The sequence below is a fragment of the Amblyomma americanum genome, chromosome 5, assembly GCF_052857255.1.
Source record: "Amblyomma americanum isolate KBUSLIRL-KWMA chromosome 5, ASM5285725v1, whole genome shotgun sequence".
In the NCBI taxonomy this organism is placed as follows: Eukaryota; Metazoa; Arthropoda; class Arachnida; order Ixodida; family Ixodidae; genus Amblyomma; species Amblyomma americanum.
The window spans coordinates 72,269,278-72,341,366 of NC_135501.1; the positions used below are offsets into that span (position 1 = coordinate 72,269,278).

The 72,089-nt window shown below is 43.6% G+C and overlaps 2 protein-coding genes across 2 annotated transcripts; both read right to left on the reverse strand.

Moving 5' to 3' along the window:
• Positions 1-11,990: 11,990 nt before the first annotated feature.
• On the reverse strand, positions 11,991-35,767 carry LOC144134788 (uncharacterized). The gene is made up of 5 exons (XM_077667620.1): positions 35,715-35,767; positions 27,769-27,920; positions 24,750-24,817; positions 19,781-19,867; positions 11,991-12,146 (listed from the first exon to the last, which is right to left on the reverse strand). Exons 2-5 carry the CDS (start codon positions 27,918-27,920, stop codon positions 12,028-12,030), a joined length of 426 nt encoding a protein of 141 aa, XP_077523746.1. The 5' UTR covers positions 35,715-35,767; the 3' UTR covers positions 11,991-12,027.
• A 21,140-nt stretch (positions 35,768-56,907) lies between these two features.
• Positions 56,908-57,852, reverse strand: LOC144133958 (sulfotransferase 2A8-like). The gene has a single exon (XM_077667001.1). It carries the CDS (start codon positions 57,850-57,852, stop codon positions 56,908-56,910), a length of 945 nt encoding a protein of 314 aa, XP_077523127.1.
• Between the last annotated feature and the right edge of the window lie 14,237 nt (positions 57,853-72,089).

Below are 72,089 nucleotides of genomic sequence, written 5' to 3' on the forward strand. Positions count from 1 at the left end.
ATGTGGTCCATTACATAGATGACGTCTTGGTGGCTACCTCGACGTGGGAGGAGCACTTGAATACTCTCCGAGAATTGTTCAGGCGTATCAGACAGGCAGGCCTCACAGTAAAACCTCAAAAATGCGAGCTTGGTATGAGCCGCGTGGTCTTCTTGGGACATTTGTTGGGTGAGGGAGTGATTCGCCCAGTAGAGTCAATTGTCAGCAAATTGGAACAGGCACCTAAACCGGAAACTAAGAAGCAGGTTAGGTCTTTTCTAGGTTTGGCTGGGCACTACCGGGGCTTAATACCTCACTACGCTGCCAAGGCCCAGCCTTTGGTTGAACTTACACGGAAAGCAGAGAGTAATCATGTGCATTGGACTCCCGAGCGCGAAAAGGCATTCGAAACCTTGAAACAAGCTCTTGCCTCCCGACCAGTTGTGCGGGCGCCTGATCTCGCAAAGGAGTTTATTCTCCGTGCCGACGTCTCTGGGAAGGGTCTAGGTGCAGTTCTTTTGCAAGAACACAACGGTACGCTTCATCCTGTGGCGTATGCCAGCAGGCAGCTGCTTCAGCGCGAAACACACTATTCCGCCATCGAACGAGAATGCTTAGCACTAATCTGGGCGGTCGGCAAATTTCATATTTTCTTGTATGGTCGCACTTTTACTATCCAGACAGACCATCAGCCCCTTCAATACTTGACGCAGGCGAAGCATTTAAATAGCCGTGTGCTACGATGGAGTCTGGTGCTACATGAATATACTTTCCGGGTTGAACATATTAAAGGCTCTGATAACGTTGGTGCAGATTATTTAAGCCGGTCATGACCCTGTGAGAACTCTATCGCTGTGAAGCGACTGGTCTATTGACTGGTCGGGTAACCAATCTTTTTGTGTGAACTTCCTTTGGTGGTGCCTGTGTAGTTACATTTTTGTTGTGTGTTTTGTGTGTGTGCAACATGAAAGCCAGTGAACGGTGGTGCGCGTGGGAAAGTGTTCAGTGTGGTGTGGTGCAGTCCGCCGACCAGTGCTTGGTGCAAGTTTTTTTTTTCCGAAAAAAAAACTTCTCAAAGGGGGGGCATATTTGTGATGCGCCACCAGCGCCCTCAGCTCTAGCGGCGGCCTGACGCTCGCTCAGGCGGGAGAAGCAAGGTGAAGAAAAGGAAGTGAGACGCGGGGCGCGGCGCGAACGGCACGAGGAGACGAGCTCGAGCAACGGAGCAGGCGAGGTCACGGCTGAACGGCTTCGTGAACCCGGGTGACCAGGCCTGGGGAAGCTGTCCTCGCCCAGTTCTGCTCAACCAGGAGCCTGCTGTCTCGTGTCTCCTGCCTGTCGCTCGCTGCCTCGGAGTGCGGGCGCCGTGCCGGGAACAGGCAGGTGCTGCCTGCCCGGAGATCCTGCCGGCCTTGCTGTGGGATCGTGCCTGCCGTCCCGTGGCTGGGACCCCCTGCCGTGAAAGGGTGCTTTCCTGGCCGTGCCCGGGTGCCCAGACCTGGGCGGCCGTCACCTTTCTGGTGCGTCGTCAGCGCCACCGGTGCTGGTGCTCCGCGCCCGGCTTCCGGCCGCAGGAAGAACAACCCTGCGGAGGTACCTGGCCCCGGCGCCTTTCCGGCGACGGGCCGCGGAACCTCACACCGGAGCCACTCCTCGACCCTCGGCCGCACAGCTCCATACTCATCAGTGACTGCTCTCCTATATTAAGTAAACCATTTTTGTTACATCTACGGACGTGCACGGTCTGGGACGACTTTTCTGGATCCTCCGGGGCCCCACCTCGGAGGACGCTCGAACCTGCTGGGGCCTTTTCCCCTCACAGAGGCATTACCTCAAGAGTTTACCCCGGATATCCTACACATTTGAATTGGTCTTTAGAAAAAGCGTAGATTCCATTTGACTGGAAAATCGCGAATATAATTTTATTACTAAAAGACCCCGGAAAAGGATTTGATCTTGATAATATTCGGTCTATTTGTATAACTTCATATTTGGTCAGACTTGTGGAATGGGCGGTACACATCCATGGCACGAATTATGTATTGACCCTACGTGCCCTTACTGAGCCTCATATTGGTTTTCGCCGTGGGTGTTCAATTTGGTCCCCGCAGGTAGACATGGACAGCCGAATTAAGGGTGAAGTGAGGCAGAAGGAGGTCTCATCTCTAGTTACATTAGATATTGAAAGGCCTATACGACAGTGGTGAGGACAGTATTTTGCTTCATAACCTAACTGACCTCAAACCTTCTTCGTACCTCCTTGTATGGATGAGAGTTCCCAAACGATAAGTGTTTCTTTTGCGCTTATGGCAATTACAATTCCAAGACATACGCTCAGTCGTGTAGCCTGCATCAAGGTTCGGTGGTATAGCTTTTACTGTTTAATATACCTATGCTAGATATTCCTATGCACATGGATGCGAAGGTCTACGCGTACGCAGACGACATTGCAATCTTCGGTTGTGCGAAGGACAATCACACTTTGTATGGGATGTTGCGAACACACCTCAACGCTCTGAAAGCCTGACTGGAGAGCCTAATGTTAGTTTTAAATGTTAATAAGAGTGCTCTCCTTGTTTTCCCGCCGGCATCCTCTCTTTACATCTCCTTGCTGCATCGCAATACTCTAATCTCAGAAGAGGATACCGTAAAATACCTGGGTATTACCTACGATCCGCAGTTAGACTAGCGACTACAAATTCGAAGGAATTTTCTTAAAAATGAGCGCACCCTTTAGCACGTAGGCGAGAATCAACCCCAATAAATTCAGCATGCGCCGTGACTTTTTGCCCTTCCTATACAAATCTTATATAAGACCATTTCTTGAATTTCACGGCTTTCTTTTTTCTGATGTCCAAGTTGCAAGCTTCAATCTTTGATTTTTCAACGGAGACATTCTCTGAGTTATTTTCATGGACTACCAAAAACTGTGGCCTATGCTCTTCTGCTCTTTGAGGTGAAAATACCTGATTTAAACTCATGGTTTCAGCTTCACTGTCTGTAAAGTTTGCTTAAAGTTTTAGAGCCTATTCGTGGATTTGCTAGGCTCATATTTACAACAACCCCGAATCTCTTCCCCGCTTTATTTGGCCTAGGTGTAAGCTACTTCAGGTTGCGATCACAAATTTTCTGGTATCAAGAGTTTCAGTCACAATTAGTTCTGTAGTAAATGTTCACAGCCTGCGGACCGATGCTGGCATTGACTTTGACAACACCCTACCAAGAAATGCAAAACATGTATCTGCAAATGTTTTATATCGGCTTATAGAAGAGAATCTGGAGAAAGTTTTAGCACACACTCCCATTTTGAGAGATTCCTCTCAGGAAAAGGCAGCTATTGCCATTTATTCCCGGGCTCTTAATTGGAGTTATTCCTTGCGGGCCCCGGTTTATACCCCTATCTTGGCTGCTGAATTTGTAGTGATTCATTTGGACTTACATAAGGTCCTTTGCAACGTTTTTGAGGCCATTATGCTTGCTGACTGCGTTACTGTCCCGCCTGCACTCGAAGGTTCGAGGAACGCTCTCCTGGGCCGTTCCGTGAGAATTTTTGTTCCACCTCATGTTAATGAAGTGCGCTATAACTAGGTACCAGGACATTGTTGCATTGATACTAATATTATGGCTGATTTTTTAGCAAATTCTGCTTTTTGCGGACCTGTGGTACTTTATAGTTCAAACACTCTGGACTTGAGAACAACCGGTTTCCGAAGGTTCCCGCAACTGCATTCATTGACTCATAAGCCTCTCCTTCCTGCAGTAAATTTTCAACAATTGGCGTGGTTTTGGAGTGTGTTCTTATGTAGTTCACGGCAACGTAAGGTATTTATGACCCTCATGTGGTGCATAATTCAAGGACAAATCTCTATTCGTTCAGATCAGGGTTCCCTTTGTCGAACGTTTGTGAAGCATGTAGTGAAATCTAAACACTATATCGCTTTCTCTTTTCATTTGAGCTATTTTCTTCACCTAGAAAAGCTTATCTGCAGGTTCCTCTCACTTTATTAGGGCTTCCTCTTTCAATTCCGGTTGTGCTCTCCTTTGGAGCAAGCACCATTGATATTCCTAAAATGAGTTTGCTATTTCATGAGAAAGACGTCTGTTTCCAGCCTCCATAGCCTCTTCTCATCCGAAAAGTTGACATCACTACTCGGAAGAAGCACAGGAGCCTTACGCAGCTACAGTTCCCTTTTACAGCATAGCAGGCCACAGGCCCAGCTCCGGTGGCGTCCTTTACACCAGGATATCGTTTGAGAAAAAGCGCTTACGCCACCGAATTCTGCTCCTAGGACGCGGCGATATCTTTATTGTCGACAGAAGGTGAAACGCGCCGTGAGAAAAGTGGAATTCGAGTTCATATTGTTTGCTTTGTTGTGGAGGTGAGCTACCACGAATCCTACATTGTGTATCTCTTTAATTAAAGAACAACTAATTTCTGTTTTTCAAAGAGCATGGTTTCTTTTTCTCTTGTGTGTTCTGATTAGTGTCTGATCACGCGCTTGTGGACTTCATGTTAGGTGCACCGCGCTTGCCGGCGCTCGCACGTTCTTGTAGAGAGCCCGTTCTCTTCTCGTGCAATAGCTTCTGGATTTGTGGTCTCGCGTGATATAAATATCTGCTCTTGCAGCGCTAGCAGCCACTAATTTATTCTTCCCGACCGGCGTCTCCTGTAACATCTAATACCAATAGGTAGGAAGACTAGCAACAAATTCACTTGACGAGTCTACGCTAAAAGGGATATACACTATGTACGCAACACGTAAGAGAGAGAAGAGAGAAATACCATTTATTGCCACAAATCAAATGCGCACTGCAAAACTGAGAAAAACGTTATCATTGGCAAGTAATTCGGGGCACGCCCCGGGGTCCCAACACGACCCCACCGCGCTCAGATGGCTATGCTCCGAAGGCCCACAGTATTGGCGGCACAGCCGTCGGCGATAGTCTGTACGCTCTGGTCCTGCGAGCGAAGCAGGCTGTCGCAGTCCTGTAAGCTCTTGAGGTTCTGTGGGCTCCGCGGGCAGGTTCCTCCTGGTAGACGGTGTGGGGGGGGGTGGATATCGAGGAAAGAGGCGAAGGGTGCTAGGAACAAGCCTTAGGCAGTCTGCGCGAGAGTGTTTCGTGTTTCTTATCAAGCAAGCTGTGAGGCGGGGAGGGGGGGTAGCGATTCGATACCGTTGTTTTCACATATGTGCTTGCCACTGACACAGTAAAATGAGGGTTTAAAAGCTTGTTTATTCGCAATACTTGCTACGTGCACCTATAGAAACGCGAAGCAGTACGCTTGCATACCTGCAGTAGGCAGCAAGGATTAGACAGCAACTTTTCTTCCTTTTGAAATACGCACTGCAACTACCGTTGGCCATTCTTTAGACTATAGACAAACACCGATCGGTGACGCATGGAAGACGTGGTAGCGCTCCTTGCTCCGGTTGGTCGGTTGGTATAAAACTAGGGGGTGAAAAGTAGCCTAAGCGACCTTAGACACACATGGCAGAAAATATTTCCGCAGCAGTTTTACAAATTCACGGTGCCCCTATGATTTTTAAAGTATGAAGCGTTATTTCGAATGCGTCATATATATACACACATATATATATATATATATATATATATATATATATATATACAGAGAAGACAAATGAAAAGAGGGGCTCATTTGAAAAACATATTAGGGAGCGAAGTATATATATATATATATATATATATATATATATATATATATATATATATATATATATATATATATATATATATATATATATATATAACATGCCGATAAGTGTGACGTGGGTGATTCCCTGTAGTGGGTTACAGAATGGGAGCAAGGCCCAATCAAACAAACGTAAGGAAAACTCACAAAAATCTTTTTCTCGCTTCACGGAGTAGCCATGGAGGCGGGGTTCGTTAACGTTGGCGAGTGCTTTGATGAACGGTGTGATGAAGTTGGCTACGTCGTCTACAAGCCATCCTTTTAAAATGTTGCAATAAATGTGCGTTTTTAAGAAGGACATACCGAGAAAAGGCGCTCTATTGTGAATTGCGCAAGTTTCCATTGTTTCCCGACGTGCTGCCGCAGCGTTACATTTGATCACTAAGACAGTCATACAATGTAGACAGCCTAAACAGCACTACTTGAAATATTTAGCTGTTGTGTACCTACTGTTTAGCCTGGTTAGAGAGCGAAAGCAGGGATGTTTCGGGTAACTAGACGAGGTTTCGCGTCTGTAACGTTGAGTGCGTTCCGGACAACTTCGTTACTCGCTTAATTGGAAGAAATGTAATTTACACTCCATTAATTAACTTATTCAAGAACGCCTCAGTAGATAACTCGAAGATAGGTTTCTAAGACACCTGTGCATTCACTAGGCGCGTGTTATCTGCCGGAACACCGCCGTACATTGCGTGTTGGGTTTCAAAGGGTACCGTATGATGGCTGTACGACTGCCATACAGGAAAAAAATTCACTGGAAACCTACCTATTTAATCGCCTAATTGGGGCACCTGTAATTTACATGCTCATATATAAGTTATTCTTGCATGTCTCAGCACATATCTTGAAGATACTTTTCTTAAATATCTTTACATTCACTACACGCGCCCTCATTCGCCTCCAAGAGTCGAATACTACTGGCAGAGTGGAAGCGTCCTCGTCTCGCATGCCGAACGGCTGGATTCGATTCCCGCGTATGGCGCCATGACATGAGCGACGAGGTTGTACCCGAGAAGTGAATCTTTCGCTCCAAAAGGAGTTCTCGAATGCCATGGCAGAGCGCGAAAGACAACCACGCACTGTAGCAAACGGTGCCGCTGACGATAGCCCTTGCGGCCTCCGGCTCCGGCGTCCTCGACGGCCACCTATGCCTGTAATGACGGTGCTAGTCGTCTGCTACAGAGCACGGATCGTTTATTGTGCTGTTTGAGGACTGTTCTTAATGTGAACGTTTCTATAGTTTCGACGGCACTATTTTAGAGGGAATGTAGCATGCGCAGCAGAAATGTCAGACTACCAGGAGAAGCTTGAGCGATTCGAAGAAAGACCCGGCGGAAAATTAAAATTGGCTTTTAGAGAAAGGAAATAGTACCCGACGCGGTGGCTCAGTAGCTGGGGCGCTCGGCTACTGATCCGGAGTTCGCGGGTTCGAACCCGACCGCGGCGGCTGTGTTTTGATGGAGGCAAAACAGAAATTAAAGAATCAGAATCAGAATCAGAAAATCAGTAATTAAAGAGAGCTCACGATTATGCAGGTGCGTCCGCCCGTTCAGAAGTGACACTAGATTTGTCTATCTGTCAGGCAACAGTGACTACTGTGGAAGCCTCTGGCTAAGAGGGTTGACAGGATAGTGTCCACTGTCACAGAGTGCATATCCAATGCTCTGGCAACGCAGATTACCCAGGCCATGCAAATTGGAATGATTTCTGCCATGTCAGCCATGCCTTCGCTAATGACCCAACACTCCTTGCCTGAGCAGTCTCAGTCCTAAGAACAAGTTACTGCTGTTTCTCTACTTCCTCGGTCCACTAATTCAGCAGATGCTCAAATTATTCAGGATGCAGAGATGGTAGATTGGGATACGCGAATCATCAAGCGCAGCGGATCCCCCATGTCTAATTCTGCTTCTTCACATCCTCAGCTGAAATCAAAGAGGCAACAGATTGGCTCTAACCCGAAAGAAACTATTTTAGGGCAGGCAGTTGCTGCTGCCCGGATTTCTCAACCATAGGGGTGCTAAGAGTTCTTCAGTGCAACTGTCGGTCACTTCTTTCAGCTTCAACAGACTTGATGCACTTTATATCTCAAGATAATCCAGACATAATTATTTTACAGGAATCTTGGTTTACATCTGAAAAACACTTCCATCTGCAAAATTATTCTTCATTTCGACAAGGTCGTCACTCAACAGGAGGAGGCTCGCTCATACTAGTTTCTTCTAAATTTTGTCACAGGGCTGATTACTTTTCAGTCCTCTACTATAGAATGTGAGTTATTGGCTTTAGACTTAGAAATTCCAGGGTGCTATCCGTTTTCATTAGTAAATGTTTATTTTCCTTGCTGTGCGCAGGATACCAGGCTGCTAGATCTCCTGCTCCTTAATTGTCAGAAATCAATTCTCTTGGCCGGTGACTTTAATTCTCATCATGTGTCGTAGGGCGTTAGGACAGATTTCTGTGGTTAGCGCCTTTGGGATTGGGTTACTGATAACAACCTTTCGTGTATGAAATCAGGTTCAGCCACATTTCTTCGCGCACAAATTCGATCTGTGTTAGATTTAAATTTCACCAAATCTAGTGTTCCTGTACTCAATTGGTCGACTGTGGCATGTGGAACATTTAGCGATCACATAACTATCGTTTATGGTGTTAATTGCCACTTAACTCAGTCAGGCGTGCTCTCTGCTGAGGTCATATATAAACTATGACCAATTTCAGTCCTCTTTGCGCTCCACTCTTGCTTCAGCGGTTACTTCTGCTGAAGAACTTGCAGCAAAAGTCATATGCTTGGCCATTGAGGAATTCCGAAAGAAGTCCGAATTTTTGGTACGTACATCAAGAGGGAACACTTCAGCTAGATGGTGGAATGCAGATTGCTCGCGGGATTACAGACGCAGAAAGGTTGCATGGAAGAAGCTCCTACACAATCAGTGCCCAAAAAATAGCCAGGAGTATAAGTTCATTGGGTGTACTTTTAAACGCACAGTCTCACAAGCGAAGGAAAATTATAAATCCGATCATTTTGATTTTCCATCAAAATCAGGAGATTGTCATGCACTTTTCGGTTTCTTAAGATCGCGAAAAAAGATTCCTGTTTCAGAAAATTCTCACTCATGTGTTTTGACCCCGCAAGAAGCAATAGAAACAGTTGAGACAATTGCCAAAGTATTAGAGCAGCTTTTAGCCTCTTTACTTCTTTTGCACTCCGCGTTCATGGCGTCAGTGGACCAGTTTCAGCATGTCCCTCTATTACCCTTCCCGAGCTTTCCCGATAGTGTTGAGGTTACCAACAGCTGCTCCTGGCACTAACAGGGCAACATCAAAAATGTTAAGGATCCTCTTTGAGGAGTCCCCTAAATCCCTATTGCAGCTGGTTAATTTTTCAATAAAACATGCATGAATTCCTCCTTATTGTCGTTTGGAGCCCAGTATTATGATGTTTTGGAGCCACCATACTTGGGTACAGCCGCAAGACTGTTTTTACTGCCGTGCAAAATTTTTTAATAGAATCATGATGGCTACGATGGTTATTTTTTCTTTTTTTCAATACTATTTTTATTCTTGCAATTATCATTATCATTTAACTACTCGGCTATAAACATCAGTCTCGATCTCCTGCGTGCGTTTTGCATTTCCCGTTTCCTTTCATTGTTCCTTTTTGTTCACTTCTTCCGTCCTCACCGTTCATCTTAATTTCGTCCAGGAATTATTTACCTCAAAAACTCACTGTGCCCCCAATTCTTGGTCAACCGCCCTATGTGGGCATGTGCCATAGCATGAGGACAACAACAACAACAACAACAACAACATAAAAGGGCGAGAGATAGCGAGGCATGGGGGGGGGTCCGGCGAGTCAGGGGCGCTTCGGCTGGAAGAGAGCGACGCCGGCTACTGCTCCGGTGAGCTCGCGTTCTACGGCTTCGCATCGTGGACTTCCTGCCGTTCCTGAGCCCGTTCCGGGGAGTCAACAGAGGACGCTACCACCTGCTACGGTCAGGGGTGTCTCCAGCGCTGTTGCCACTCATCCGGGTGGTGCCCCCAGCGCCAACAACACGGCCTTCATCTCCATGGGCGCGTGGACGGGAGCTTGTACGACGCTGCCAGCGACGCCGCCAGCGACGCCCGCCCCAGCACGTCGAACTCCACTTTGACGACGGGTACTGGATCCATACAGCGCCGCAGCCGCCCCTAACCAGCCGTGAGCACGAACGCCGACCACTAACAGTAGAACGCTAGTAGTAGACGCTGGTAGCTGTGTTTGCGGGTCGTCTCTATTTAGAGTCGGTGTTTCGTGTTAGTTTGTTAGTTTTTTGTGCTAGTGTGTGTGTCACGTAGGGTGTATTAAGTGTCTGTCTGTGTGGGTGCACCTGTCGCCTAGTCGATTCTTTCCGTTGCAAAGTTCTACCGTAAGAAACTAAGGCTGGCGTAGGAGCGAAACATAACAGGTATGTAAATAAAAAAACCAAAGCGGAGGCTCTGTAAATATCAAATGAGGCCTACTGGGGTCCACCTATCAGAAATTGACAGCTTATCGCTCATAACAACTGACATTCAATGCCGCAACAGAAAATCCCTTCAATGACACCCAAAATTCTCTATTTCTGGTGCTTTTTTACTGCAGGAGCTTGAAAACTCTGTTAATTTAGAAAAATATAATTTCAGTTCGTACAATTCTTTGAAAATCAGTGTAAATTTCTTTTCGGAAAACGCTTCGCACAAAATTCTCTCAAAAAGTGTTCTACTTCGGCGGCGGCGGAACGATGGAAGTGAAGCACTCGAGCCAGGCGAACATTATGCCCGCCATTGCAGGATATTTACCTATGTCAGAGAGAGAGTAGCATGTTTTATTTTGTGTACAAAGTTCACAGCGTCTTCCAGCTCTAAATTTCGAGAAAGCACAGACTGTTTATCCTATCATCTCATCACAGGGACAGTTGCCTAAGGAAGACCTTAAAGCCGTAGAATAAGAAAGGCATGTTCATTTGTTAGAAGAAGAAGAAAAAAACGATGTGACATAACATAGGAACCAACATCAGGTTCGTTTTCCGGCGCCGTGAGCAAAATGAAATACTGTGCTCGATAGGACGCCTTCAGCATACAGATGTGACTGGTGTGACGCAAACAAAGCCCATCGGCAGCGTCCATTCTCGGGAGGAGAATTGATACGTGGAAAGCTGATGTAGCCACGGTGTCAGTACGATTCGACACTGATATTCAGTTATCGTATTTTACAGAAATATTCATACATACCACCGCAGTGCTCTAGGAGGAGGGTTTTAATTTTTTTACTGAAATTTCCTTGAGTTTGCGCTGAAAACTTGTCGCTAATTGTAAACAGAAACTTTGGGACAGCAGTTAGTACATGCGACACGTTGCTAAGAAACTGGTGGGATGGTTCTCAGTTCTGAAGAAAGGCCGGACCATGCTAATAGCCGCAAGACAGATGAAACGGCTTTGCACTGACACGACGTTAGGCGCGGAATACACGAGGCCTAGCAATGTTGGGGGCAATGGCCTAATCTCGGCAAGCCTCTATGTATTCTTTTCTGAACTAGCCGGAAACTCCCTAGTATTTGTGTCAGTGACTCTGCTCTTTTGTGTTTTATTATTCATTAGTTTTTCCTTTTTTCTATCAACTTGTTTGAGAGAGATATCACAGGGCAAGTTCCTCAACTGCTGCCGCCCTTATTTGGCTGGAGGTGAGCAGATTCTGTGAAGTTTAGATTTTCAAGGTTAGAGGAATCATATCAATTAACAATTCATCCCCAGGAAAAGAAAGTGTGAGTTCCATGAAAAATAATGCAGGCGTGCTCCAACTTAACAGCTTTGAAACTTCAATCTTCGGGTCACGATGCAGTCTTTGGCGGCTCTGGCTGAAGGTGACTGCGGCGGAAAACAGTGAATGGTTGACGAAGTTTCTCTTGAATAATCCAAAGATTCAACGTAAAGGGCACTTCGCAAGAAAAAGCCCACGAGGCTTTACAAACTCCCGAGGCCCGTTACCACTCACCGCTACCTGACCACACAGATGTTTTTTATGTTGTGTTCCTGGATACAAACTTTTTGCTTTAGGAATTTAATTCAGGATTTCGAGCTCAGCTGCCGAACACTGTATCTCATGGCTACGTAAGTTGTTTAAGTAAAGGCGTCGATGTTCCGTTAAGTTGAGGGTTCTAGGTTCAGTCAGAGCTGTATAGAAGAATTCGCAAACGCTTTAAACATCTAAGGACTTCCACTTATTGCGGCAAAATGCAAGAAGCACTTAACTCAACAGACACGCCAAGGCAAAAGTTGTTTTCCACAGAAATATGGTGCGATTTTTTTTATTTGGTGGATTAATGGCAGATATCCTTGTCGTATTGCGGAAAGCGTACTTCGCACGTGTCTTCGTACTGAGATTCGCAGTCGTCAGGAATGGAGTCTGCCACTGAGCGGTCCACCCACAGGATACATACTGGACAGAAAAAAAGAGAGACAGCTGGTTTTCGGTGCACTGAAGGCTTGTATTGCAGTGACAACATTTAGAGAGATACTGTTCGAGCCCACTATCGTCCCTCCTTCCCCACTCCGGCCTGCACCCTGTGCCCAGAACCCTTCGCCTCTTCCCTCCACATCTCCATTTCCCCAGCGGACCTTTCCCCGTGCGGCCTAGAGGACCCTAAGACCTGGGGACTGGGACACCCTGTGGCGCACCGAGAACTCGGCCGTGCAGACCATCGCCACCGTCTGGGCTGCCAGTGTTTTGGTCTTTAGGAACATCGCTCCTTGAGTGCAGTGGAGTCGTGCGGCGACACAGGGGCGTTCTCCGAATTCGTCTCCAACCATAGAGTTTCTCCCTTTCTCGCTTCTAGCATAATGAATGCACGTTAATAAACTTTTGTCTACTTTGGCTTACTGCCATATTGCAGGGTTTTCTGTCCGTTCTTTCTTACACTTTCAGGCGCCCTTCCTTGTCTGCCAGTATTCTTTTTTTCTGAGTTACTCCTAAAGGCATCCCATTGTGGCTTTCCAATATTTCTGCCCAAGTACGTTGTTTTCTTACTGCTTCATTAAGCTTTCTCTCCATAGCCAATAAAGCTGTAGGTCTTGTAGCTGATAAATCATATTAATACACGTAATTAGTTTAAGCCATGATGAAATGTGACCTCATGCCACAAAGCGGTGTGATACAACGGGGGGAGACTAGGCACGTAGGCACTGATGAGCATTGAAATTAAAATGAATATTTATTTGCTAGCGGGAAGGGTAACAATGAGAGCCGTAGACAAAGAATGGGAGCACTCAGAGTACTTGAAGCGTACCACAAAAAGAAACCAAATGAAAAGTTGCTGGGAAATGCACCACCCTTGTGCCATGGTTATCCAAACGACGATCTGCGAAAACTTTTGCCATAGCGAAGACGCCAGGGGCGAAAATCCCCTTAGGGCAAAGCGGCAAGTGAACGCAGACTAGCCGAACGCACTTATGGCCGGGGAGGAGAGAAGCGTGTAAAGATGAAAGGGAAAAAAGGCGGCGTGAAAAGAGCCGTTGGTATGGGGCGCGGTTTGCGTTAATTAGTTGCAAGCCCACCCAGCAAACGCCGAGAGAGGGAGAGAAGAGGCGTACTTGACTGGTAAGGAAAAAAAAATACGGCAGACACACCTAGCACTCCTTGCGTGTGCGAATGCGAATGCATTACTGTTCTTGGGTGCATAGTTTTCGCGTGATGTTTGCTCACGCATTGAAGTTACCGTCTGCGAATTTATGGCTTCGCGTATTGGTTGCGCGATCTGTAACACCACCCACAAACACGCGCGCGCGGGTGACACCAGAAGGAACGCTCTAGGATCAACAGTTGCGCCACATTTTTGATACGAAAGTCTGGGAAGGCATAAAATTGAAGATGAATATGTCGTAGGGTCAAATCCCTTTCTCAAGCTACCCTCCACCTCGACTAGCACGTGCAAGCTATCTGCAACGAGAAATCGTATGACATCACCCGAAACGGAATACGGCAAAAGGTTGCGCCACAATTTTGGTAAGAATGTTGTCAGGAACACGTCAGGTGGAGGTCGGAGACTGCCGAGTACGCATATATGAACGACATGTATGCGATTGTCTGAAGTGGCGGTGCTCGGCTTCTGTTTGCGTCATGTGGTCGCTTGATTAATTCACGCTATTTTTCTTTCTGTTCACACTTTACCATTGTCAAGTACACACACAAAGATACACACTTGCGAATGGAGGCGGCTTTTCCGGCAAAGGAACTGTTAACTCTCTCGCTTTAAAAAATCGTCCACATGGGGACTGGACACCAATAATCATGTGGGAAGAAATGTGGGAAGGGACAGGAGAGAACCAGACAGTGGTTGAGTACGTGCTTAAGCCACTGGACCACCTTAACAACACGAGGGAATTAGTAAATCGAAATATGAAAGCTGCCCAGGAGGCCGCCAAGGTCTATTATGACAGAAACGCTCGCCTTCGAGGTTTCACCGCTGGCGATCGCGTGATGATCCTCCGGCCATCGAGAAAAAACAAGCTGGAAGTTCACCGGGATGGTCCAGTAGAAGTGTTGAAAAACTTTCGGAGACGAATTACGTGCTAAGGGTTCCAGGCAGGGGAAAACAGGTGAGAATCTATCATTGCAATCTGATGAAGCCGTTCGTGGAACGCAGTGGGATCGTCAATCTGACTCTAAATGAACCAGAAGAGCTGGACAGCGAGAGTCAGGGTTGGAAGGGAGGTGCGGACGCTAGTGACAACGTGGGAAACATTCTGGCTCACTCCGTGAATGCAGATTTCCTAAGCGGGACACAGGTCGACACGCTAAAGCAGTTGTTGAGCGAATTCGCTGACTTATTTAGCAGTCGCCCGGGAAAGACACACCTCCTGACACACGAAATCGAGCTCACCTCTGATGAGCCGGTACGGTCGAAACCCTACAGGGCATCACCGCGGCAAAAAGAAATAATGGACGCGGAAATTCAGCGCATGTTGGAGTTAGGGGTTGTAGAGCCAGCGGAAAGTGACTATACCTCACCGCTAATTCTTGTTGAGGCCCCAGGGAAAGATCCTCGTCCCTGCGTGGATTATAGAAAGCTTAATGAAATTACCAGGGATCAGCTATACCCGATTCCCAACATAGAGGAAAGGATAGAAAGGGTGAGCGGCGCGAAATTCATTTCCACCCTCGATCTCGTACGGGGATATTGGCAAGTTCCCCTCTCAGAAAGCGCGAGCAGGTATGCCGCTTTCATCTCCCCAGCGGGAACCTTTCGACCCTTAATGCTTAGTTTTGGGTTGAAGAATGCCCCCTACAACTTCTCGAAACTCATGGACATCGTACTGAAGGACATGCAGTGCTTTGCACTCCCTTATTTAGACGATGTGGCAATCTTTTCGGAAACCTGGCAAGAACATCTAGAACACCTAAAGACCGTGTTTTCCAGTTTACGACAGGCTGGACTGACACTGAAGGCAGAAAAGTGTAGATTTGGTTGTGCACAGGTGACGTACTTGGGCCACGTTGTAGGCCAGGGAACTAGGAGCCCATCCGAGTTAAAGATTGCCCCGATCGCAGCATTTCCGCAACCACGGACGAAAACGGCCATTCGCTCATTTTTGGGATTAGTTGGGTACTACCAGCGATATATTCCTAACTACTCACAGCGGGCTAGTCCCTTAACTGACGCGTTGCGAAAGGGAGCACCTACTAACGTAAGTTGGGATAACCAAAAAGAAAACGCCTTCAAAAGCCTGAAGGAAGCACTCGTGTCCCGACCCTTGCTCAGGACCCCTGACTATGGGAAAGAGTTCATAGTCCAGTGTGATGCCAGTGATAGAGGGCTGGGTGCTGTCTTAAGCCAAGTTGGCTACGACCATGAAGAACACCCAGTTCTGTACATCAGCCGCAAACTGACCAGTAGGGAGGAAGCGTACAGCGCTTCCGAAAAAGAGTACGCGTGTTTAATTTGGGCAGCGCAGAAGTTGTCGTGTTACCTGTACGGAGCAAAGTTTGTATTTGAGACTGACCATTGTCTTTTAACGTGGCTGCGACAGATGTCCCCCAAAAATGGTCGCTTGCTCAGATGGAGTCTGTCTCTCCAACAGTACAATTTCTCGATGCGTTATAAGAAGGGGAAACTGCACGGAACTGCTGATGGCTTGAGCAGACTGATGTAAGCGGGAGAACTAAGAGGAATCTCCTCCTGTGTGAGTGTTTTTTTTTACTTTGTTCCGAGTAATCCGGCTGTGGCAGTTTCAAAAGGAGATGTTTCGCGCTCAGTCGGCAGAACATTAACCCAAATTTGAACACAATTTTTTAAAAGTGTATTGTTGTCAATGGAAGAAGCCTGGTGATTCTTTGGCGAAGTCCGAGCGCTTGCGGGTGGGGCAGTGCTTTGCTGTTTGGAACGTCCCACCTGCGCTTTCCTTTGTTGGTGGTGTTTTGGGTTCTGCCTTGGGGGCGATGATATTGCAATCCAGGGGACCAACATGGACGCCATCTCATCTCTTCCTGCACAGCGGTCGTCAACTCTGGACATTCGAGATTTTTCAGGCCGCGGAGGAGCTGGAAGGTTTCTGGCGACAGCCGGTGGTCTGATTCAGCTGCGTATTCGGCCAGGACACCTGCAGCCGGGGTCCCTGCACGGCGATAGGCATCTTGTTTCCCACGGCCGGTCCTCACGTGGTTTATTGGATTCGAGACGGATGATTCCACTGCCGTTTGTAAACCTTGTTCCCGGAAGATCTACCGTGCGGCACGGAGGCAGTTAGCGACCGCCAGAACCGAGCAGGGGTGACTCACCCCTTCAACTATGCCTGCTCGCCGGCGCCTCGCCCATTCGGACTTCCCTGAAGACGTGTCCGGCTTGAGCGTGAGAACTGTCGTTCGGACGCGAAGACAACGCTCTCTCTGATGGGGGCGATTGTCCCGCGGCACCCTCTTTCTCCGGCGAGGCATGTGACGGGGGCGTGTCCCTATGTGAAGTGGCGTGTGTGTACGACAACGCAAGTTAGGCCAAGCCTAACCTGGCGAAGACTTCCTCGAACCTGGGGAATCCTAGGGACCGGACCCTTTTTAAACCGAACGACGAGTGCCGTGAGAAGAGAATCCTCGATCATCCTCAGATCTTCTCAGATCCTCCGACCTTCCCCCATCACCCTCCAATGGGTTCCAAAATCTTGTAAATAATGTATAATAAACCCCCTGTACAGTTTCCTTCATAACCAAGTCCGACAACGTCATTCGAAGAAGCGACCTGCGGCGCTGAAAGAGTCAGCTCACTCAAGGACCCCTCATCTCTAACAGCATATAGTATCCAAAAAATGTTGTCAGTATCCGCTTTTTCGCTAACTTGTTGCCCGTCTTTCCACTAGCGTGTTCACATACGTTACCTACATCGTCTTTTTAGAGTCTCGGGCAAATAATACGCGTGTAAATAGATTCATAGATGTTCTGGCGATGAAACCCTAGTCATGCTTATCTGAGATGACATCGGGCATGCTCTTCACTTGACCGCGCGCATAATAGAAAGCTTCACGTTAGGTTATAGGAGCGTCGCTAACTTGTGTCTTGACGTGTAACATTATTTATGGTATGAAGCCAGTGTTTCTCTTGCAACCGCTGGTTCCCAATTTGCTATTATTAATAATAATAATTGGTTTTTGGGGAAAGGAAATGGCGCAGTATCTGTCTCATATATCGTTGGATACCTGGACCGCGCCGTAAGGGAAGGGATAAAGGAGGGAGTGAAAGAAGAAAGGAAGAAGAGGTGCCGTAGTGGAGGGCTCCGGAATAATTTCGACCACATGGGGATCTTTAACGTGCACTGACATCGCACAGCACACGGGCGCCTTTGCGTTTTTCCTCCATAAAAACGCAGCCGCCGCGGTCGGGTTACTATTATTGATAAAAAAAAATCTTTTGGTCCATTGGCATCGAAACTTGGCGTACGGCAGTGGTGCCAGAAACCTCAGTTGAAGTCATCCTGGTTTCGCATGATGTCAGCAGTAGATCACAAGATAACGTGTCGCGTAGAAAACCAGTGATGCCATCATCAAAGAAAAAAAAGGATTTCTTCTGGAGGCCCGGGGAATTGAAACGAGCACCTTCAGATGGCGAGGGGAGCGGGCAGCTGGCCATAACACTGTTCCTTTCTTAATATGGCATATACTACGCTGAAATTATATTCTGTTTGCACGCACTAAGGCCACCACACCGCTTTGTTTCTTAAAAAGTAAAGGTTATCCCAGTGTATTCATTTCTATACGACTTACTGTGTGCGAATGAATAGGTCTGTCATTAGAAAGTAAGGAATCTTTAATGAACCTCGCAGGAGAATTTGCGAAATGAGTGTTTTCACATTCATAGCACGTAAGTATTCTTGAGGTGTCCTCCGCAATTTTGTCCGGACAATACTATCACAGATCATTAGTCTGAGGTTCATAAGCTGCGAAAGTACTAGTAGGATTTGGAGGTGGGCAGAGTGATCTTCAAAGTTGTTTTTCTTGTCCAGCACTGCACGTTCTGCTCAGTACGCTATGCAAAAATGTCTTCTACCACGAGGAACACTTCCAAATTGGCGGTTTACCTCCATTGAGGTATCGTGTCGAAAGTGTTATTCGTACGCTCATATATACATGTGAATATTGATTTGGTTGCTTCATTGAACAAATTTCTCCTGCATTCTTCTCCCACATGCGCTCTCGAGAAGTACACGAAGGTAATCAAGGTTATTTGTAGTAGCTAGCAGGACCTGTAACGTTGATCTCCCCCAATAGAAGACAAACAAGATGGGTACACGACAACGGGCCAACAACATTTTATATATTAGTAACCCTGATTTTTTTCGTGGCTAATTCTACCGGTGTATTTATCTTTTTGGAAACATGGTTATAATAATAGGCTGACCGTTATTCACAATAAGTCGAGCAGGCTTAAGTTGGCAATATAACAGTACCTTTAGTGCATTATCATCGCATGAAACACAGCCGCTAAAAATGAATTCCCCATTCTGGCCACCTTTTACTGGGGGCACTGCCAGCAGAGAACGTTTTTCAATGCAGTCGTCCGTTTGCTGGGCGTAGAATTCTTCGTATAGATTAAAAATTTTTTGCAATGGAATCAATACTTGAATCTGGTGCCCATGATCGTAACATACATACCATTTTCCTATATTTTTTTCGATAAACGCGCCAAATACGCATGCACCCTGCTTTGCCTAGGAGCTATCATACTTGCGGTACAAGCATGTTATTGTCGTTGTTAGTGGCTATTTAATAATAAATAACAATGGAAGGAAAAAATGTTTCTAGCCTCGGCATCTGCCATTGGAACCTGAAGCACCCGCTTTTGAACATCTGGGAAATAAATATGGTGCTGATGATGAAAGCGCAACAGAGTACAGCAGACTACCCTATAATAGCACTAACAGCGTGCGTATATAATTAACTTTCTGCTGTTGTAGTATGCATCAGTAAAAAAAGAGCCTGCTATATAAAAAGAGCCGACCTGATCTTTATCATCCCCTTGCTGATGCACTGTCTGCTCTAAATGCGCTCACTACCCTGGTTTTAACTACAGTAATAACCTGTTTAACTGAGATTTGCATTCCTCTCCTTGTTAGATGCCCTGAACTCCTTGTTGTAACAACGACTTGACGGTCCCCATGAATGATTGCTGAGTGACAAGTTAATTAAAAGGTGCCAAATATTGACTAAGGAAATCAACATGAAACTTCAAGCTTAATGGCCAATACAAATGAATACTTCCTTCTCTCGTCCCTGAAGTCGGCTGCCTTTATCACTTCAGTAAATAAACACTTGCAGCATGGTATAACTGGTAATGGTCTAATTTGGTACGATATTTAAAACAAGTGAATTTTCGCTCATTACACAGACCACATTGACTCCTGGAGTTAATATTATTGCAAAGATTATATTATACCATCTCTGTGAAACTTATGAACCAATTTATGCAAGTAAAAAGCTGCAATACGCCTTGTGATTAATGCGCGCGAGATTCTCTTTTAACTTTTCTAACTTTTTTCTAACAATTGCTGACTGCCTGCCACTACATTGAAACAATAAAAAGGATGTTCTTACAATCATCTCCGTGGTAAGGAATGATCGCCACCAGGCAGTTCTTGTAGTTGGTATATTTGTAGTATGCAGTGTAGGGCTTTGATATATCTGAAAACAAAGGCATGAGATTGCATTAAAACATAGATAAATAAGTGCAGGGTGAGTAAATTTCACGTAGACACGACTTACACTTGAAAAATGAAATACTTTACCTCAGGTAAATAGAAACTTAGTCATTTCAAGAACTACTTATGTGATCATTATTCACGTTCCCTAGAATTACTCGTCAATTACATTTCAAACAAGAATAACTGGTGAAGAAACCATACTCCTTTGGGAATCGCTACAAGTCTTAATGTTTGATAAAACATGCTTAAAGTGGATGCATAACAAGATGTATTCATTTTTGTTTCGTTATGCGGCGTCAATTTTGAATTTTAAAGCCATGAAAATCTAAAGCTCTGCACTTTTATCTCGGTAAACATGCATTCTTGAGGCCAGTTCTCTTAGTAACGCGTCTAGCGTTGCTTCTCAACAGATACGGTTGATGTAACAAAGGCCGCACCTTTCGTAAGTGCTGCAAAAAGACCTTTTGGTATTAAGACTCAGAGTAGTATTTCTATATGTTACAACCGTAGTAATTGTTTACGTTTTTAGCAAAAAGAAAGTCTCCTATTGACGTCTTGTTCGATTTTACGGGGCACCTTTAGCACAGTTTTTGTCGTATCGCAGCGCTTAACTTCTCCTACCTCTGGTTTATGGCGGTTTCCTTTTCTTAGAATCTACTCTGCTACCCTGCCTGCAGTTTGGTTATGTGTTCTCACTACATGCTTGAATAATTTCATTTCCTCGCTCGACAGGCCTTATCGAAAGCTACAAGAAGCGCTCTGGAAGGCGGATATCATTCCACGGCTCACTAGCTTTTGTGCACTGGTTGACTTACTGTGTCACTTTCTATTACAAAAAAAAGGAAGCAGCAGACTCTGAAGATAGCAGACATAAGGGCCAGTCTTGTTGCAAAGCTGGAGCATTAGTTTCGAAATTTTTTTGTAACCAACAGCAGGTTTAATCTTTGGAGGCAGTCCTACAGTGACCTTCACGCCATGCTCACTGAGAGTAATCTAGGTGTATGTTTGGGAAAATACATCCTAATGGTGCTACGTCAACTTATTTGTGACAGTGAGACATTTTGTTTTCCCAAACGCTATGTGACACAATCAGCATGACAGAATCTGAAGGCAAATCGCATTGGTTATCCCTAGCAGGAAACGGATTCCTTTGAATTCATGGATTGCGACATTTCAGAACTGTTTGTAACCTTCCCCAAAAAGAACACGTCTGATCCGTACCCCACAAAAAACATGTTCACAATACTCTGATATTGCAATATTAGGACCGAATTGCGTCAAGCTATATACGGGCTCATTTTTTTTATTAAGCAATAAATTTCAGTATTTCCAGGCGGGGGAAGATTGAAAGAAAGAACAAAGATCTCACTCCGCTTGTCAAACAAGTTTTGCTGTTTTCTGTGAACAGCTTTTCAGCTAAGCATTTCTGTAACATATTGTCCTCAGGTCTCATGTAAAAAAACATGTGACAGCGATAAATGTTTAACAACCCATTATTGCCGAAAGGTAATAGCAAGAATCTTGGGATTTCACTCGTTTTTTTGAAACAGAATAAAAGTGCAACAGGTGGAAAACATGGGTGGAGGTCGTAGTAACTGCTAGTCTGATACCTGCTATCAAGCAAAGGCCGCGGAATTAAAGGGAGTGGAAAAAAGAAAAGATGCGCAACTGTGATACGAGAGTAGCACGGAAGGATTGGGTATTTGAGTGAAAATTTTATTCCTACATTCTACTTGATTACATTGTGTCATGCTAGCACGTAATCCCTCCCATTTAAATAGACTCCAAGCCACAAGAAGCCACTTTAGGAATTTCTGCCTAGACTTTTAAGCGGTGTTTTCTGCGTGATGTTGAAGAAACGGATTTTGACTTCTGTTTACTTTGCCCTTTGTGAGCCAATTCTGCTTCTGTGCATAGGCAAACAGCATCCGCAACCGAAGTTTCTATTCTTTCAGCACCGAGGCTGTACAGTTTGGCAGGCGCGTTGAGGCATGTGAAACGGGTGATACGAGCTCATGTAAGCACACGGAAAAGAAAACTGCGCGGGTTACCACCTTTCTACTCTTTTCCTTTTTATGTGTTCACCTTCTCTGTTACTGCGCAGACAAAACTGATTCAATGCCTAATCGAAAAAATAAATTTATTGCACACAGTGGTGAAGCTCTCTTTTCCGCTATGATTACTTAACACAGAAAGTTGCTCCTACAATGATTAGGGACTGCAATGAAAAGATTCTGCTTAGATGCCAGCCCCTGGCGGGGGGCTTTAGGAAGCTGTTATCGAAATACTCGATCTGGATTTCTCTGCTGGGCAGCTTCTGCTCCGTTTTTTTTTTATCTTGGCGTTCGTATGGAAGCGTTTCAACTCCATTTGAGATCGGTTTACTGTTCCGCGGCGGGCAAGGCAGCTTCTCGTCTCCGACACTTTTGCTTACCATTGCGCATACGAGGCTTTTCCTTATACATAGTTCACCTGAAGAGTAGTTTCTGCTGCGGGCGCTTCGTACCAGTATTTTTCTAACAAAACTACTATGTCTTCCCGGGAAGGGCAGAGCTGCGGCTAACGTTTGCTGCCTATTTCCTTTACCGCTTCTCCTCAGTATGGCATCATATCAGCTGCCATGCGCACTGAAACTCTTGCTCTAAAATTGTGACGTCATCCGCGTTTAACAGGCTACGAATTATAAGCTTCGTTTCGACTGCAGACCAGCTTCGCTGAGGCGCAATCCGAGAAAACATGTCAAACCCTCCACAAGTACAAGTCAGAATTTAAAAAAAAATGCGCGAAAAATTAAGTGTTCCACCGGAAAAAGGTTACATCAAAAAATACCCCAGGAAACGTCATGCAGCTTTTGTCACGTGGCTTTAGAAAACTGGAGGACTTGCATGCATATTGCAGTTGGCTTGTAAAAATAAAATGATCGTAAAGCTATGTGCAAGGTATGCACAAACAAAAAATATGACCGCCTTGAAGGTTTACTGTCTATTCATGAAATATATTTCAGTGGTCTTAGTAATAGAAGTTTCCAGTAGGGCCTATACGAATTCACCATGGTAGAACAGCGCAGAAAAACACGAGGACGGAACAACCACGGCGACACGAAGTCACTCCCACCGTTATATTCACGCTGCAGGCTTGAATAATTCAAGAGAGTTGCATCGGCGAACGAGAAGATTCGGTGTCATTATCGATTCCCTGTCCAAGAGCCTAATACCTGCAGCGGAGGTACTCCTCTTGGCCATTACATGTGAGGTCCCGTTTTACTACACTGCTCGCCCAAAATTTTCTTCGTGAGGACTCTCAATAGAAGAGTAGCACGTTTGGAATGATCACGCGTTCCGTTCTTTAAAACTTCACCTTACCGCATGCCCTATGCTACATTTTTTTCTCCGCCTTTTTGAAAATATATTTGTCGATGCCAGGAATACCAGTGGGGACGTGGTACCTTTTCTGGACAGATGTGAGCTCCAACCAGCTATTTATATACATACTCTACATAGCATTAATTCGAAATAATTTATACACCCGACTAAAGGCAGCACCTGTGCATCGCCCGGTGCCGTACTTGGGAGCAAATAATCTAAAAAGAATTCCGGTAGGAGCAACTGTCTTTGACTACTGGCTAAGCTTCTTTAAGGGTGCTGTATCCCAGGAGGCGCCAGAAGAAGGCGGCTGTATGCTGCTGTATCTTCGTCTTCCAGCACGCACCGCTGTGGAGCTGTCCGCCATTTACAATAAAATTTAAGCGCCGGTATGGATAGCGATGGCCGACTATGATGTTGTAGTGGCTGGGATGCTAAGAACAGCATCACATGAGCTAGTCTTATCGTGAATTTTTATCTCTAGGTGTGTGGTGTCCGTAAACATTTCTTTTCAATGGTTTAGAGGAACAAAAATTACTAATGCAAAAAATGAAAGCAAGGTTTACTTCATTTATCAAGATGGTGTTGCACAGGGCGCTACCCACGCATACAGCCGTAGCGATAGCATTTCCTGCTCCTTCCCCAATTCTATGCGTTCTTTCTTCTTCATTTCACTCTTACCACGTCAGTTCTACAAATACTGTGACTCGGAAAAGACGCCATGTACTAGCCGATTTCTGTTTCTGCCAGCAAGATATCTGCAGCTACCTGGCAAGCAATGTATCAGACTGTGTGGTGAAATAAAGTGTAGTTTTTTTGAAATGCAGTACATTAAAAAGTGAACAGAAAAGTGCTGTTTTCTAGTAAAGTACGCACTTCATCAAAATCGCTAACGCGTGGCCTTATGTGCAGTGCCTACTTCAATATAATAAAATTCGGCAGAGGCACTTAAGATTGCTCACGAGTGAGAATGCTAAAACATAACTTTTCCTGCATTCTCACCTACTACCACGCACACAATGCACACCTCCCCATACACACACACACGCGCGCATACCATTTATAAGGTGCATATGTCGTCAGTTTCAATCCCTCTTGCAAGCCAGCCTCCAACTTAGTACGTGTAAACTATACGCAACGGGCAATCATATGACACTGCTGAAACGCTGTGCGACAAACGGCTATGTCACAATTTTGGTACGAATGTCGGGAAAACTGGCTCCACATGGAGGTCTGGCAGTGGCGAGTATTTATAGACGAGCGGCATGCACCGGACTGTCTGAAGTGGCGGTACTCGGCTCGATGTGTGCGTCATGCAGCCGCTTGATGGCGTCACTATATTTTGCTGGCCTTCGCTGGAGTTTCCTGCAGCATTGAGTACGGACAAGCACCCACGCGCACGCGCTGGCACACACACACACACACATTCCTCCGGATTTTCTCCTAATGGCAGTTTTATTTCTTTCGCATTGAAAAATCCTTTTGCTATAACTTACGCACCATTGTCGAGGAAAAAGGTTACTTGGTCAGGTGTAGCTCCAGGTGTAATGTCGAATGATGAGATATTTCTGCAAAGGCCCAAAAGAGAAAACAAGATTCAGACGGTGCCTTTATTCCTGGAAAGGTCCACATGCTACTCAAGCGCGATCGTAAGTGTTCATAATGAGAACGCAGATTATGAAGCGTACATTTGGCTTCCACTGACAGGGCACGGGCAGTGCGCGTTCTTAACAAGGTTCACTCCTTGAGTCTCACACCAAGGTCGTCGTAAGCAATTTATATTCATTCCAATGCAGCATAGCACTCGTATATATAAGCTTTGCCTCTGCCAGAGAACACGCAGTTCTAGTTGATTGGAATGTGAAGGCGACGGTGAAATCAAGACAACGAATTGCTGCGAACTTTAATAACGCTTGGTATCCCTCTCAATGTTTAATGACCAACGTAAGATTTCGAGATAGCCTATATTATTTAGTTTGCTGCAGATAATAGATACTGTCTTGGTGTAACTGTCACGGTGGAATATAAAAAGGCGAGATAAGTGTTTAAGGATCATCTGTGATATCTGTTCAGCCACACAGGCTATTATGGGATCAATCATTAAGTTATACGTATTTAACAATTACTCCCAACCTTTGCTCAGGAAAGTCTGCAAGCGTACTCAGTACGCAAGAAAAACAAGCCGTACGGTCATTCGCATCCTCCATATGCTGACCTCAAACAACTTTCTTTCATACTTATTCAATGCACTTCAGAGAGTTTGCGCTGTTGTTTCCCGACTGCTGGCACCAGGTGCATTCAACAGACTCGACGAAGTTATACGATGGCACAGAGGGAGCGTTTGTTCGAAATGCCTATACAGTTCAAAACAACCTTAGTAACAAAATTCCAGTGAACAATGACGGTTAAAATATAAGCTTTCATTAGAAGAGCTCTTGAACACAACTCAGTAAATTATCAGTCCTATGTTATTACGAGCGCTTTAGAAGGGATGAATAAATGAAAAGCATGGCGAGATAAGAGCAAGTAAATATAGCAGTAAAGAACGGCGAAGAAATTTTCTCAGCAAGCAAATATAGCATTCGATGTTAGTATTGCTATAAATGAGCTCGGAAACTTAACTAAAGGCCATAAGGCTTCAAATAAGGGACGCTAAGAAGTGAAGAACGAATTGTTTTAAAGGCTCGGATGAAGAGAAAAACATTTCTTCTTATTTACGTGGTTGGGTTATTTGGAGCATACTATGCAAATTCTTTCAGCGGCCTTGTTCATTGTAGCACAGTAAATGCATAAATTTCAATTTGTAATTACATCATCTTGAATTCACTGCGTTTAAATACATTGTTCGAAAGGAGTTCGCAGTTGCCTACGGTAGTGGTAGGACTGAACACAAGCCAAACCTGTTTTTTTCTCCAAATGCTTGTGTTTATTTTGTGAATCTCTCCCAATTATATGAAACATAGAGCTCAGTACTTATAAGGATGATTAAATATAGGCCAAAAATAATTGAATTGCATATTTCCAATACTAAAAAAATTGTGGTGTGCCTATTCAGCGAGGTCGAGCTAGCGAAATATGAGTAGAGACCTTGGAACACGCTTCGCTTCGCCGCAGAAAATACGCGCTCCCCCGTCGCGGCATCATCGACACCTACAAATGCATTAATTCGTCGTCTGCTGGAGCACTGCGCGGTATTACAGCGCTATTGCGGTCTCACGAAAATTCTTGCACCCTAAATGAAACAAAGATCAGATTCCTCGCTTCTACCGAGATTCGGACATTGTGTCCCGGATTCTGGGACGCCGCTGAAGAGGTCTCACATAACAGTGTAAGAACACCCTGTTTCTAAATCCTTTTTTTGCGCCCTCTAATTTTATTCTCTTCATTCTCGTATTATTCCCGCTGCGGTGGAAATAACTAGACCGGTTCTTAACGCCCAGATAAGTTTGGCGGCATTGGTCAGCAAGCACATTTCTGAGGCTTATTTTCGTGTAGTTACCGGCGACCCTAATTATCTCTTTGAAAATATTAATTAGTACGCTCTGCTTACTTCAGAAGTGCAGAAATTAGCATGCATATTTTATACATCGAGTACATTTGAATGGTTTTCATCTCACAGAGTTCTGATCTTTGTGACAATGTGAAATCAAGCGAAAAACGTTGCAAAACTATTCAATGACTTCTGACGGATAGGTCACGAGAAATTACATCTTCAAAATATAGAGTTAATTTTTGTTCTGACACGTGTTATGCTGTACTCGTTATTCGGAAGGATGTCAAGGAACTAAAGCAGGATGTGAGGAAAATGGCAGCGAGAAATAAAGAATTGTGAGAACAAAATACAAGGCTACAATCGCGGGTGGATGAGCTTGCGGAATCTCAGAGAATTAGAACCCTTGAAATAAAAGGTCTACCTATTGAAAGGGGCCATGAAACAAACCGTAAAAGACAGATAGGAGCGGGTATTGTTGAACCTGATATCGACATTTGCCATAAATTTGAAACGGCTAATTACGAGAGCAAGGATGTTGTCCTGTAGCTTGGTAGCTGCAGTTGGACTGGTTGGAGGTTCTGATGACGCCTCAAGGTCACGTGACCTAGGTGCCCAAATGGCTCCTAGGTTACTTCTCTGGAGATATTGCGTGGATTTTTCACTCATGGTCAACAACGCCGACAGCGCAGCGCCCACTTGATATTTTCTGCAATACGAGCGCCTTAACGCTGTGGCGTTACTATCAGGAGTAATCTATTACAGCTTTCCTCACAACCTGAGTCTGTTGGGGACATTATACCCCATATAAACAGGCTAAACCATTATTTTACACATTGAATTTTTAGCAGCGCGCGAGAGTGCATTTATTCTTTCATAGGTTGGGGCAGTAGAACAAAAGTGGGACTAGGCAAAGCGACGAGACGAGCGCCATGAGTCTCTCTTCTCTTGATCATATTCGCATTGGACCAGTAGACCACGAAATTTCGTAATCACACAAACAAGGAGAAAATGCGAGGCGATACTCACTTCCGAGTGCCCTCAAGACCTTTGAGGCTCCATACGTAGGTCGCCACCTTGTGCTGTGAATCGTAGCGCGTCCGTTCAGCGTTGAGGCACTTGAAATCGGGGCTGTCGCTTGAAGTGTAGACGGCGAGAAGGTGTGGCAGGGAGTTTATCATCTGCGGAAAGAGGAGTGAGTTGCTTGGTCGCGTGAGCAATGGGCGCCTGCTGCCGCAACACTTCCGGTAAAGAGAGAGAGAGAACGAAGTAACGGCATAGAGGCTAACAAGGCACTGCACCCAATTGGCTGCAATGCACATCGCGAGGCGAGCATTCTGCTCGTATGAGTAAACAGGCAATTACAAAAAACGTTCTGTCTGTCGTTTACTTAGCAAGACATCTTGGACACAGGTTTTACGTTTGGATTAAAGAAGTCAACAAGAGATAATAGCGCGAGCAGTTTGTTTTCAGGTTGCCGCCCCTCAAGTCGCTGGCCCTTGAAACTGACAGTCTTTCTGAGCTACTCATGTTATGTTATCGTTGTTAAAATTGTAGTCTACAGAAGATTTTTAAGCCTCAAGTTTTCTTTTTTGAATGCAGTTGCTTGGCGGACACAGTGCTCTGTACTTCTTTGTTAGTGCAGTGATTCCCATTGTTATGCTAAAGCCTTCAGCTATGAAGTTGTTTTAGCTTCCATTCGCAGAATCTCTCTCTCAAAACCGTAGGAAAAATTTGCCCACAACTGGCGTCGGCACCAATGGTCCCTGAAGACGGATTCTGCACCCGAATGGCCTTCAGAACAAAGGAACGATCACACACGAGGTGGACAGATTCAAGATTAAACATTTTCACGGCCGAACTCTACTTACCACACGATCATGCTATCAGCAATATCAACGAAGATGTTGCAACAGGCATTTATAGAGAAGAATGGGGAATTCGTGAGCGAAAAATTTTCAAGCGCTTAAAATGGAGCGTTATTTGAGTCACACTAGTAAACATAGGGAAGCACTCTAGCACATAGGAAGCAAATGTTTTGTCAGAATTGTTTGTCTGGTTGAGTTTGATAACGTACGTATATCGCGAGGCGGGTGCATCGAAAACTACATATTTAAAAATTCCTTCGTTTCACTACCGGCTAGGTTCCTTCCTCAAGAGTGAGAGGGGCCAGCCTCGCCTTGAGTACGCAGAGGGACGTCCCTCAGTAGCTGACGAAACAGGAGAGGATTCCAGCGATCATCCCCGCACAGCCTCGGACCGTTACTCAAAGTGGCATACTACAAACAGGTGCCCTCCCCAACCCATGCGGCAAGAAAGCAGCCCCCTTTTTCCCTTGAGAAAAGAGCTGAGCGGGCTCCGATACGATGAGATTTTTATATTAAAAATTAAAGTTGCTGATCTTTCATACTTAATCATAAACCTATGGCACTGAAATGAAAAGATAGGGCGTTGGAAATTTTTCATCGCTTCGGTCCGCAGTATACACTTCACGGTGCTGGTACAGGAGGGGAGAAAACAATCATTGGAGCCGTTCTCTTTTCCTTCAAGACTTGGGGCAGTGCGGGGCTCAACCACGTTGTAGTCGGCAGAAATGCCGCAGCAGCCGTTAATTATGCGGAATCAGTGTAGGGCTAGCAATCATTTTTTGGTCAAGTAATCACGCTGGGATATGACTTCATAGGAGAATACGGCTCGGCTGCCCTCAAAACGATTTCACGCGGCTCTACACGAGATTGGGATGTAAGTATGGAGGGTTGAGTGCTTCACTGATGCTCAAAAAAAAAGCAGCAAGCGGAGGGTTGCGTGCAGCAGCGAAAGCGACATGGGACACGGAGTGAGCTTTCGGAATGGAAGGCATTTATGGCGGCATGATGTCAACATGTGCAATCAGGCAGATAGGTCGAGAACGCTAACCAGCTTGAAGCAGAGAACAGAACATGGCAAAGAAAGTGGGGGCATGTAAGGCAGCTGATGTATTAAGGAGACGCCTATTAAGGTTACGACTTGTGCTATATGATTAGTGTTCTTAAAGTCTCCAACGTGGGTCCTGAAAAATATTTTCTCCTTATAGCTGCACTGGGCAATGAGAGTTCAGACCACGGAACGTTGCACAGGGGGGCCATCAAGCAGCTCACAATCAAGAGCTGTCGCTTGACAGTCTCTGGTTTTATTAGTAGTTTACTCTGAGGGCACCTCGGGCAGCCGCAAGCCCGGCGGGGTTGCAGTTCGCTTGTTTTTAAAACAAAGTTGATAAAGTGCATGCGAGAACAGCGATTAGCCGACTGCACCGTGCCCGACTGCGAAAAGACGACGCCTTACAAGGTCGCGTTCGGGCCGCAAGTCGGAGCCGACGCGCGCACCTTTGAAGTTACGAGGGGGGTCGCGCGTAAATTAAAGCTTTCGGTGGCACACCGCATGACGGACAGGATGTCCCAGAGATGGGCAGAAAAAGGTGGGAGCGCTACTAGGGCAGTGTGTGCGGCTGTCACTTTGTTCTCCCTGCCGTTTTGCGTGTTTCTGTAGGTGTGCCGTAAGGTGCAACGGAAATGCGTAGTGTCCACACGGAATTCACGTGGTGCTCGCGAGTCAACAACCACGTGAGCCCTGGTGTGCTATTAGCTATTTAACTTTGAACCAAGTTCTCCTCATTTACTCTGACAAGCGCATATCCTATGTGTTACAAAAGGGCCTCCGGAATGGTAGCAAAAGAATTTAAGAGTAGCTTTTTAGGTAGAAGTGAGGGATCGGGAGACCGAAGAAGACCGGGGAGAGATATCAGGGCAGGTCGAACCAGGGCAGATGGACCCTGGGGAGGACATGGGAGAGACTGGCGTAAATCTGACGAGGACATGGCTTAGGCGAGAGCTTGACGGATGAGCCAGCACCTCGTGATAGGCAGTGCGTCGCCAGTGCCCCTCTGGACTAGTGTAATTGTTTTGCTTTCTCTGTGTAATACTGTGTACATAGTGTCCAGAAGAAGTTCTGTAACGTGTCGCCGGATCATCAAAGCATCACGAGACATTAAGATGAACACAATCAATCGTCAGTCACCAACATCGTTCTCACGGCTTTCAGAATTAGGAGATTGACCCAGCTAAAGAAAAAGAATCGCGACCTTCAATAAGCAATCTAAGCACATTTGTTCCGAATTCAAAAAAAAAATCTCACTGCTTTACCCGCGGCTGTAGTTTTTATTAAAACAGCTATCAAAACAAAAACACAAAATTAAATATTAGTGCCCAAGAGAGAGAGAGAGAAAAGTATCGTGCGCTCCTAAGTACATATTTCCTACTTGTACGCAGAGCAGCAGACGGCAAGGGACGCCCCGCCGCGGTGGCTCAGTGGTTAGGGCGCTCGACTACTGATCCGTAATTCCCGGGTTCGAACCCGACAATGGCGGCTATGTTTTTATGGAGGAAAAACGCTAAGGCGCCCGTGTGCTGTGCGATGTCAGTGAACGTTAAAGATCCCCAGGTGGTAGAAATTATTCAGGAGCCCTCCACAACGGCACCTCTCTCTTCCTTTCTTCTTTCACTCCCTCCTTTACCCTTGCCTTACGGCGCGGTTCAGGTGTCCAACGATATATGAGACAGATACTGCGCCATTTCCTTTCCCTCCAAAACCAATTATTAATTATTAAAGGGATGGCGCACGAAATAGGCACAGCATAGTGATCTTTCATCGCGTTGACACTTCCTGGTCTTTTCATGCCATACAAATATTTATTGCGGATTGAGCTGCATGGTTAGTGAATCATTTAGATGGCTTTTCATGCAGGTGCGTAGGATCAGTTCGCTTTCTTCTTTGCTGCTGGAGAGTAGCGTAGATGATGGTGCAAAAAGTCTGCGTGCAGAAACCCAACCCACTAAAGCGATAAGGAATCTCTCGAGAGGAGATTTAAGCAAAATTATCTAAATTTCAAATTTGCCAACAGAAACAGCGGCAGTAGCGCCGAAGTTTGCGACAGGAGAATGTTGCCGCCGCCTTTTGCTATTCACACCACCGTTCCATTCCTGTCTGTTTATTAGTTTGCTGTGTATTGTTCAGGCGACTGACTCAAAGATTAGACAGTGGAAGATAGGGCAGAATCATAGCTTTTTTTTAAGTGGCGGAAATTTGCATCCTGGAGATTCTTTAATTGCATACAATATCAACAACACGCCACTGAAACTTGCCTCCATAAGTGGCTAAATCCAGCCGGTGGCAACGTTCATTCGCGCTTGACAGTGCTGTGCTTTTACTTGTTTCGCCTAATAGAAAACTGGAAATATACGGATATGAAGAAAAAAGAGGCCGTAAAGAAAAATTGTATGCTCTTTATATTTAGATCGAATTCTTTTTTGCACGAATAAACAACCCGAATTTTTAGTTCAACGGCTATACCTCCTACCTAATAGGCCTCGTGAGACGTCTTACTAAATTACGAGTGAAATAGCACACGCAACACTTGATTTATTCCGGGTCAAATAAACACAGAATGACATTTAAGCTCCACCTCTATGTTCTCTTCAGTGGTTTTTCTCCACAGAAAGTTAATATTGTTTGTTCAGGTTCAGATATTTATTACAACAATGTTTCCGCCTTTATGATGGTGATTTTTTTTCAGGCGCAAGTGCAGCTTTGGCCAAATAGTGCAAATACGTAAGAAAATTTCTTTATATAGAGCAAGGCAAAGGACCCAATCTCCCGGCATTTCACCCTAAATGAGCCGAGCACCAAGCATGAGAAATCTCTTACAATTGTATCACCACCAGGTTGCCTATGACAATGAGAATTGAGCACTGCACCTCCTGCTTGCTAGGCGAATACTCAAATCGCAAGGCCACCGCTGCCATTCCAGATCTATTTGATACGAATATTGGTTTGTAGTGAAAGAAATGCGCAGTAACTGTCTCAAATCTGGTTGGACACCTCTACAGTTCCTTAAGTGAAGAGGTAAAAATTCTATGAACGCATACAATTAACGCTGTATATGTCATCAGTTCTAATCCCTATCGCAAGCAGCCTCCAACGTGGCTCTAGTAAGTGTACGCCATGTGCAACTAGAAGTCGTACTGACACCACCCGAAACGCTGTCCGACTAAAACTCTTCCTCACAATGTTGTACGAACGCAGTAGGGAGAATTGGCGCCACAATAAGGTCATCTAGGAAGGGGGGGGGTGTATATAGAAAAACTGGCATATATATGACTGTCTGAATTGACAGTGCTAGGCTTACTGCGTGCTTACTACTGCTGCTTGATTCTGTAACCCTATTTTTCTTTCCATTGCTAGGATTTTCAGTTACCATCTGCGAGTACATAGACTAGCAACACATACTGGCGGCTTTTCTCGTATAGTGACTATTAATGCTTTCGCATTAAACGTGAGATAAACTATTGTGCTAAGATGTTTACGGGATCACCTAATCTTCTTAGAGGTTGAAAAATATGACTTATAACATGCTGCCTGCTCTGGCACTGATAAAAATTAGACCACAGGAAATAAATGTGCGGTACCAAACATTCAAATTTCCTTTAGGCACTGCTGACGTTAAAATCCACATAGAACGCATCGACGGCGGCTCAGAAGAGAAGCCTTTGATGCAATTTACGCGCTTTCATACACCAATTGTTTTACTGTATGAAAATATACAGGGCTGCTGCGATATAAACGCTAAATTTTCAAGAACTTGCCGCCATTTTTATGCATACATCAATCTTGTTGTAAGTACAGGTAAGTGAAGCTAAGTAAAATAAATTGAGGTTAGGCACACTACACAGAGCGTTGAAGGGTTGACTGCATTGATTATAAATTCCGAGAGTACGTTTACTCAATGACTTCTGAAAAGCACAAGGACATAAATGAATTCAAAGAAGAAAATACCTCGGCGAATGTGTCGTAATTGTTTTGACTTACATTGTAACGCTGCTGTGGCTCTTTGGTGGCTGTTAACGGACACAAATATTATATATTTATATATGAGTGCAGCGCACATTAAAAAAAATGTTTGCTCTAAATAAAAATTTTCAATTTTAGCTGGCGCCTTTGCATTTTTTCTTGTATAGCTCGGCGTCAACGCCTAGCTTCAGCCAGTGCATCCTTATTAAGCGCGTGAAGACGTACGAGTGCCTTATGCTAAAGTGCACTGTTAATTAAAAACTGTCTTCTAACGTTTTGCGATATCAATTTTTTTCCATTTAAAACAAACATTTCGTCGCCTAAACATTATACTCAGTCTGCAAGGAAAAAACTTTTTAATTTGCAGACAGCCAATACATGCATGCAGGTTTAAACAGTGATGGGCAAAATTACTGCAGAATTTCGCAGGGACTCGTAAAGGGAACGTCAAAATATAAAGTTCTGTAAGTAAACACTAAGAGACCGTTGCATCAGTTTCGGTTCCTAAGGTTCACAAAAAGCTCGAAATTTGGAGAAAGGAATTGATGTCATTAGTGGCGACATAACATGTCTGAAAAATGGCTGACAACGTGTTACCCAATGTTGCACTATTTGCTCAAGTATTATAGGCTGCTTTCGCTATATGGCATAAAAACTCAACCCATCATTTATATGAAGGAGTCTAAATTCACCTCAAACAAGAAAAATTCCTGCTCGCTGAGCGGTCACTTAGAAAAAGCAGCGAGTTCGTGTTTTGCACTATTTTAAATCAAGCTTTCAAATTTTTAGCATATGCTATATGTTATCAGTTATTTTGCTGTTAACTTCACATTGGTTAGTAGTAAGTCTCTGTAGTGGAATAAACAAGTCTTTGTTTGTACAGCCGTGTCGTCTTTCGAACGTGTCTGGCCTCTTATTGATTGTAAACAACAGATATCCCACCATTCCCTTGCTGTATGCTATGCGGACACGTAGAGATCTTGTACACTATTCGAACGCTTTAAAAGTTGTTTCTAATATCGATCCTACTATCCGCACTGAAAGCTTAGAAGGATAGTTTCTTAAATCATGGTTAGTGTAGGAGGGGGTAAGTTACGGGCATTCATTTTGGGGACAAGTAGCAGGTTGCGAAGAGCTATTAAAACACTAACAACTGTTTTTGGCGTGTCAATTTGGAAGGGTCGTGAAACATTTCGCGATTTCAAATTCAGAAGAACATGCAAACGCGCTTCAATTTCGGGTTCTTCGTTGCAGCTCTTCAGGAGAAAATTCAGGGGAGCACTTAAGTCCCATTACGTGCATCAAGGCGAAATATTTGTTGTTGTCCTCTTGAGCACTCTAGCTCAACACGAAATGGCCTCACGCTTCTCGAATTTTTTTCGGTACCAATTCACGACATACTGTACCTTCTTTATATCCAGTGTGTTATATACGGTTCGAAGTTACAACATGTTACTCCTTTATATACGTTGTGTTCGCTATATCCGGTTTCAGGTTACGACATATGCCTTCTAAAGCAATCGTTCAGACTGGCTAGGTGGCCGAGTGGTTAAGGCGATGGACTGCCAATATATTGGCCTCTGCCCGTGTGTGTTCGAATGCCATCCTAGCCGAAATTGCTTTTTCATCATATCTGACTGACAGATGGAGGGGATAATTTCTGAGGACTCACAAATCCAGTCCACAGCGATGATCATGTAAAGGATCTCGCCTTAATATATGCATGTTAAACATTTCGATGGATTAGGCGAGCAAAACAGTGGTGCAAACCGGCAACACAGAGAGGCGTTCATGCGTGTTCCTAGTGATCTGAGGCACATTTCCTTCGCAATCACCAACGAGGAACCCATCAGAGAACTATGCGCAGTTCGGTGCGCTTACTTTATTTTGATATAATTTATCATTTATTTGTAGCCGGCGGTGAAAATGAGCTTCTGGTGAAAATACTATTACGGGACGAAGATATTTTTCTCAAGAAATGGACACTCTTCGGTAAATACACTGAGATATGGAAACCTTTTGTTAAATACACGACTCTTTCTTTCGCTTAGCGACCATTTGTAGCGCAGGAGCAGCTCGCTAAAAAGCCTTACCTTGAACGAGTCAGTGGGAGCGTGTGGATGCTTTGGATTCACTGAAGCACCCGCAAGTGCGAACAGAAAGACGCCAATCTGGACCTGGAGACAACGCATATTGGTGCAGTATGTTCTCTCAGGTGGCCAAGACAGTGGTGCTAACCGAGGTCCGCGAGGGTATTATATACACTCGAGGAGAATGTTCGTGAAATGACGCGCAATGCGGCGGCAGTGGTGATGCTGCAGAGTGGGAGGCAGGAACTAAAGTTGTAATTTGGACATGAGCTTGTAAAAGTAGCGCACAAAAACTGAAGGATTAGCGCGAAAGCGAACACGTTGCGTAATGCAGCCTCTTCACTGCGAAAGCTTTCGTGATTAATAGCAGAAATTTAGCGCTGTCAACCTCAGTTCCTCTCCTTTGCTTTTTTTGTAGGAATTTATTTTCAAATACAACAATGGTGTCTATATTGTTTTCAGAGTATTTCTTTCTCAGATTGACGAACACGCTGTTCTCACGCTGGGTGGCAGATTGAACGACGCTCCATTCAATTGATCGGCCTCCTGTAGTTCAATCTATAAAAAGCGGAACAAAAACAAGGAGGTATCAAACTGACAGGAAAAACAACACGCATGTAGTTCATCGGAGTGATTCTCCAAGGATGTACAGTGGCCCAGGTTGTCATGAAATCAGGACAAGGGATGCCAGTATTGCCAATATAAAAAGTTATAAAATAAAGATTTTTGTCTTTGATGGCGTCGGAGCACAATATTTGGCGCCAAACTTATTAAGGTGAATGGCCTTATCCACATGGTTGACATCTGCACAGAGAGCACATCTTTTTTGGCGGTTCGCTTTAATAAAAACAAAACGCACCTCATTTACTTATTGCCTTACAACAGATTTACAAGAGCACTACGTTGCAGTTTCCTCGTTTAGATAGTCAATGAAGTGAGGTGCAGATGCTAGAAGCGCCTCGAAGTAAGCAGCTTACTTACCTCCGACGGGATGCAAGTCGGAACCGATATTTAGGGAGGTCATAACGTTATGTGCATGAGATACAGACCAGAATGGATAACATTTCAAAGCAGTTTGTCCAAACATCCTCACAAGCTTAGGGGCTTGAATAGAAAGCCTTAAAACGCCTTGACGAGGTCGGTTACCCCTAGAAGGCATAAAGAGGAAAACGCGGTATGCTACAATACAGGCAATACTTTTGAAAGAACGCAGCTGCTCACTAACGAAATTGCGTACAGGAGAAAAAAAGACATGTACGAATAACAAAATGCAGACAGTTTCAGGTTGAGGGACATGACAGATGCTGTGTACAGTACATGCTTGACATTATAAAACTGGATAAAAGAAAATACTAAACATTTGGAAGTGCATACATTACACGAAACGGACTGAGAGCCAACTATTTTGCCATGTGCATTTTTGTTTGGGTTAGAGAAACAATACGTAAATCAACGATTGATTCATCGGTAGTTACATTCTCCTCACATTTCATTTAGAATCCATGGCAAGCAATTTTTGGCCGTTTGTTTCCCGTAATTTGTGCGGCATACATCAGCTTTTAGTTTTTTTTCTGAATTGCGTGTACATTACACAGAATAGTTTGTTGTAAGTACGGCCGGTTTACCTAATGAATTGGCATGTTTGATTATTTCGGACTTATAATACCGTATAAACATATACAAGTTTAATGCTATATTTTCCAAACAATTGTCCTGTTTGTATAACAGAACAGACTTTGCCAATTGTGTGGATTGCGCATTTAAGTGAACATAACGGCTTATAAATATTTACAAGCTTTGCTGTTGCTCAGAGAAGAGCGCCAAAAGTCATGACAGAAAAAAGAGGAAATTGTGTAATAATATATTCACTCAGGTGGGTAAAGATCAAAAGTAGCGACGTAAATAGCCAGCCATTCCGGAAGTTTCCAGACAAAGTAGTTAATATGGTCTTCACACAGCTTATTCGCAGAGAAAATAATTCATAGTGCTTCAAATTCAGGAACCAATTCAACAGCACAATTATTGATTGCAAAGGTTGAAAGATGGAAAACTTTCGGACGTGAGTAAAAGATCATGCTTTAGAATTTGCAACATTATTGGATCATTCACTGTGACCCAAGTGCTTGTTAATGTCAATGCCTTGTTTGTTCTATCGGCTGAGCTGGTCGTCCACTGCGGGGAAAAAAACGCTTGTGTCGTCTGCATATGTATTATAGTCAGCAGATTCAACAATACTTAGAATAACATTAACATAACTTAAAATAAGAAGTGCCCTAAAATGTTCTCTTCACGAACATCGGAAGCTACTGTTCTTACGGCTGAGCAATGTTAATGAGTGTAGATATAGTGTGCGCGGTGTTCCAAATAAAAAAGAAATTAAATAAATAAATTTCCATGAAAGGTATAGGATTTCATCTTCTTAAAGAAGATGCGGTGGTTGATGAGGTCGAACGTTTTAGCTAAATGTAAAAAAGATTCGTAACACCATGCTATGATTTTCAAAGATTTGGGAACTAGTTCTTTTTCAGCAGGCAAAGCTAACGAGGTTGGTTTATTTTTTAAACCTTCTGTGCCTAGGCTATGATTTTGTATTTGTTGCAAACAGCGGTAAGCGCTGAAGAGTAATTTTTCGAAGTCTTTGGAAAAGACAAGAATAGAAATTGCAAGATAATTTTATTGATCTTCTCTCTTGCCTTTTTCATAGATTTTGTTAGCTCTTGTGGATTGCATGTTAGTGGGAACACATCTGACGACAGGCAGGGGTTAACTATATGTGCGTCAAATAAGGCGCAGTTATGTCAATGGTGTATTTAACTGTTATTTAAAGCCCACAGACAGCTTCTGGCCTACTGTGTCTGAGTGCAGCAAACGCAGCATTAACTTCAACATCAGTTACATGTTTTCAAAACATAATGTGTCCATTGCAAGGTTACATGTAAGAGTAATTAGCACTATTGTTCGCATCTCTGCTGCGGAAAGGAAGCAATTTTTAAACGCATCGGCTAGATCGAGCTTCGTTAATTCCGGATTATCTTTCATTGCATTTGAGAATGGTTCAGGTAGTTGCCCTTTTAGGAAATTTAGGACCTTCCGTATGTCCTTCGATCTTAAAGTCGATGAATTGAAAAGATGTGTGAGAATGGCTTTTTGTTGCACGTAATTTTCTGTGTACGAACTTTCTGTACTCTAAGAATCTTTTTGATGTGTCGTCTTTTCCAGTTTGCTTTTTTAAAAAATAGCGTATAGTGTATCTACTTTTTAATAAGCTTTAGCATACCAATGGTTACTGAAAGCTTCTGAGCTTTTCAGGCCATCGAAACAGAACAGCTGGTGCAAAGGAATCGTTATAAGCGTTGGTCATTTTCTCGATAAATATATCGCAATCTTCTTTGGCGTTAGTCGCCCTAAGTGCGACGGCACAATTAAAGATGGCTAAACGTTTGCGAAATCACGATAACTTTTATGGTCTGATCACGCAGTAGGGAAGCGTTTGTCTTGAGTGTTTTTTAATGCTTACGATATTATCAATAAATAGAGAAATCTAAAGGCCATCACTGAGCGCGTAATTAATGACACCAATTTTCACGCGGGATGTATAAAATTTGTGACAAAAATTTCTGTTGCATCTGGGAAGTCAATGTGGTTTTTGTGGGTGAGGCTAATTATTCTTGCCTATGTGACTGTACCAATGCACCGAAGTTTACTTTTGCACTGTTCTCAACATGCCAGACCATGTTGAAATCCCCACCTAGAATAAAGTGATATCTCTTCCTGTTAAACCCGCATCAAAAATCCAAAAATGAAAAGAAATGGCTTGTATCTCCAGAGAGTGGACGGTAACACCCAAAAGTAATGGTTGAATTTTGCCTTAGCATGAGTGTTTTATTGTCTATGGTGATAGCAGAGAATTCTAGCAGCAGTGCACAGTTCATATAATTTGAAATCAGAACACCAAGACATACGCCTCGTTTGTCAGCGCAATTCATAAAATATTCAGGCATGGGAAGCACATCATGCTCAATGTTGAACCATGTCTCAGATAACACTGCACCAAATATTACTCCTACTTCGCGCAAGAAACATTTTAAGTCGGCTTGTATGTTTCTGCCAGACTGCAAATTGAAGTGCATATATTTAAACCATGTTGGTGGTAGGGTACTTGCTGAGTATTAATATGTCTGGATAGCTATCATCCGAAGAAGCCATGACGAAGGGAACATAATGAAAAAGAATATTCTCGAATATTGCATTTTGCATATCACGGCTCGTTGAAGTAAAGCCTATTTCTGACCGCAGTTCAGTGGAGCCAGATGTCATTTAAGAGGCGCCTTAAATTTTACCATTTTACAGTTCAAATATATAATTCAAAATGTTGCGTAGCCTCCAATTCAAACTTTAAGCTGCGAACTTGACAAGTCAATGAAACCGCTGCAAGCCTAGTCACACAAATCTTACGTGAGGGTACGTCGGCACTAATTGTAAAAATGCATTTAAGGTATGTAAATTTTTTTTAACGTTGTTTGGAAACAAAAATTCACTTATATGGGTACTCTTCATTTCTGCACGGAGATGTGCTTTCGCACGAATCGCGGAAACAGAATAGCAGCGTACGTGAAAATATCAGGATAACATGCGAGTTATATCTTTATAACAGCAGTTAGTACCGAAAATCCTTGAATAAAAACCAAGGCATGAAATTGCGCTTTAAAGCAGCACTCATCGACTCCGATACTCTAAAGAAAAACGAGAAAAATAACGAAAATACTGAAATAAACGAAGTGTTGTAGAAAACAATGGAAGTATTGAGATACTATATTTAATTCACTGAGCTATTCTGTCATTTTTCCAAGATCAGGACGTTCCACAGAGTGAAGGTATCGGCCTAAAAGAAACATTATGTGCCTGATATTCATTCTGGTTGTAGTGTCCAAAACAATTAAGCTACTAGAGCTCTATTTCGCAAGTAAAAAAATTCTACATCGAATAGACCTACTTCATAGATAAGTAAAAGTTTTACATTTCAATTGTGTTCTGCTTGCTGCAATAGGTTTGCTTCTCGAAATCTTTATGGCTGTTTTATTCAAATGGCAGAACTCTTGGACTTAGAGCCTGGAATGCTTCAGGAAATATATATTTCCAAGCAAGAAGGTCACAGATCTTTTTAAGGCAAAATGTCTTATATCTAGGTAGCAATAAGATGGCTTTCTTTGTTAGATTCATTTCTAGAGTTTACCTATTGTTAGAGGCAGTAGTTTATGCACACCTCAACGGCGTAATAATAGGCTTTAGCAGAATCACTTAAATTATTTTGCTGGTCGAGAGGTTTTTATGAAATATTTATATCGAGTGATAAGCTCCCGCTGGAGCTGCTGCTTTAAAATAACGGTCTCTACTCGCACATCATTTGTTCAAAACGCGGTTGGTGGCGCCTGCGTACAATAGCGCAAGAGTGCAAACTAACATTTTTTTTATAATTTAACATCAAAAAATAAGTCGATGGATTCCTCGAGCTGTGCTGTAACGCTTTATTAAGCCTTGGCTCAAGCTAAAATCCATTCCTTCTATGAAGGAGGCATACAAAGCCATGTTTACTCATTCCACATTTATCCAGTCACTCGAAAAGTGCAGACACCTGATGGATGATGGATGACCTGCACTCGACATTGGGTAAAACAGGAGAGAAAGTGTGAAATTAGCGCTCCCTGGTGATATAGATATTCTTTGAAACAGACAGCAAAGTCACTCGGTCCGTGGCAAAACTGACTGTGCACCACACATCCTCAGCGCACAAAATTTTACTCAACATGAGCAACGCAGTCCTCTCAAAGCACTGCAGATCTCAGTTTAATATTAAGGTTCCCGCCAAATTTCTTGCCATGCAACAGGGACTTTAATTTCAAGCAGAAGTGAGCCCCTTAGGCAAAGCACAGAGGCACCATACAGTGTATGGTTTCTCACACATAAAAGCCACAATGTGCACATTCTTGTAGCGCGCTAGCCACCGCATCACGTTATCTATAAAATTTCCCATAGGTAAAAGCTGTCAATCTTCAAATCTAGAAGAGATTTTATCGAGCATGCATGGTTACAATAGGGGGAACTTTATACAATAAGCTGATTTTATTCAAGCATATGTATTTGGCATTAATAAAAAATTGTGAAAAGCATGAAATAAATAGACCAATGCCTTTCTTCTTGAAACTTCTAAATTCATTTATATATTTCAGAATACTGCCAACCTTCAAATGACTTAGTCAGGATTGGATTGAGGCGCACATGCTATAAAGAAAAATTAAACTGCAGAAAACAAGGTAATACTCTTAAACAAAACTTGAATAAAGCGAAAAACCAGACGTAATCAGCCCGTTTGAGGAGCTTCTCTGTGACAAAAAAGTGGGCCGCATAATTTGGATATTGACACACGTTTCTTAGAGTAATTGTGACGACTAGGAAGAGGTAAAAAAATGGGCTGAGAAAAAATAACAAGAGCAGACAGATCAAACCACGCGGACGAAAATCGGAAAGACAACACATGATCGCCGCACGCGAACAGATTAAAAACAGCGTTCCGTTTCTGATACATGACAATCGACAGTCAGGCATTCCACAGTATTAGCTGGAAGTGTGTTACACTCAACGACTCTCGTAGGAAAGACAGAATTCTTAAAATAAACGTTTTTTCAGGTACAATTTTTCAATTTTTCGCACCTATTTTCGCCCGTTTTTCGCCGAATGAGACGATCGGTGTGTATGTTCTTTCTTATTTCCTCTGTACTGTGGTACAGAATATGCATGTACTTGAGTCGCTGATGGGGTTAATCATGTTTAATTAGCCATAAAAGAGCGGCCATTATAGAGATCATTTCAATGCAAAAATCTTTAAGCGGATCTTCGTTTCGTTCATGATTATCTTGCGATACAAGAATGCGAACCTTCAGTCCGGACCTTTCAATGTTCGCTGAGTTTTCGAGCATTCTGAGCATTTTCATTGCCACCCATGAGCTTCGAATTAATGGTTGCATAAGGTTTCTATGATTACGACTATATTTTAACTTCAGTCATATATGCTAGGCCTTTGAGCTTCGGGCCAGCAAATAATTACTACCCATTAATACCCTTTGGTTCTACACACCCGAAGTTGGTTACGCGCAGCATTATTGATTCTTGCTTATTACGATGGAGTCAGAAATTGTTATGGCCACAACGTAAAATATTTTTTAACTGAGACGCCCTAACTAGTACGGGCTTGATACACGCCTGCACGGATGCCGTTGGTGGCTACCTTGCGCCAAACTGGCTAATTTCGTACACTGTCTAGCGATGCAAATTTCATGTTGCCTCACTAGGTAGCTTCCGGCTACTTTGAGCTTTTATTCTGGCGCATTTACCAGCCATTTGTTGTTGTTTTTTTCAAACGCAGCATCTCAGCCTGCAGGGTCGATGCGAATCGAGGGACCCCGTGCGCGCGGCTAAGCTAGGGAGCTCACCTGCGCGCCCGGCTGGACTCTAAAGAACGTGACATCTTCATAGTGAAGATTTCACTAGACCAAGGAGCCGTGTAAGCGCTGCTGCCAATTCTTGATGCAATGGTGATACAATTCTTGCAGCGGCTTGCAGATGCCCTGTTTGCACTTCGGAGCCTGCTTGTCGTCAATCCTGATGAGAAAGAATGCGCGAAGAGACGTGAAGGCATACTGAAGCTGCGGCTACATGTTGTCAGATATTCCTCCACAGAGCTGAAGTCAGAGCAGTGGCAACGGCAAACAATAAGCGTGAACTTGACGACAAATCATGCCTGAGTTTATGGCACGAATCAGTAGGATTCTACAAGGTCCAACTGGTTTACGGAACAATTCCTAGTTGATTCCATTTGGCCCACAGGTGACTTCCAGTTGACTCCAGTTGGAATTCAGCTCGGAATCAACTGACCAGATGGTCAAAATTTTTCCGGAGCCCTCCACCGCGGCACCTTTTTCTTCCTTTCTTCTTTCTCTCCTTCCTTTATCTTTTTTTATACTGCGCGGTTCAGGTGCCCGCCGATACGTGAGACTGATATTGCGCCATTTCCTTTCTCCAAAAGTCAATTTTCAATTTTTTTCAATTTTTCTGGGACCCCGCCGCGGTGGCTCAGTGGTTAGGGCGCTCGACTACTGATCTGGAGTTCCCGGGTTCGAACCCGACCGCGGCGGCTGCGTTTTTATGGAGGAAAAACGCTAAGGCGCCCGTGTGCTGTGCGATGTCAGTGCACGTTAAAGATCCCCAGGTGGTCGAAATTATGCCGGAGCCCTCCACTACGGCACCTATTCTTCCTTTCTTCTTTCACTCCCTCCTTTATCCCTTCCCTTACGGCACGGTTCAGGTGTCCAAAGATATATGAGACAGATACTGCGCCATTTCCTTCCCCCAAAAAACCAATTATTTTATTATTATTTCTGGGAGTACGTTTAACCAGTTGGACCAGTTAGGATTTTCACCTGGCCACACTTGGCTTAATAAGGCACAAAACTTTGTCATTTTGAGTTTCTAACCCTGGTGCTGAGGGCGTTTTTTTCTTTTTTTAACATAGTAAATAAACAGATGCGCAATAAAATGAAGCTCGACTACATAACCTTGATTCCAAGAATCAAGTTCGGTATACGGCTTCAAGGCTAAAACAGCTTCAATGACGTACTGTGTTGTTGGTTATAGCGTGACAAATTAATTTGAAAAGATCACACTATCTACATGCACTGTGCATTTAATATTTCATTTATTTATTGTCAACGTATCTGCTGCTTGAAGACATAGCAAAAGGGGAAATATTTTGTACCCTTCATTCTGTTTCTTGCGTTGGTTGAGTTTGTTATTTTTTTAATGCAGTTGCATATAAAATACAGCTTATATTGTATTTGGCTACAAATATGGTGCAAAGATTGAATGGCATGGTTACTTTTGTCCACTTTTGGCTCAGGTTATGGCTCCTTTTAAAATGTGCCCAACGGCAACCCTGTCCGACTGTGCTCTTAGCATCAAGGGTTGGAAAATTGTTAAAAAACAAACACGCACAAGAAAAAAAAGATAAGAAGATCGCTCGCATTCTATACGCACAGGGGATTTTATACACGAGAGATCACTTAAGGCGGAAAAATTCGCCAGTCTAAACAACAGCGTTGTAAGTACTGCTTCAGTAGGACATCTGGGTAGGAGTTGCTTTTTCTGGTGGTAGCTGGGTGATTCTAGTTTTTCTGCTTTATTCCTGCTTCCCAGGTTTGGCCTTGTTCCTCTTGTCGTGTTTGATGATTTCTGCGTATGTTATCGGGGTGACAGAGCAACAAACTTCAGTTATTAGTCAGCGCACGTGGTTTGTGTAAGCTTTCTGTCGCCTACGCGTTGTTTAGCTCTGCTTCCCTCAAAGGTTTTATAGGCCTTAGAGTTTAAATTCGGCGCTTTCATTGGTGGTTAGGGTCGACATATCCTCTGCGGCGGTGTCGTGGGAACTTCGAGGCGCTTATCGACCACCGTTCTACATGGAAGCGCACCTTTTTCAACAACGGGCTCGAGTTTACGGCACTTCCTCGTTCGCTATAACGTTGTGGTGCGGCTACTTTTGTCTATTCTATCTCAGATTAATTGCCTTTGCCTTAATGATTATCTTCACCTTAGCACCTCACTCGTTCATAATTAACGTTCTTTATTTATACCTGCGCTTGGTATAGTGGATCTCATGTATTATTAGTAAGCGGTTGGAGACAATGATTGTAAATTGAGCTTTTACCATCGTTATTTGTACAAACAGAGCAGGAAAGTTGATTGAAAGTATTCGTAATTTGCGGTCCAACATTCAGGCTCATATTCCCGATTCGCATATCAGTTATGGGACAATTATAAATTAAAAATTCCGCCAAAACTTTGTAGGTGATGAGGGAAGCGTTCTACTTTGTTAAATTGTGGCAATTATATTTTCGAGTTCTTACGCTGCTTTTGAGCTCTTGGCGCATGCTTCTCAATTTCACAACGCTACCTGCGGAGGGGAACTAGCGGATTATTTTTTCTCTTTTTCCAGGAATATTTTTTCTCTTTTTCTCTAATCCAGGATTTGGTGTTGTGCAGAAAGTTCCAACTATTTGGCACACATTTATTCATACATTCCACAACAATATTTTTTAAAACAAAGTAAACATAGTCCACAGACCGTGTTTGAGATTCCGAAAAGGAAATTAAATAGGAAAAGAGCCATACAGCGCACCCAAAACCCCAAATGCATCAGCTGGCACTAAGCGCATAAATGCACGCTTTTTATCATTCTGTGGCAGCGTTAAGACGTAGACTTAAGCATAAAATCTCGTAATCAGATATTGATTCTATTACCTACAATTTTGTATGAGGGCGAGCGAATTCACCAGGTGGCAAAAAAAATCAACGCAGTGCCATTTTGAATGCATGTAGGCTGCCTGACTAGCTGAGTTAAGTCAGGGAAAGAAATGACGAGAGGATAAGGTCTGACACATTTTCAAAGCATTTCACCCGAGAGAAGCAGAGCATCAGAGTGAATACGGAATGTCTGTGAAAATTTTCGGATATGAAATCTTGAAGAATACACAAACGCGCTTAAATTTCGGGTTCTGCGTGCAGCCCTACACGAGAATGTGAGCCGTCATTACCATTTCGATCAATAAGGAAGAAGAATGAACAGAGTTGCAGAATAGAAAGACATTCAAGCGCTCTTGCGCGTTTTTCCTTTTCTCAAAGAACACAATTTCTTCACCAATATCAGAAAGGACATTCAGGGAAGTGTACGGAATAGTTGTAGATTATTTTATTTCATTCTTGTCTACTATTTTGTCGTAGCTGGTGGTGAACCTGATCTTTTAATGGTCCTAATAACTTGGGAAGAATTTATTCAGAAGGAATCGATGGTATTTGGTAAGGCCGGTGGGCAGTGCAAACCATTTTTCCAATTTTCAACTATTAATATCAGTTAGCGACCGTTTTCAGGGCAGGCGTTCATGCTAAAAAGCCATACCTTTAACCCGCAACCAGAGACTGAGGATGCTTGGGATTCACTGAAGCAGCTGCTTGTGCGAAGAGAAAGAGGCCAGTCTAAATTCGGAAGCAGTGAACTTTGGTGGAATATGTTCTCGCAGGCGGCTATGACCACGCTACTTACCAAGACGCGGTTAACCAGGTTGCAGGTGGAAATTATATACACTCGAGGACTACGTAAGTGCGACAACGCGCAATGTGGCGGCGATGGATGTGCTGCAGAGTGACAGGCAGGAAATAAAGGCGTGGTTGGGACATATGAGCGTGTAAAAAACATGTAAAAAAACTGAAAGATTAACAAAAAAGCGACCATTTTGCGTAGCTCACCTCCAGCAATTTGAAATCTTTTGACCTTAATAGCCCAATTTTCGCGCCTTCAATATCAGTAACACGACTTTTGTTTTTTGGTAGTTCTATTTATGGAATTAAACATGGCGTTTATTTTGTTTTCAGAGTCCTTCTTACTCAGGATTATAACCACGCAGTAGCCACGCTGGGTGGTAGTTTAACGACACTCCGTTTAGTTAACCAGCCTCCTTTAATTCTATCTGTATTTATGGAAACCGAAACAAACACCAGGAACTATCGCACTGACAGGGAAAACCCCTCGCATCATTCATTGCCGTAATTCGCGAAAGGTGTGCAGTAGCCCCGGGTGATTAGGAAGCATAATATCGAGGCCAATATTACGAACGACTACAAACCTATGCTCAAAATCGCAACACAAAAACTCCTGAAAAAAGTGAGTTTTTTTTGTTTTAGACGTCGCTGCAGCGCAATATTTGGCGCTAAACTAATTGAGGTTCAAAGTGTTTTGCGTTTGTCCTTTCCTCTGCACAGAGAGCGCATATGTGTTTCACGCTTCATCGGGATAAAAAACCGCATTCATTCTTTTTTCTGCGACAAGACGATTTCATAGGAGCTACCTCCATCGGATACTCAATGAACTTTGCGGTAGGTGATAGAAGAAGGCGCCTCGTTAGGATAGTCTACCTTTGTTACTTTTGCACTTAATTTTGAAGGAATGAATGTTGAATGTACATCTGGGTTGTCTATTCGCTGTACAAGACAAGTTTCTGAAATGCGTGCAAGTACCACGCTTGAGCTCCAACAAGAAGGCAGCTGAAAAAAAAAGCAGCCACATTTAGTGTCGATGTTGTGTGGAGAGAAAAGAGCTTCGAAGCTGGGAACTACGTATTTCTACAGGAATGCGTGTGGTGAGAAACGAATTTTCGGTAGCTAATATTTTTATGTGCAAGAGACACAAACCCAAATGAATAGCGTTTCAGTGCTTTGCTACACGTTATTTAAACGAAGCCTTAAATATAAAGACCGTAAAATTTAAATATATACATTTCGCCTGTTGTAAAGCCTCCGAATATAAAATTAGAAGCTGTATACTTGACTCTGCCCAGAAACCGCTATGAGCACTTTCGCACGTATCTCAAACGAAAGCACTAAAAGCAATACGGAGCACTCGCGTGATGGCCTAACTGGCCGAACCTGCATGCCAGCGTGCTCTATCAGCAGATCCGCAGCAGAGAGCGAGGGGGTGTCGACACATCCGGCTGACCAATCTCGGTGATATGATGCTCGCCTTAGCAGCGGCACCAGCGAAGCCGCGCTGCTACGTTCACTAATCGCGAGAGGCGCTTTGACTGCTTCATGCAAGGGCTTAATGCTTTCCCACATCATGCAGAAAAGTTGGCCTTCAGCGGTGTGTGATTTCTGCTTCGTCAGAGTGGCACCATTTTCAGTCTGCGTGACCGCCGTGGTTTCCGCTTCACTTGGCGGCGAGTTTGTTGGGCTATGGAGTATAAGCGCTACTTCATCGGTTTCGCAAATCGGGTCACAGTTTAACTTGTCTCATGGGAACGCATGAAAAAAAAAAGCATGCATATATTGGCTCCGTTGCGTTTATAGTACAGCTGTATGCTCAGCAGCATAGCAACTGAGGTAATAGAAGACCACTTCTTTTAACACAAATTGGCTTTCTTACAACTGAGAAAAACCAAATTTTCATTAAAAATAAGGTTGTCTCTGCTTCAGTAGTCTTCGATCAGTTATATTTTGAGTATCTATATTATACAGACATCGCTGCCAATACATGCTTATTCTTTTATTCTTGCGTTCCTCGAGCCAAATCAAACTGTGACCGCATTTGCGAAACCGATGCATGAGCGTTTATACTGGATGTACAACAATCTCGCCGCCAAGTTGAACGCGAACCACGGCGCTTACGCAGACTGCAAATGGTGCCATTCCAAAGCACCAGAAAGCAGCGTACGCCGCCGTGGGCCAACTATTCTGCACGATGCGGGAAGGCAATAAACACTTGCATGAAGCACCAAAAGCTCCCCTGGCGAGCAGTGAAGGTAGCAGCGCGGCTTCGCTCGTGCCGGTGATAAGGCGCGTATCAGGTCATCGAGATGGGTCAGCCGGACGTGCCAACCCCCCTCGCTTTCTGCTAGGCATCTGCTGAAAGAGCGCGCTGGAATGCAGTTTTTCCCGGATTCGCTACCACTCGCGTGCTCCGTTTTACTTTTGGTGCGCTTGGACGTCTGTACTAAATGTAAAAATATAGTCAAGTGATGGAAATGGAGCGATTTAGCGATTTTAAGTTTTAACTTTCTAAAAGAAGATCCACTTATGAAGGTTCTCTTCATTCCTAATCAGAGGGGTGCTTTCACACCTGATGCGGACAAAGAACGGCTGCGTAAACATATTAGCACTACATGAGAATTACAGTCGGCCATACTTTTAATGGCCGCAGCTATAACGATCGCTCGCTTATTACGAGCGATGACGGTGCTAGCGTCAAAATGTGTACTACGGCGATGGTACCGGGTTTCAGATACAAAGAAGCGTGGCCGCACAACTCGGTTACGGCGAACGGGGAAGTTCCACAAATTCGGCCCAGCATTCGATAACGTTGCACGCGCTCCTTGCGAGGACAGGGACCGAAGACCGCCTTCTGGTCCTGGTGACTCCGTACCCCCGTAGCTTTGGAAAGAACGTACGATAAAAGCGTTATGATTACAATGTAGACGAAATACTTCCAAGGGAGGGCGCACTTGAAGTGTATGTTTTAGAAAGCATCTCTCAGAAAAAAGTGCAACAGCTTTGATTTGTAAGATTAACAATGCGAGACAGATTTAAAGCGTAAGTCTTTTAGAAGTGAAAATTCTACATTCTAATCTTGTCGTTGCTGCAAAATGCTTGTCCATAACATCTATATTGTTGTTCTAACTTAAATGACAAAACTGTTGCACCTACAACCTGCAGGGCTTGCACGAAATTATTTACTGAGCACTCGTGTCACATATTCATTAAAGAAAAAATTTCTTACATCTAACTCAGAATAAGAATCATTCTTATTCATTAAGGCTTTCATTTTTATACCAATTTCTAGAGTTTAGTTACTGCTATCGAGGCATTCATGTGTGCCCAGTTCAACAGTGTGCAAGTAAGACCTGAAAGGACAGTTGAATATTTTGGGGGTGGGGGTTCGCCACGCAACGTTGCCATGGCTACACAGATAATCGAGCAGGCAGATCCCTCGTTGGTGATGCTGTATCAGTAGTTCTTTTACGCGAATACGCCTCTATATAGCCTGTGGCGGTGGCTTTTTGAACTTATAACACACCTATGCGAGACGATTGCACTGACTTTTCAGCATGAGGGGACACCCTGTTTACTTCACTTTTCATCCCAACGCGGCTATCCACCCGTCAAGGTAGCCAGTGGCGCGTGTCGCTCGGTCTGGTGCTGTATAGTTCACTGCAGCGAAGATCAGTCGGTGTAGTATCCTGGTATGCCTTCTTATGCTTGGAGCATGCCTGAGCGAGCATATTACATCGGGTGTCAAGCACTGACGAGTACTCGCGTAGCGGATTATGAAACACGAGAGACTGAATAGCAACCGCGCTATCGCCAACCGCGGGAAGTGGGTATCAGCTTTATAATCCAAAGCAGAGGACAGACAGCATCCCCCGGAGATCACAGCGGGGATTACAGCGGTGTAATCGCCTCCCAGAGGCGTGTTTTTTAGCTCAAGAAGCATAACCAAGAGACTGTACTGAAGCATATACACGTGGATGATAATGCAACGCTAACCACTCCGGGCGGTACGCTCCGTCGTCAAACCGCTGCGGGGGAAAGTGGCGTAGAAAAACATGCATGCAGGCTGTAGCGCGCATTCACCCCGAACAATAAACAGGAACCTTGGTTTTGAGAAAAAGAAATGACGCAGTAACTGTCTCACTTATCCCGGTGGACGCTATAACCGCGCCGTCGTAAGGGAAGGGACAAAGGAGGAAGAAAAACAAGGAAGGAAATAAGAGGGGCCGTAGTGGAGGTCACCGGAATAATTTCGACCACCTCGGGATCTTTACGAGCACTGACATCGCCCAGCACACGTGCGCCTTTTGCGTTTTGCCTCCATGGAAACGCTGTCGCCGCGGTCGGGTTCGAACCCTGGTACTCCGGCTCAGTAGCCGAACGCCTTAACCACTGAGCCACCAAGGCGGGTGCTCAGAATGAACAGGATGTCAGGAAACTACCTCAACAAAAGCTAAAATATGGTATCAAGGTTGGCTGTGCTATATGTACTAACAAATCTTGGTTATTTGGGAGCTTTCCAAGAATTACTAGCCAACACGTCTGCAAACACACGATAGCGCTCGCGTCTCAACGGATACATTGCGAACACAGTCAGGCAAGCTAGTTGGTTATTCGATAGAAAGCATTTCACTACCGCTTAAATAACTCAGCGTTATTGTGAGGGGAAACGAACGGGACAGTTTCTCATTCCTCTCGTTTTTTGACGCCTTTTTGTTCACTGGTTAGCGTACATGGTCGGAAATGCGTGCATTCCAGCGCAGCATCACGAGTATTATCTTTAAACGAAAACTCGACTACTTACAGCAAACGCTATCATCATTTCTTTCGAGGTTCTGGTTAAGGTAATTCCGCAGTGGCTTCAATCATAGAAGTCGAAAGTATTGTTAAGACGAAAAGCTTGCATGCTTATCGACGTGGTCACTTAAGGACTTGAAGCTGTACAAGCAGCGCCAAAAACTTTATCACCAGTCAACCACACAAAGAACTGAAGAGCTTGGCCGCGGTGGTAGCAACAAGCATGCTCAGCGGTCGTCGAACAGAATTCCTGCCGCTGTGGGCCGCTCTCAGTTTAAAGCTGGAATGGAACCTTTGAGATAAGGGGCCAAAAGGAACTACAACAAATTTGAACAATGTAGAAACCTTTTCGCTTGGCTGCGTTCATTCGGAATGAACCTGGTCGCGACTAGTGCCACGATATTGTGATTCAGCCTCGTGGCGGCGGCTTTGAGCACAAATAAATAAGCAAGCAGTACAAAGCTTCGTGGCAATGAATTGTGTGGCTCTAATATCCTTTTTTGTTATACTCGGCTCAGTTTCTGGTACTTGCGCTCGCTCTTTCTGCGCCATCAAGGTGTTAGGAGTGTCATCGCGGTGACAAATGTTTTCATTGCGGAAATTTTCAGTGGCGTACTCTGCTTCGCTGTAGCGATGATGGACAATTAAGACACTCTATTTTTTGTCATAATGAACACGCTCAAGTTATGAACGCGCCACCTACTCTGGCTGTCAAAATGTACAATTCTTATAAAAAATTGACACTGCGTGCATGAAATGCACTGCCATATTTTTATATTTCAGTGAAGTAATGCGCGTTAATGATACGAATAATTAAGTTAAGAAAGAGAAAAGAGCCCAGGGAAGGATTCTGGCAGAAGCGCTACTCTATAGGATCGGCCTGTCAGCAGTATGGGCCATGTTCATATGTATTTACGTACGTAGCACTGGGCGGCGTCTTTGCCAGGTGTGCGGTGACGTTGAAGCAGCTCAAATAACAAGAAAGGAAAACGGTAGTTGGCGTGAAACGCTGCGACATGTAGAGCCGCGCGAAGTGTAGGGCTAGCAACTTCATCAAAGGCTCAACTATATCTGCAGACTACCGCATTACAATGTATAACAAACTACTTTGTTGAGAAGAAAATAGCGTTGTAGCCTAGAAATGGTGAGGGATCAAAATACAGATGAAGCCACCATCGCCTGTTTCAGCAAGCAAAATGCTGCGCACGAAAACAATTTTTTAGCTATGGATCACTGAGGTTAGGCTGCGCTACCATCCACTTTGAAGCGGTGATCACGGAGTGCTTTTCACCATTCAACAGAGGGGATTGAACTGATTGGGGGTAAATACTTCTTTTGGCAGAAATTGCTCAATTCTCCGCGAGAGAGACAATTTCATAGCTAAGATTGTCACAGAATATGTATTTGATGAGAAAAAATATTGGAGGGACTGCTCCTCAGTGCCCCTTAATACAATGTGGAACTCATCAGAGGCTTCTATGGCATGCTCCAAGGCACATATAGATCTGATGTCTTGCCTTCAAAACTCTTCTGTTTGGCCGATATAAACCAGTGTTTAGACACTGCTTTAATGGCTGTCATTCCCGAGCGGAACCTGGGCCGAGGGACGTCGTTGACAAGAAAAAAACATTGGCTTTAAAGCTTAGTAAAACAGTGAGAATTGAACACAAGCGTATTTACAGCATTGTGCTCCAAAATAGAAGCTCATAACTTACTATTCCGAAAACACAAATTTGTGTAACCCAATAAAGGCAGCCCAGTGACCCCGCAGCAGTTATCGTTACATCTGTGCAATGACTACCCCCTTCCTATCCATGGCATCATTTCCTCACGTTACTGTGCTTATTGCGCAGCTTTAGTAACGCTATTCTGATGGCATGGCGCAATATTTTGGCAGGTGTGAGGGTTTCAAGAATAGTAAAAAATTCATTTTATATCCAGGGTATCTGCACGCTTCTTTTTCTTTCATGACGTACTAAATAAAATTAGCTGGCCGGGTAAATGGTCTCTGCGTTCAATCATACATAATGGAAAAATCCTTTTTTTATTTTCACGACCACTTCCGTTAGTTCTTGAAAATTTTGGTAGCAATGTAAGAAGGCTGCTAGCTCGTTGCAAAATGAACATGTTTAGGACCCTCTGGCGTGGAAAATAATATATTGTGCGAAGCTTGTGCGGTGTATCTAAGGTTCTAAATTCTTCTAGGAGTAACGATCCTTTTTCTCAAGTAAGTTATTTTGGCGGGAAGACGAATATTAGGCTGAGGTATTACAGCGCTTTAAGAGGGCTGTGTTGCTCAAGTTGAGCAACCTTTCGTGCACTATAATGTATTGTGTGTGTTTCAGATTTTCGGCGGGTCAAGCAACTTTGCTGTTGATTTGAAATAGTATTCATTTCAGCAAGTACCATGAACATCACAGATTTTCGTCTTGCTCTACCAGAAGTTGGTTGTACGACATTACCCATAATGTTTTCAGGTGCTTCAAATGGCTCGTTAACTGCGCTGCATGAAAAGTGTCTTCTGGTGATCGGAGCTGTACACTGGGTACGACACGTAACTTAGTTGATAAGTACTGACATTGACCGAACATTTATTTTGAACCCAATGTTTAGAGAGCAACCCGGTCCCTCCTTCAAGGGTGACTGGAATGCGAGCCAGCAGTAGGAACAGGAAGCGGCCTTCGCATTCCTTTTCCTTACACGTGGCGAGGTTTCATTAAGATACGCGGAGGTAAGCGTTCCCGTACTCTTATTCACCTTCGCACTTGTGAGACGGATGTGCCATGATTCTACGTGACGCCTATTGAACAGATTACACTACACGGTAAAAATGCTGAACAGTTAAAAGTCGATTCTGTGGTTGGCGCGCTGGCAGTGCTCGACGAGGGGGTTGCCTTCAGAATTCATTCACTAAACGCCATTCTAATGCTGCCTGATTCTTTGATCGAGGTTTTGTCTCGCCGATGTGTGAAGCCGGGCACATAAAATTTAGGGCATCTCTTAAATAACTTTCAGCAGTGCACTGAAGTGTTTTCCATTCTTGCTTGCATCTGATGCACGGAATATTCTCTGCTTCCGAGCGTTCGGTGCCGCTTAGATGAAATTTATTATTGGCTGCGTCGGTTTCTTCTTGGTTTTGTTTGCTGCAAGGGGCTAGTTATTTTTTCCACGTGCAAAATTCCAAATCTGGCTGAAAAGTTTTGGAGCTGCTTGTGTGCTGGGGCACATATTTTGCGGTTGCACGCATTTTAAAAACATGTCTCTTGTGGCGAATAAATATGGCAGAGCAATACTCAGAGTCGTTTGTCGGGAATAACCTGCAAAAGAAATAAAGGTAAAATGGCGCAATCTTCTACCACCTGCTGTGAAGTTCATTGGCTCTCCATCGGAGGTAGCAGCAACGACATGGTTTTACAGATATGTTGCAATAGAAATGGGAAGTCATGTGCGGTTCTTCATACGTGAAGCATGAAAAGCACCTGCGCTCACTTAGCGGATGTCAGTCAAGGCGTGGAAACGTATCCATGTTATTGACTTTAGCTCTAAATATTGGGCTGCTACGACGTCAAAAAAAAATGAGGTTTCCTTTTTCAGGAGATTTTGTGTGAACACTTTGTGGTGGAATTTAGAGCTGTTCGATTATCTGCCTCGGTCTTCACGGTTCCGGAACAATCAGCCAGCGTGGGCAGGGGGAGGGGTGGTGCGTCAATCTCAAGAAAATTACTTTAAAAACATTATATACGATATGGGTTTACTTCAGAACGGAAAGAATGAAAAAAATAAAAGAGAGTTACTGAGGTGGATGGCATGAAAAGCAGGATTTTATCACAAATGCTTTGGCACAGGAGGCGGTTTGCTACCCAATATGTTCGCTTTTTTTAATTCTTCCATTATTCTTGCGGCTGTATAATTACGGGTTCCATATATATATATATATATATATATATATATATATATATATATATATATATATATATATATATATATATATATATATATATATATATATCCGGCTTCATCTTTTAGAAAAGAAAAAGCATTTATCACAAGTGCGAGCAACCAACAAGAAGTTCTCGCTCTTAGAGAAATAAACTTATTCATTCGTAGGAGTGGCATTAGGTCATTCCAAATAAATGTATTGCATTTCCATTTTCCCACGAGACCATCAGTTTTTGAAGGGCTCTTTATCTGACTCTAGCTATTTCCGTTGATTGCACCTCTCCACGCTTGCCGCCGTAGTTAAACGAGGAGCAATATTCATGGCACAAAGATTTCCTTTTTTACGTCTCTCTCTCCTTTCTTTCACGCTGGCCGCAGCTCAGGTGCTTCAGGTTTGGGTGGCAGGTGCCACGGCTAGCAACATCTTTTTCTTATATTCTTATTTTTATTAATAAATAGCCGCTAACAAGAACACAAAACAAAGAGCATACTAGGCCTTTCACGTAAGACCTTGCACCGAGTACCCACCCGAGATGGAGGAGTCCGCGAACTTCCTTTTTCTGGAAACTTTTGCGAGCCAGAACGTATCAGACTTTTTGATGATCCGCGTCCGCTACAGACGAGAAGAATTTCGCGATGACTGCGGTTATCATTCATTTACCATAATACCAAGGCTTCTGCAACAATTAATGAAGCGTGTCGGTTCAATAGAGTACGTCACGTATAAAGTTGTCAATTCCAGGGGAAGGAAAAATGATAAACTTTCTGTTTATTTTAGTTCGACTGAAATTCACCGAATAAGCAGGAAGATGTAAGCGTGGCAGAAATAACTTCGAGCCTACCTCGTTGTCTGTAGTAGCAGCGCGAACTAAAATATCTGCCTCTCTCCACTTGTCAGTCGGAATGGCGCTCTTTCATTTGTCACCGCGCTACGTGTGCTAGTGCTCATTGTAACTCTTAATATACTTCAATGGAATACTTTTATTAAACCTCTGGTGAAGCAGTCAAGAGACAGAAACGCCATCGTACAGGTTCCAAGCATTTGGACTTTAGGAACAAAAAAATTCGAGTTACGAATAGGCACACAGTACATGCACAAGAGGCAAAACGATAACAAACATTCCAAGATCTACAGTCAAGGTTGCACGCAGTTTCAAGCAAAAATTGAGCAAAGTTACGGCACCCACTAATGCCATGAGGCAGAAACAAGACAGCAGGCGTTAAATACCTACGAACAAAACTAACAACACAGAATAACGTCGATAAGTCAGTTGGTACAAATGCATGCACCGCCAAGATGTGCCAATCGTAGAAGGTGCTAGGGGAGATCCAAGTGATTCCACAAGTCCATGACGTCGGTCCCTTCAGTGTTTTCCCCTATCCACTGCTTCATTCTTGTCACCTGCTTCTGCGTGAAGTGCATTTTCCAGTCGCCGACAATGCCTTTCCGCACGTACCCCGCACCTTCGTGCATTTCTCCCCGCGTTGCACTGCTCCTCCTGAACGCATCAAAAGATTTCAGAGACTTTTCAGGTGAGAGTTCCATCAAGCTCCTTATCCGCTCAAGGGGGCTGTAGTCGAAGACTGCCTTCATGTTCCTGAGACTGGTTGATTCTAAAATCTTGTCCAGAAGTCCTCGGTCTTCTCTCAAAAATGTGCCATGGTCTTCTCCGAGAAAATCTGCTATCTTAAGAATCATACCTTCAGCGTCTTGCTTCAGCTGTTCATACGTGAGGAACAACACATTTGCCTCGTCTCTTAGGTTGTACCAAACGAGAAGGTGGTCAAAGTAACCTCCGTAGACGACCTTTCCCGAAATAAAATTGTCAAAAAAGGACTCAAAGCTCACGTCTGCGTAGCTCTTCGGAGTCATGCCTTTCAGGAAGTAATAGAAGGAAACGCAGCAGTCATACGGATTTCTTGTGACGTATACGTACTTGGCTGTCTTGGAGAAGACCATGTTCTTCAATGGAAGATGCGTGATCAATGGCCCTTGTCTGGCTGGTCTGATCGCCGCTTCAGCGCCAAGCAATTCAATGTAGGGAGCGTAAAGCATGTAATCTCCTGGGTCCGTTGGCGGGCTTCCTTTGGTTAGGATGTTGGAGACAATGTATCCTGTCCATGTCGTGCCGCATTTAGGATACGTAACTACGATCACATCATTGGGTCGAGGCTCGTACTTCATCGCAGACAGCACATTAGCGTCAGGAAAAAGTTGCAGCAATGGGACCCCGTTGATGTTCTTGTAAGCCTCCCAGTTCATCGCAGACGTTAACTTTCGTCCTGTAACGAAAAAAAGCACCACTTACAAATTGGTCAGAATTTAACGCTGGTGCAGCTTATTCAATATTGTGTGCCCTTGTTGTCGAAGAAAGTTTTGACGTACGGCTCTGCTAAATGTGTATTTTATTATTGTTTTCCTGCAATTGTATTTCAAGAAAATGCGAAAGTGTATCGCTCGTATCGTATTTCGTATAAATTTGTTTCACAAATTGCACCATCAACCCGTACTCCGCCGGTCGCCTTATCCTACAGCCATTTTATGTATCCCATCGTACTGATCATCATCATAAAGTAGGTTTTGTTGTTCAGCATGTTTTGACGTTCAGCATAATTAGGGATGTTCAGGATATCGATTAGAAGTTATTCTTTCTTGTTTATGGCTATTCGTGAGCAACAAATGTGATAAAGTAGTGAAAAAGAGCGCGGCACAACTGAAACCATCTGTCTCACACACTTCCTAGCTATATTAACTTGCATCCGCATTATGCACGTGTAGAAAACTTTCTGTTTGGGAACTTATATGAAGTAACTAAGGAACTGGGAAAATGGTGTCAGTTGTATTTGCGAAAACTACAACAAAGGAATTTCACATGCTTCGGCATTTTGATATCGCCTGTCACAACGCGCATGTAAAGTGTAACCACCCCAGCATAAAATTGGAGACGAAATTTCGCATTAGATTTTCGGCACAAAATTACTATTGCATAAATTTATTTTTAGGTATCAAGGTTTAAACCCACCATACAATAATAATTCGATGACATGATGTGTAATAAAATCGTGTCTTATCTTTATCACAGGTGTTTTAATTCCGTATTCTATTTTTGTTGCCTACCGATAGGACGCATTACCCAAGCATATAATTTATGCGGTGACAATTTAGTATTTACTCACATCCGAAGTCCACATTTTTCATCTCTGTTTATCGTTGTTGACCGCCCTCCTGAAATTTGCTTTTTGGATGCAGTTCAGGACAGGCCTCCACTGTATATGGCGCTCGAGAATGGCAGGCTTTCACTGTGACAGAGACGCAAGACCTGCCCGAATCTACTTTCGAGAAAGTATGGACATGTTTCTGGCCATTCAGAAGGCCGCAGCGGAGCCTCCGGAGTGGCTCTCAAGACTAGAGCCACTCTGTACACTGCGTGAATTTTAAGTTGAAGAAGCCAGACTCATGCTGGCTGACTTCGAGTCGGGTGTACATAGCGTTTGTCTTTTGTTGATTGTTTGTTATGTGCAATTTTCTGTGTCAAAGCCAGGCAATAAAGAAAAAAAAAGGAATGAATAAATACCCGCTGTTTGCAATCCGAATGCATTTTTGCTCACCAGCTTTTCGCGTCTATGAACCGCAATAGCTTCTCCCCGGTGCAAGCACTAATGTGAAATTCAGCGTGATTACTTTTACTAATACGTAAACTGACGTCGCGTGCATGCTGTGCATTATATTGCAATGCCTCAGCAACAGATTTTGACTAGGACGCATATCGGCGCAAAATGGTAACAGGATTGCACTATGACATGGGCAGAGCAAGTAATGCGTTAAGTATGTAAGCTAATAGTGAACAGTAATTTCTTCGGGTGCTTTTACGCCGTAATTCAATGCATGACCTCATTTATGAAATTTTCATATTGTTAAACGATGCTCTGTAGCAGCTTTGTAGGGAAACGTTTTAATTTGAGAGCAAGATTTTTTTCAATATAAGCTGTAGCATAATGACTCGCAATTGAGGATTCCGGTTATGAAGCTGCACTTTGTGCTATTCGGAAAGTGGAGTGAGATTGCGCATGACACGAACGCTTTTGCTGGCGTGACCATATGAAAAAAGAGCTATTATTCCTTTACAATTTACGAAAATTGCCTGATTTATTTTACTGCTTCAACAGGCCTTTCAAGCACTAACGGAAACGCTAAAACGGCCCACTATACCACACCTCGGCAGCGCTTAAATTATTCGGCGTTGCCTTGCCACTGTTAATGAATGTTAATGACTAATAATGGCTGATAATGACAGATAATGTCTTGCCATTGATAAGGATTCTGTGGTGTTTGCAACGCTAAATATACAGGGGTTGCTAATTATTTCTGCATTGTAGTTTTTAAGTTTAAAATACCAAATGTCCACCAATCATTTACATCTGCGCAATTTAGTGCAGCTTGACTTGACAACTTACAGACTCTCTGGTTTCAGACATTAGTTCACGTTTTCATCCAAGGAAATCCGTTTATGCAAGCTTTCTCCAGAACCAGGGGAAGGAAGCACACCACGATTATTAAAGTTTTTTTTGTGTGAAGTGAATGTATATCGGAGAGCCTACCTTCTTTGTGGGTGTCTTGGATGGTGGTAGCCGCCTACTACTGTTTCTCGCAGCCTCCTTTAAGACTTCTGTCGGCAAGCAGGAGTTTGGATGTTGGCGCATGTATTTATTTTGGCAAATTTGGGACAAGGGCAACGCCAGGGCAAAAATAATGCCTCTGTTATCGGAAATGGCCCGTAGTAGAACACTCCTGCCATTCAGATAAGATATAAGGAATGTGGTGAAAGAGGGAATAGCCGAAAACAACGTCATCACATTTATATCCTTGTTGACCGTCTCTTGCCTCACTGACACAAGCGCTATTTTAATGTATCGCGTCAGCATTGCTGTTGTACAAAAATGTACGTAGGCTGCTTTCTTGCCCTCTAATTCGGAATTTGGTCTTGAAAATGCGCTGTTGATTCTTACAAGGTCCTCATCTGAAATGAAATTTTGAACCAGATATGGCTGTTTCGTTTTAGTTATATTGTCTCAGAAAGAGACAAAAAGAGTCAAAGCCTTACATGATGTCAGCATTATAGTTGTGCCTTAAGCGATATGCTCAAAATATTTTACAGGTATTTATTTCTACTTATTTATGGCAGCCCTAAGGGTAGAAAATTACAGATGGAAGTGAGTTTAGTGCAAGAACACAAATATGCAGAGCAAAAACAAATATATAAGCAGCATGTAAGCATACGTTAGGCCTGCTTTATAAGGGGCAAGGCTAATTAATGTGTGTGCGTAGGAAGTCGTCCAATAAAATATAGCATAATACAGGCGCTAAATTCGAGGCACTTCAGAATACATAATGTTGTGAAATGGCATATCATCGTGATCAAACACAAAGGAGGCAGATTTTACATAATATTTATGAATGATTGCATGCATTTGATTGCATACAGCAGAATGAAATAATGAAGACTGATTGATTGTTGCAATAGGACAGGGAAGGCAATTCCAGTCTGTGGATGTGCGGGTCATGAATGAATCGAAGAAACTTCCACTATTGCATGGAATGATGCGAAGTTTTTTAATATGGTCTGTGTGGGATGACACAAGCAGGAGGAATGAGCAAGTCATGATGTAAATTATCGTGGTAAAATATCTTGAAAGAGACCTAACCGTGCAACGTGCGTGATGATAAATAGCGCAAAAGGAACACGAGGGGTGGAAAGGCAACGACGCAGACAAGCGCTGCTTAACTGTGCGACCTTTCGACTTGATGCGCGAGAAAACAGGTTGAGGTTAGGTTTCATTGTAGGTAGACTGGCAGTGAGATGATAGTTAGAAAGGATGAAACGAGTAGCATTGTTCTCAATCATTGCTGGTTGGTTAATGAGATCGATAGTCACTGGCTCCCAAACTGACTATGCATAATGAAGTTGCGAGTAAACTATTTGTTTTTTGTAAAAGAGAAGCTTGGTGTTAATAGGGACTGAGCGAAAGTTCCGTTTTAAGTAGCCTAGCATGGTGTCAGCTTTGTTGAGGACAAATTCGACGTGAATTTTTGAGCTAAATTTAGAACTTATATGAATGCCTAGGTACTGTAAGATGCAACCGATTCGACAGTTACGTTGTTTAGATATTAAGTAGGTAAGCTCCTAGAAGACCTTGATACGCGCAAGAATTCGCATTTGTTAAGGTTTAGTGTAATTTGCAGTGATTGCCACTATGAGGAATTATTGTTCATATTGATTTTGATTGCGTGAATGCCGTCGTAGGTTTTTATTTTTCGGAAAAGGACACAATCAACGGGAAATAAGTGAATTGTTCAACTAAACATGGTTAGCCAAGTCATTATTAGATATTAAGAAAAGCAATGGCCGAAGGACGGTGCCAGTTCGAACACTGGAAAAAAATGGCCGTAAACATGAGTTCGTACCATTAGCTGCCACGAACTGCTAATGTCCAGTTAGAAAGGACTTAAGGCAGGTAATTACTTTAGTATCAAACCCTATCATGCGCAATTTTAGTAGCAAAAGCCGGTAACAAACCTTATAAAAAGCCTTGACGAAGTCTAAAACGATACAATCTGCTTTTTCATCATCATCATCATTATTTTTTGTGAAGCCAATACATCAAAACTTGATTAGACTCATAGCCAGCTCGACTAGTGAAGGATCCAAATACAAGATATTCACTGCAAAATGGCAGGCATTCAAACTGCATGTACAAAAAGACGTGAGATACTACAACCGCGATCTTGCAAATATGTAAAGCCCGCACAAATTCTGAAAACAAAGATAGGTTTATAAATGTCCAAAACCACGAACTTATTTAGTCCCACAGTTCTGAACAGACAAGAAAAATGGTTTACAATGAGGCCGAAAAATTATGTTTGAGTTTGACGTCGTCAGGAATCTCATTCCATATCTGAGCACCATTGTACTCTAATAGCCTTTGACCGTAAGTGTTGTGACAAGGCGGTAGGTTAAATCTATTATTATTGGTGGCACTTATTACTCTCAGCGGCGATCTAAACAGTGTTAGAGGAATTGATATTTAGTTCTTATTACTGTGTTTATTATTGGAGCTGTCTTTAGTTTGTATGCAACTGATACCGGATATTCGCAGTTCTTGAAGCAATGGTAGGCTAGGATCGTTTGCTTTTAGGAATGTTATGGTACGAACAGCACTTTTCTGCAAGCGTAAAATTGATTATAAATGCGTTTTATATGTACCGCCCCATGTCACTAGGCAGTAACTTAAGTGACTATGGACAAACGCGAAGTACAATATGCGTAAAATCGGTGCACAAAAAAATTTCCTCGCCCTTAATAAAATATGACAGCCATGAGCTAATTTGGAGCGAACCCCATTAATTGATTGCTTCCCATGCATGTCCGACGCAAAGACTACACCCAAGTACTTTGTGTGGGAGACCTTGAGCAAATACGTACCGCTTAAGGTTAGAAATAAATTATCACAGCTAATGTTCTTTTTCCTTGAGTGAAATAAAGTGTAGTTTGTTTTCTCGGTGTTAAGTGTGAGCCGATTGTATACGAACCACTGCGAAATTTTACTAAGTTAGTTAATTTTGCCCTCCAGATCCTCTGTTTCTTCTGTAAAAAATAGCGCAGTGTCATCAGCGTATATAACAGCCCCAGAATGGTTCTGAAACAATGCAAAGTCATTGATGTATGTAGGCAAAAGGAGGGGCCCGAGTCGAGAGCCCTGAGGCACGCCAAATGTGATTTTTTTGTGGGGCGGAGATATAGTTCCTGATAGCAACGCAGTGTTCTCGACCAGAAAAGTAACTCTTGATTAATTCATAAATTTTCCAATTAAACCATGTTTCTATTTTTTGTAGTAATATCGAATGGTCAACCATGTCAGCGGCTTTTTATATGTCTACGTAAACAACTACGGCCAGTTTTTTGCTATGTAATGCGGTGTTTATCACCTGTGGAAGGACCTGAACTGCGGAAGAAGTGGATCTTTGGGGTCGGAAACCATGCTTATTCGGACAGAGGACAGTTTGTTTAGTGAAAAGCTCAGAGTTCGCTTGCAGAGCACCTTTTAGAATACTGTATTAATTACACCTAATACCTAAATCCGCCTATAGCTTGATAGAATGGACCGCTCACCACCTTTAAAGGCAGGCGTTACCTTAGCGGCTTTGAGCTCATGAGGATACACTCCACTTCTCAGGGAATTATTAAAAAGATGCAACAAATGGGTGCCTAGCTAGGATGTCAATATTGTTTTTCAGAAGTCTCACAGGTATTGCGTCTAGGCCTGACGTTCAGCGACGATCAAGAATGGCATACAATTACGCTTAAAAAGAAATTGCGTTTCCCACGAATGTGTCTTACTACACATATGTTGTGCATTATGAAAATACGAGTAGTTTTAAGAAATTAACTATAACTAAAAAACGGGCATGTGCGAGAATCTTAGAGAGGATGATGATGTCTGTAATGGGGCGAAAGTTATGAGGCGAATGCTTGTTTTGAAATTTCTGTACTGGAATCAACTTTCCTATATTCCAGTCTGACGGCATCGAACTAATTTCTAAGGATTGTTCAAACACTTTTGACAGGATAATAGATGAGTAACCATTAGTTCCTTTTAAAAGCTTTGAGTTGATGCAACCGATGCCATTAGCCGAAAATGAATTCAAACTGTCGATACCTTTCGCACAGTTATCAGGGTATATCAGTAAACAGGGTGTATCAGTAACATTTAACAGGGTATATCAGTAAAACATTAAGGGCGCTACAATCTGACAAGTCCTTTGAGACGGTTGTGGTGAAATAACTGAACAAAACTTCATTTAATACCAATGAATAGTCACAATCAGCAATAGGCATTAGAGCTTGTTAGCACAATTTTAGACTTGTCTTCAAGATTTGCAACTTTCCCAAATTTTCTAAGATTTGCTAGCAGCATGTCCACTAAGGTTCTCGCAGCAAAACGTTTCTTTAGCACATTTATCGGCCAAAATACAATCATCATTTGCAGAATGATATGATGAACAGCCAAACTGGCTACCTGAGGTTTCTGCAAGTCCGTATAAGCGTTTCGTTTTGTCAGATAAGCGTCCATTGAATCAGTTATTCCATGGTGCCATTCGATTGTACGGGATAGACCGAAGTTAACAAAACGGTTAGTGTGGTTGGTAACCTTATTCTTGAATAATGTCCAGTTAGTGTGAACGGAGCGTAGCTCGAAGCCATCTAAGAGCTCTGTTAGGAAGAGACTTAACTCGACGTTGGTTTGGTTAAAATCTGCGTGACGATAATTGTGCCAGGTTAACCCCTTCTTTATTTTTTTATGTTTGGGTATGATAATATAAAAGCTCAGTGCAGGATGATCGCTCAGTCCTGGTAAGCATGTTATTCCTAAACATAATTTTGGGCTCAAGCAGAAAACTAGGTCCAGTATACTAGCGGTAATGTCTGCTATTCGCGCAGATTGTGTGACAATTTGAATGAGGTTAAAGCAGAAGCTTAACTCAGGGAATTTTGTAAGTGGAGGAACTCGAAGTGATACGATTAGCGCTCACCAACCAATGAATTCCGGGAAACTTAAAATTGCCAGTAAAAATATAGATGTGGTCGGGAACCGTGTCCTTACGGTGTTAACTGCTCATGAGCTGCAGTACCGAAGGAAAACTAACGGCTGGAACGGATCTAGTAGCAGAGTGACGAAACATGGCTTTTTAGGACGGCTGTCTACAACAGAGACGATGCACTTTCTTCCACATCTTCGATAGATTAAATTCAGTAATTCCTGAGTTTTCCGCCCGATTTAAAGCGATATCTATTGAAATAAAATGAGGGAGGAGAAATCACGCCCCACTTATGCTCTATATTTATAATCAAGGCTCTCCAATTCCCCTATTTTATTACTGTTATCATGTACCAGAACGACAATTCAGAGCAGAATCAGCCGCAAGAGGAGAACTGCGAACTTTCAAAATATTTAAGAGCAAGCGTGTGACATTTTTCATCCAAGAACAAGGTGTGCCGGTGAAGCGTAGCGGTTTGCTTCATAGTGTGAGCGAAGTGGAAATGGAGAAAAAGGCTTGAGACACATAAAGCAAATTTTCTGCCATTTCGCTGTTTTTCGGCCAACACGTTTCAACCCTTCGATGCTGTACGCCCCATACCACTCCTGCAAACAACCTATTTTCAGCTCAACTATGATGAATTAACCAATTCTGGCACCTTCTCGAACGCGCTCACTACTTCGGCCACAGTTCTGTTCACAAACAACCACTATTACTCCGAAGTCGTTTTGCCCTGTACCTTCCGATTTCGCGCCCATCGGTAACAAGGAAGTCTATTCACCTCGAAAAGTTCGCCACAGCAGAAATCGCTTTAAACGAAGACGATGTCATAAAGGGGTAAAGCGAATCTATTTGGGGCCCTTTCGAAGGAAAAAGAAAAATGTGGGATCATATGGGGACAAAAAAAATTAACTCCCTGAGAGCTCGGTCGGTTCACCCCTTGGCTCCATGATATTGATTTTTCAGCAGCACTGCGGGTGAGATGGGAGCAAAAACGTTTAGCGGAATCGCAAGGAACCTTGTTCTTCATACACCGCGCAAAACACCGTCTCAGCTGCTCGAAATAAGAGATATTCTTCTACCTTGGAATGGCGGAATGAGCGTTCAAGCCTGGCATATAATATATATGTTCAATAGCCCCATTGAATCGTGCCAAAAAATTTATTTATTGCCTCGAAGACCGTTCTTTTCTTACACTCGCGTACGAAAACTTACTATATCTTTTATGCACCTTGGCACTTGGCGCAGTCTGTATAGATGCCAGGTAATGCAAGGGCGTCTAAGGCTACCAGGAAAATGGAGAACAAATAAATTAAAAATCATACGCTGGTTCAGTGAAGGTTTCAAGATAATACGCAGATGTGGTTAGGAATTGTTATCTGTCTAAATATATATTTGCCACTTAAATTTCACTCTTCAATAGTGGCGTTACATTGTGCAGTGGTGCTGCAGCACCATCTGTCGGTGAAGAATGTGGAAATTTACTTTTTAATTATTATCAAAAATCTCATCTTTTTCAGTGAATTTTCCGGCAGACCACATCAGGCTTCTTCTCCTATCTGCTGAATATTTGTTCTGAAAATTTTCTTTCGAATTCCGATGACTACTGGCATGCACATCAATTCAGTAATGCCAACTTTTTGTATGAAGTGTTGTAAAAGAAAATTAGGGCCTGTAAATGATTAAAACATCTAAAAGACCGTCCATCTTTTTTTTAATTGGTTTTGGGGGAAAGGAAATGGCGCAGTATCTGTCTCATATATCGCTGGACACCTGAACCGCGCCGTAAGAGAAGGGTAAAGGAGGGAGTGAAGGGGGAAAGGAAGAGAGAGGTGCCGTAGTGGAGGGCTCCGGAATAATTTCGACCACCTGGGCATCTTTAAAGTGCACTGACATCGCACAGCACACGGGCGCCTTAGCGTTTTTCCTCCATAAAAACGCAGCCGACGCGGTCGGGTTCGAACCCGGGAACTCCGGATCAGTAGTCGAGCGCCCTAACCACTGAGCCACCGCGGCGGTATTTTCCGTATGCAATTTTGGAAACAAGCTCAGACTGTTGAACTCAACACTATATTAGACTTCTAATATATTTTGCCCAGTATCCGAAATATTGCATCGCATTTTTCTTGAAAAAAAAATGAATGGATGGCGTCAGTCTGACGCCTGATAAAATACTGCCCTGATCGCCGAACGCTATAGGAAGAATTGTAAAATGTAACATTCGCCTCGCAAGGATGACCGGGCAAATTCACTGAGGTATTGCGACATGCTGCTAGGTGTTTTTTTTTTGTAATTGAAAACTACAATTTAAACTAATCTTCAACATCTTTTCGAAGGATGCAGGAAAGTGGCGCTCTAAAGGTAAAAAACCGAAGAAATTTTATCGTTGATTTCATAACGAATGCAACTTATCCCACGAAAGGATCGAAGGGATGTCAAGAAAAGTGTTTGGGCTCATTTTGGCACCCCGCCGCGGTGGCTCAGTGGTTAGGGCGCTCGACTACTGATCCGGAGTTCCCGGGTTCGAACCCGACCGCGGCGGCTGCGTTTTTATGGAGGAAAAACGCTAAGGCGCCCGTGTGCTGTGCGATGTCAGTGCACGTTAAATATCCCCATGTGGTCGACATTATTCCGGAGCCGTCCACTACGGCACCTCTCTCTTCCTTTCCCCCTTCACTCCCTCCTTTACCCTTCTCTTACGGCGCGGTTCAGGTGTCCAACGATATATGAGACAGATACTGCGCCAATTCCTTTCCCCCAAAACCAATTAATATTTTGGCTGGTACCGCGCGAAAAACAGAGGTAAGAAAATGGAAAAAGATACCACAGGTGAGCGCTGTCTCTATTTTTTTGTTCTTTTGTCTGCTATTCGCGTTGTACCAACCACAGTGAACTTTCACTGACTCGCCCAGCTATCCATACTTGATTTTTCGCAGCAAATATTGAGTGGTATTGGCTCTATAGAGTTGACGAAAAAAACAATATTTTGTTTCTTCCATTTTGAAATTTACACTTATTTAATTTTTCCTAATCAACCGCGCGGAGTGCAAAAAAGTCGTGTTTGCTGCAGATAATGTTGCAAGAAGAAAAATTGATGATGATGAATTTTTAATGGCGCAAGGGCATCTGTGACTAAAGAGCGCCATGACAAAAGGTTTTTTCTTCTACTCAAGGTGAGGTCAAAGACCCATTTTCCTAAGGATATCACCCTAAGAAATCCAAACACCAGGAAGGGAACAGCTTGTACCCATTGTTACAAGTTATTGTTACCGAGTACCCGGTTGCACTGAGGATCGAACCTCGCAGCTCCCGCATGCGTAGCGGATGATAAAATGACTAGGCCATCTCTGTGGGGCGCAGAAGAAAAATTAAAAGCAAAAATACTGTTCAAAATCTGCCATCTAAATACAGTTGATCAACTTCCAACGACGGCCTTTTAAGTGAATGTAAATGTTACAAGCTGTATATCGAAAGGTATAACCTGATCAATTCCGCGCTTGTGGAATTGTATATTTCATAAGTGAACTGCGAAGAAGCCTTTAAATTGTTCTGCAAGGAAACAAAAATGCGATGTTGGACAGAATGCTAAAATAGAGGCTGTATGGTCACTCTGGTGCCAACGGCCTTAGATAAAAAGGAGAGCGGATACTTGCGCCGAAACAACAACGTCCATGCGATAAGATGGGGCATGAGTGCTTTCATATCACTAGTGTTGCTACGCTTTAGATGAGCGCATGCCAAGAAGCGCAGACAATAATGTGTTATCGTCAGCTCTGCTTCCTAAGGTTGTAAGTGCCCCATCAAGGCACTGGAGTAAAAACCCGATATAGGCTTAGATACAATCTGCGACACTTTCTGCATTCGTGTGTACTCCGAATTGATGCATAGTCGCGGCGAAATAAGATTACATAATGTCATCACCGAAGCAACGAAAATCGCACCACGCGGCTGGCGCAGCGCCATGCTTTGCGAACACGCCAGGCACTTTTGTTATATTGCTGTGTTCGTAACGGCAGCGCCGAGGGTTCCTGTCTGCCGCTCCCGTTGTAGATCACTAGTGCTAATTTTTTTGTCGCACTATGCAGTTCGTCACAAAAGCTGCAAAGAACAATAGAAAAACTAAGGTTAATTAGGTTTACCACAGAAGCCGATTTGATTCTTCCACAACGCGACAAGAGAGGTAACTTGCGAAAGAATAGTTTCACTTCAACTTTAGATTTTTAACGCACCTTCTTCAGACCACCTCGAGATAGCGCAAGGACAGTAACGCAATATGACTCCAATCTGGGTTGATTGGTAAAGCATTTTGGGTGCCTAATTGCACTAAAGTAATAAAGGAATAGTAAACGTGACGTAGAATGACTGTGGGCAATATAAACTGGCTTATTCTTTGCACCAACGTCTCTGCGGGTACCACAGCGGTGGGGTTATAAACAAAGAACGATTAGTGAAGAAGAAACTAGAAACGTAAGAAAAGTGGACAGGGACACTAACTCGCGCCGGCAATCACAACTTCGTTATTCTTTTGCGAATGTACGACTCAATTTACGACGTTCTTTGTAGCGATAGCTACATTACGCTAGCATTTCAAGCCTTTAGCGTGGCGGCACCATGGCGGTGGTGGCACCGCCACGTGGTCGCGTGGTTGGTCACGTGGTGCGGGGCAGCTGCCGGCGGCGCGCCGCGCCGCCGAAACCAATTGAGAAGGGGGGGGTGGGGGGGGTGGAGATGGGGGGAGAGACTGAATCACGTCCAGGTACAAAGATGAAGAAGGAAGGTCCAGCGGAACGGAACGGCGAAACGCTGACTTTGCAATTCTACTGAGCGGGTTCCACTCGGCCAGCTGTAGCCATAGCGTCACTCCAGGTTTTTCCGGAGCTAAACCACAGCCAATTTCTTCATTACACAACGATGTGCCAAGAGAAATTTATTTTTTATAATTATTTGTGAAAAATCATAACATATCTTGCTGTAGAGAGCAGGTGTAAGTTTAAAATGCACTGCGCGGAAAGCGCTGCTTTTTCAAAGGCCGGTTCATAGATTTTAGCTGCACTCGTGTTTTCAGCAGAATGCCACGTCAGCCAGTTTGCTCTTCTTATCGAGCGACAGCGCGCTCGGCTTCTCTCGCTAGTCACTGCGCGTTATGGTAACGCGTGACCAGTGCTCGCCACGTACCTATGAAGAGGACTTTGCGCCCGCAAGTGCCTAAGACAACGCTGAGACGGTCACTTCGGCAGTTTGGCACTAGCACCATACCTGCTTTTTTGTTCCCTGAGTTGTGCTAGATTTTATACGTCCGAACGGTTTACTGGCCTCGGTTTGTTAAGCCTTCGGAAAGCTTGTCCACGTGCGCTTTTTCCTCTACTGGATGTATATGCACGTGCTCTGTACACATAACACACCGAGGGGGGCGTTTAATTCTATGCATGATTGCAAATGAAAGAGTTGGAATGACATACATTACAGAAAACAATGCTGCACGTTCACTGGAAGTCTGAATATCGATTGCTCCGGAGAAAGTGCGTGCAATGTACTTAGCACCAAGAAGGGCCGTGCGTCGTTGCTCAGAAGCTGCCGTTGTCATTTGACAAATTATGTTGATACACCATCTTGTGTTACAGTTTACCTGATTCAAACCTTTTGTTATAGACGGCAAAGTCTAGAATAGACGACTGCAAGGACATATCTACCAAATATTCCGTGCAGGGAAGGAAAAAATAGTTGTTTGTTGCATTTTCTCTGTACGATACACTAAATAAATTCGTAGTAGTTTCACAACCGAGAGACTTTGCACCATTCTGGCATAATCTGATGCTCAGTTATATATATCAGTATAATGTATTGCTAAAGAGACTTCCATGTGTATTGAAGGTTGTAGTGGCTCTATATAGCTCGAGATATATCAAGGCGTTTCGGCACACAACTGTGGTGTGTGTATGAAAAGACATATTAACCGCATGTCCAACGAAACCAACAAAGATGAAGAAGTCGCTACAGGAGAATTACACTAAAACGGATGTTGGTCTGTATCACTATATGTCCTAATTTTAACGAAACGACCCTACTTTAACTGGAAAGTAACCACTGGTACGCTAGGAAAGGCTATAAATCAGAAACAGGTGTCGCCATCACTGGCCAACTTCACAACTAAACCGCGGTCCGTGGCCACATTATTTTTGACCGAGATCCCAGAAGCTAGCCTGTGACACCATTCACTTAAAAAGAGCGATCATGTAGTCTACTTTTTATAACGTCGCAACTTTTAATTAGGTGAAGGGAATATTTTGAAATGAACCTTCCTAGCAAAAATATTGCAGCGGGCACTTAAGACAATCTACGTGCTTTGAATCAGAAAGAATTGTTTCTTATCTTTATTTTGGTATTTCTTTATATATTTGCTTACTTTTTAGTTTTATTTCTCTTCTTTACAGTTGCAAGGCAACGCATAAGCTAGATTCACCATTGTTCGCCATGAAGCAAAGCGGTTTTGTGGCCTATAGCTCGCGTGCTTGCCTCGCAATGCGGGCGTGCTGTATTGAACTTTCCGCGCCATCCGAAGAAATTTTATTTTTCTTTGATACGTTGCTGACGTCATCTTGGATTTTTGGGCTCAGTGCTACATAGTGCTCAACGCCGACACCGGGTTTTGTTATCGACGACCCATATAATACTTTCTACTTCAAATGCACCGTGAAAGAGAAGAGAGCATGGTGCCGGGTTAGTAGGCGGTGCATGATGTCCAGTATTCAGTGCAAAAACCCGACAAGGGACACACGACTCTTTTGGCACCATGTGCGTTTTGTGTTTTGCACACCCCTTTTTCCTCGAATATCTGGTTATTGTGACGGAGGATGCGAAAAAAAAATGAGGAAGGCAACGTGGACGGTGCCACATGACTGATGTAC

Bases quoted from the DNA above. Each gene is read 5' to 3' on its own strand.
- LOC144134788 (XM_077667620.1), bottom strand. From the start codon at position 27,920: ATGATAAACTCCCTGCCACACCTTCTCGCCGTCTACACTTCAAGCGAC. The intron at 24,818-27,768 runs GTGAGTATCGCC...GGGCCTTTGCAG, and splicing joins GGTCTTGAGGGCACTCGGAA to AAATATCTCATCATTCGACA. The intron at 19,868-24,749 runs GTGCGTAAGTTA...CTTTGTTTTCAG, and splicing joins AACCTTTTTCCTCGACAATG to ATATATCAAAGCCCTACACT.
- LOC144133958 (XM_077667001.1), bottom strand. From the start codon at position 57,852: ATGAACTGGGAGGCTTACAAGAACATCAACGGGGTCCCATTGCTGCAA.